The following is a 72089-nucleotide window of genomic DNA, read 5'->3' as shown; positions in this document are numbered from 1 at the left end:
CCTGCGTGCGGGCCTCAGCACCCACTCCCCCTGGACCCTTCTCTGCAGGCCGCACACCTCTGCCCCCGCGGCCGCCCTCCCTCGGGGCTCAGGCCGGGCAGGCCTGGCCGGGGCCGCCGACCGCCGGCTGCCTCACTCACCGCAGCGGCGCGCGCCCGCAGACAAAGGCCGGCGCCCTGCGCGGCAGCGGTGCGCGGAGCCCGAACTACTGCTCCCAGACTACGGCTCCCGGGGGACTCCGCGCGCGCCGGCCTCAGCGCGGCCGGCCGGACTACGGCTCCCGGGGGGCTCCGCGCGCGCCCGGGCCTCGGCAGCCGCAGCTCCCGGAGCGCTGTGGGAAACGTAGTTCGGCTGCGCGTCCGCCGCTCGGGCTCCGCGAGTCTCAGACCCGACCCGAAAGCGGAGGCGCCGACCTGCCTGCGGATGAAGAGCCGTACGGAGAGGGCCGCGCGCTGCCAATGAGCCGCAGGGCCGGAGGTGGGGGACGGGAGGAGGCCGAGTCTGGGGAGAGCGGCCTGGGGCGAGTGTCCCGCTGCAGAGCCCGCTGAGTGCTATGTATTTAGGGTTAGGAGGCTAGGAGCGAACCTTCCAAGAAGAGTTGTGGGAAAAGGGTTTTAACAGCACAGGAGGGCTTGGAGGGAGCCCGCACTCAGCAAAGGCCAGTCCTCGAACCCGACTGTGTGTCAGCTCCCTTCTGTTCCTAGAACGCGTTAGTAAGACTGTCACCGTCCCGGCACAGGGCCTGGAGCCATTTCCTATGCTCCAGAAGGCTGGATGTGTAGGCATATCAGATCCGTTGTGGTCGGGATCAGCTGTGGGCGTGAGGACAAGTTCCAAATCCCATTGTGAAGGCAGATGACCAAGCTTTGGTGGGAAGAGTTGGCTCTAAAGGGACTGTTGAAGGGAAATGAGGGGATTTTTGTTCGGCGAGAAGAACGTTAGAGGATTTTTTGTTGGGCTCTCACCTGAACTCTTAAGAGTCAGCAAAAGGCATAAAGGGAGTGTTTTGGCCGGCTGAGCCTCCCGGAGACCAGGGAGCCTCGTCTGGGGACAGTAGGAAGTTAAGGTTGCTGGGGAGACTACCAAAGATCACCTCTGGTTGTCTGGGCTGAGGCAGGCAGCTGTGAGAAAAAAACTGCTTTGCGGAGGAAGAGGTTTTGGCCCTAAGCTATGTTGCTCGGGAAGACTGCAGGCTAGGCCGGAGAGGTGGGCCCTCACTGGGAGATCAGAGTTAATTGGAAACTGCAGATCCCCATCAGAGAACAATCCCATCAGAGTACAAGTCTGTTTCCCTCTAAATGGAAAACAGCAAATAGAGCAGACGTGATACAAAAGGGGCAAAAGATCATTGGCAAGGAGGATTTGAAGAGGAGAGGGGAGAACAAAGGGAGGTTGCTCCTGGAGGGTGAAGAAGGCTTGGACTTAGGGAACCTCTGAACATCTGCCAGTCCTCTGGAGTAAGTTATTAAGATCTCGGAGAATCTGTAAATCGATATTGCCCTCAGCGGGCCAGTGTGACCCGTTACCAAGTTTGTATTGGGCCACACGAAAGTGGAGTAATGCCTCCTTTTAATCCTAATTGGGAAAGATTATGTAGGAGACCGCTGAGGGGGTGTCTCCTGATGTCTTTGAGGGAGAATTGCCCATTGTGGGAGGGTGAGAAAGGGTGGCCGGGGTTTGGGAAGCAGGCCGCTGGGACGTCTCCCTGTGATCGTTTTCCCAACTGGAGTCCGTAGGCTCCTGGGGCTGGACGAGATCTTCCTGCACACTGACAGGAAGCGTCCCCCAGTCAGAGTGCAGGAGGTCCTTTTCTGGTGTTCTCAACTGGAACAGAGAGGAAGGGAAAGGATGAAAGGAAAAAGGGGACCGGACCAACTTTCTCTTGTTGCTAAGAGAAAGCCAATGAGGCCAAAAACTTACCCTCCTGGGTAATAGCTGGTGGTGATGTGTAGATTGAGGTCTGGCAAGATGGTCCCTGGACTGGAGTTTACAAGGGGGTGCTGGGTGAGGGAGGGAAGGGAAACGGGGTGAGACACAGGAGGCTCTCAGGATCTAGGCGTTAGCCTGGGACGACCTGCTTCCTTGGCTGCAAAAGAGCCCCTGCTCTCGGCTCCCACTCCTGGGTTTCGGCACCATATGAAAGAAGAGAAGGGATGTGAATTCAACAGTCCAAGCAGGTTTATTGCTAAACGTGAGAGGGACCCCTCTGTCCTGGCCAGCAGAACAAAGGAAAAAGGGGTCTCTAACAGGCCAAGAGGCTTTTTATGGCCAGGGTTTTGGGAGGCTTTTTTGGGGGATGGGTCAGGGAATAGGGGGCTTGCGGCTTGCTGACATGTCCTCTGGAGAATGCTTGTAGCCTAGGTCAGATGACACCTAGGTCTTTCTGAGATGGTGGGTGGGCTTATTCAAAAAGGTGGTACTCCTGTCTGGATTCTATCAGCTATAGTCACCTTTCTCAATAAATCTGCATAAATTCTCTTAAGGAGTCTCAGAGAACCAGACACATTAAATGGAAAATGGGGGAGAAAGTGGTTAGGATTGGAGCTGAGGAGACCGGATACTCCCTAGGTAGACACTTAGCAGTCTTGACCCAGATCCTATAGGGGCTCAGACCACAGCCACCACCTGTTTCTTAAGACACACTCAACAGAAGGGAACACAGCCAGAGTGAAAATGTCAGCAGTGTGACCATCCAAAAGACAAAGAACAAAAAATGTTGGCGAGGTGGAGAAAGGGGAACCCTCCTACACTGCTGGTGGGAATGTAAATTAGTTCAACCATTGTGGAAAGCAATATGGAGGTTCCTCAAAAAGCTCAAAATAGAAATACCATTTGACCCAGGAATTCCACTTCTAGGAATTTACCCTAAGAATGCAGCACTCCAGTTTGAAAAAGACAGATGCACCCCTATGTTTATCACAGCACTGTTTACAATAGCCAGGAAATGGAAGCAACCTAAGTGTCCATCAGTAGATGAATGGATAAAGAAGACGTGGTACATATACACAATGGAATATTATTCAGCCATAAGAAGAAAACAAATCCTACCATTTGCAACAACATGGGTGGAGCTAGAGGGTATTATGCTCAGTGAAATAAGCCAGGCGGAGAAAGACAAGTACCAAATGATTTCACTCATATGTGGAGTATAAGAATAAAAAACTGAAGGAACAAAACAGCAGCAGACTCACAGAACCCGAGTGGACTAACAGTTACCAAAGGGAAAGGGACTGGGGGAGAAGGGTGGGAAGGGAGGGATAAGGGGGGGTGAAGGGGGCATTACTATTAGCATGTATAATGTCGGGGGGAGGCAGGGGAAGAACGTGCAACACAGAGAAGACAAGTAGTGATTCTACAGCATCTTACTATGCTTATGGACAGTGACTGTAATGGGGTTTGTGTGGGGGTCTTGGTGAAGTAAACATAATGTTCCTCATGTAATTGTAGATTAATGATATAAAAAAAATGTCAGCAGTGTGGATTCAAAAAATCACTAAGAACTATTCCTCTTAGCATGCATTTCAAGACATTAGGGAAGGACAGATAATTCAGTAAGCAGTGTTAAGACAAAAGGTGAACCATTTGAGAAAAAAAAAACTTAAATGTTTACCTTTGCTAAGACAGCCTCTAGGTGCATTAAATGCAAAATGTAAAACCCAGATCTGTAGGCCCAGTACATAAACCTTTGGTAACAACTGTGTAACCTTCTTTATTTGCCTTTGACATACTTTGTTGTCATTCTAGTTAATTAGATAAGTGTTGCTTCATAACAACCTATAGTCCTATTTAAGCAAGTGCCTTAAAACTTTTAACAACTTCCCAAAATCAAATTCAAAAAAGTGCTTTTGCCACTAGTTAACTCTGATATTTTCCAGAGAGCCCCTGGAACATGTCAGAAAACCTTTTTCTCATTAGGGAAAGTATTTGGCTAATTTAGCTTATTTATTTGATATATAAATACCTGCTTAATTGCCTGGAGGGCACTGTTAAAAGGAATGATGCTAAACTTTGTTACTGAATGTTTTGTGTTACATAAATATCCAAATTTCTTTATAACAACTGTCTTACAGTAAGCTCTCATTAGATCTTTAACCATTGTCATTTGTAAGTCTTCTGTCATCTATACTCACTGTTTTATTACTCCTAAACTAGTAAAAAACTAGATTTCAGCAGAACAGGTATTAGTAACCTAAGATTAAGTAAACTAAGGAAGATGATTTTGTGGCTTTTTGTTTCAAATATTGCTGATAAAGTGTTTTAAGCTTTTTCTCTTAAGCTGACAACAGTTTACTAATCTTTATAAGCAGGATTGAAACTTTATCTTTCTCTCTACCTGATCCCTCCAGAATTTAAAAACTCTCAGTGACTATTTTTATATTTCATGGCAGTATGTTTATTTGCACAAGTTCAATAAGAATCTGCTTTCCTTGTAAGAGGACCAATTAAAAACACTAGTTATATTACCAAAGCTTTGACTGGAATGCCATACCTTAGAGACGTGTGTGTAAGCTCAGATATAAACAGCTTTAAGGAACTAAGGTTGACTTTATAGAGCCAACAAAGCCCCTTGGAAGAACTAGCCTGGTACCTTGCTTACAGGGTTCCCAGCAGCCTTACCAAGTGAGTAAGGAAGGTCACTTTCTGGCAAGTGCAGGAACCTCACGATGTCTTAACCTCGAGAAGAGAGGAATTCACCCAAATCTACAAGTACCACAGGCAAAACCTGAGGGCAAGTCTTACTTGGCTTTCTGGCCTAGAGAGGCCTTTAAAAGTTCAATCTGAAATTCCTTACAAAAAGTTCCAGCAGAGCATATTTAAAAGAGCCTGTGTAATCGCTCTTTTTGCTGCACTTATGCAAATAATCAAGCCAACTGTTAATTATTTTCTTAATCTAGCTACTTCTAATAAAAATAAGGGTGATTTTAGAGAAAAGTATTGTTTCAGTAACGCAGTCTTAGATGACCCGAGTTGCCACCAACCAGATGTTACTTCACCGTTATGCACCTCTTCCCACTGAACCCCCTCCTTCGGCCTAATACCAGCCTCAAACCCCCACGACACCCCTTGTCAGCTGGAAGTAGCTAGATTGAGTCGTCGCCCATTATGACCAAAAGGCTGGAATGTTAGGATGGAGAAAGGATAAACAAGGACATGCAAACAGAACAGAGAGATGCCGTAAGGGGAGAACAGACCAGACCCCAAAATCCGTGCCATATATAGAAAGGGGACAGCTTTTCCTGAATTCCATCCTGATGTGCCAAATAAGACCCGGATGTCAGCCTCCTCCCTCTTGGAAGGAAAAAAAGTTTCTAGTTGTCTATTATGTCACCTTTAGCCTATCATACCTCTCCACGCCTCCTAGGATAGCTTTCCCACTCCTCCCCCTCCTAACCCCTTATAAGCCCCCCACCTCCCTAACCAGGTGTGACTTCTCTGGCCTGTGACAAGAAAGCCACAGAACCTCACCTGGGGGTATTTAAATAAATTACCTGGCCCTTTGTTGCCTCTCTTTGCCTGCTTATTTTGGCTAGAATATATCTTACAGTGATGATAAAATGCGAAATCAATATAAGGACATATACAAATGATCTGCCTCCCTCTCTACAGTTTTCATTCTTATTCATTTTCCTTTAAAAGCAAAACTTAAAAATTAGCTTTATTTTTATTTGTTGTAACTGAAGTAAAAAGTAATGATTCTAATTTTAAAATAGGTAAAAGATGCAGTTGATAGTTTTAAAGGCTTTAAAAGCTTCAACCCTGTTTCAGAATAGACAAACACATTTCCTGCAATATAAAATCAAATATGCAACTGTAACCATACAACTGGTTTTACTTTTTAAAAAATTCATTTTGTTATCATTAATCTACAATTACATGAAGAACATTATGTTTACTAGACTCCCCCCTTCACCAAGTTCCCCCCCAAACCCCATTACAGTCACTGTCCATCAGCGTAGTAAGATGCTGTAGAATCACTACTTGTCTTCTCTGTGTTGCACATCCCTCCCTCATTATACATGCTAATCGTAAGGCCCCCTTTCTTTTTCCCTGCCCTTATCCCTCCCTTCCCACCCATCCTCCCCAGTCCCTTTCCCTTTGGTAACTGTTATCCCATTCGTGGGTTCTGTGATTCTGCTGCTGTTTTGTACCTTCAGTTTTTCTTTGTTCTTATACTGCACATATGAGTGAAATCATTTGGTACTTGTCTTTCTCTGCCTGGCTTATTTCACTGAGCATAATACCCTCTAGCTCCATCCATGTTGTTGCAAATGGTAGGATCTGTTTTCTTCTATGGCTGTGTAATATTCCATTGTGTATATGTACCACATCTTCTTTATCCACCCATCTACTGTCCTTTGCTTTTCAGCTTGATGTAGTCCCACTTGTTCATTTTTGCTTTTGTTTCCCTTTCCTTGGGGAGATATGTTCATGAAGAAGTTGCTCATGTTTATGTCCAAGAGATTTTTGCCTATGTTTTTGTCTAAGAGTTTTATGGTTTCTTGACTTACATTCAGGTCTTTGATCCATTTCAAATTTACTTTTGTGTATGGGGTTAGACAGTGATCCAGTTTCATTCTCTTACATGTAGCTGTCCAGTTTTGCCAGCACCATCTGTTGAAGAGACTGTCATTTCCCCATTGTATGTCCATGGCTCCTTTGTCATATATTAATTGACATGTATGTTTGGGTTAATGTCTGGAGTCTCTAATCTGTTCCACTGGTCTGTGGCTCTGTTCTTGTGCCAGTACCAAACTGTCTTGATTACTGTGGCTTTGTAGTAGAGCTTGAAGTTGGGGGGGAAGATCCACTTCCCCCTTATTCTTGTTTCACAGGATTGCTTGGCTATTCGGGGTCTTTGGCATTTCCATATGAATTTTTGAACTATTTGTTCCAGTTCGTGAAATAATGCTGTTGGTAATTTGATAGGGATTGCATCAAATCTGTATATTGCTTTGGGCAGGATGGTCATTTTGATGATATTAATTCTTCCTAGCCAAGAGCATGGGATGAGTTTCCATTTGCTAGTATCCTCTTTAATTTCTCTTAAGAGTGTCTTATAGTTTTCAGGGTATAGGTCTTTTACTTCCTTGGTTAGGTTTATTCCTAGGTATTTTATTCTTTTTGATGCAACTGTGAATGGAATTGTTTTCCTAATTTCTCACTTGCTTCATTGTTAGTGTATAGGAAAGCCACAGATTTCTGTGTGTTAATTTTGTATCCTGCAACTTTGCTGTATTCCGATATGAGTTCTAGTAGTTTTGGAGTGGAGTCTTTAGGGTTTTTTATGTACAATATCATACGATCTGCAAATAGTGACAGTTTAACTTCTTCTTTATCAATTTGGATTCCTTGTATTTCTTTGTTTTGTCTAATTGCCATGGCTAGGACCTCCAGTACTATGTTGAATAACAGTGGGGAGAGTGGGCATCCCTGTCTAGTTCCCGATCTCAGAGGAAAAGCTTTCAGCTTCTTGCTGTTCAGTATGATTTTGGCTGTGGGTTTATCATATATGGCCTTTATTATGTTGAGGTACTTGCCCTCTATACCCATTTGTTTCTTTATCCATCCTTTATTAAATCTTTTTTTTAAATTTTGGTATCATAAATCTACAATTACAGAAAGAACATTATGTATACTAGGTTCCCCCCTTCACCAAGTCCCTCCCACATACCCCTTCACAGTCACTGTCCATCTGCATAGTAAGATGCTGTGAAATCACTACTTGTCTTCTCTGTGTTGCGCAGCCCTCCCCGTGCCCCCCATGCACTATACATACTAATCATAATGCTCTCTTTCTTTTTCCCTGCCCTTATCCCTCCCTTCCCACCCATCCTCCCCAGTCCCTTTCCCTTTGGTAACTATTAGTCCATTCTTGGGTTCTGTGATTCTGCTGCTGTTTTCTTCCTTCAGTTTTCCTTTGTTCTTATACTCCACATATGAGTGAAATCATTTGGTACTTGTCCTCTGCTTGGCTTATTTCACTGATCATAATACCCTCTAGCTCCATCCATGTTGTTGCAAATGGTAGGATCTGTTTTTTTCTTATGCCTGCGTAATATTCCATTGTGTATATGTACCACATCTTCTTTATGCATTCATCTGCTGATGGACATTTAGGTCGCTTCCATATCTTGGCTATTGTAAACAGTTTAGAGATAAACATAGGGGTGCATCTGTCTTTTTCAAACTGGAGTGCTGCAATTTAGTGTAAATTCCTAGAAGTGGAATTCCTGGGTCAAATGGTATTTCTATTTTGAGCATTCAGAGGAATCTCCATACTGCTTTCCACAATGGTTGAACTAGTTTACATTCTCACCAGCAGTGTAGAAGTGTTCCCCTTTCTCCACAACCTCGCCAACACTTGTTGTTGTTTGTCTTTTCAATGATGGCGATCCTTACTGGTGTGCGGTGATGTCTCATTGTGGTTTTAATTTGCATTTCTCTGATGATTAGCGATGTGGAGCATCTTTTCATGTGCCTGTTGGCCATCTGGATTTCTTCTTTAGAGAACTTTAGAGAACTGTCTATTCAGCTCCTCTGCCCATTTTTTAATTGGATTATTTGCTTTTCTTTTGTTGAGGCATGTGAGCTCTTTATATATTTTGGATGTCAATCCTTTATCGGATCTGTCATTTATGAATATGTTCTCCCATACTGTAGGATACCTTTTTGTTCTATTGATGGTGTCCTTTGCTGTACAGAAGCTTTTTAGCTTGATCTAGTCCTACTTGTTCATTTTTGCCTTTGTTTCCCTTGCCCGGGGAGATATGTTCATGAAGAAGTCACTCATGTTTATGTCCATGAGATTTTTGCCTATGTTTTTTTCTAAAAGTTTTATGGTTTCATGACTTACATTCAGGTATTTGATCCATTTGGAGTTTACTTTTGTGTATGGGGTTAGACAGTGATCCAGTTTCATTCTCTTACATGTATCTGTCCAGTTTTGCCAGCACCATCTGTTGAAGAGACTGTCATTTCCCCATTGTATGTCCATGGTTCCTTTATCAAATATTAATTGGCCATATATATTTGGGTTAATGTCTGGAGTCCTGTTCTGTTCCACTGGTCTGTGGGTCTGTTCTTGTGCCAGTACCAAATTGTCTTGATTTCTGTGGCTTTTTAGGAGAGCTTGAAGTTGGGGAGCGAGATCCCCCCCACTTTATTCTTCCTTCTCAGGATTGCATTGGCTATTCGAGGTCTTTGATGGTTCCATATGAATTTTTGAACTATTTGTTCCAGTTCATTGAAGAATGCTGTTGTTAATTTGATAGGGATTGTGTCGAATCTGTGTATTGCTTTGGGCAGGATGGCCATTTTGATGATATTAATTCTTCCTAGCCAGGAGCATGGGATGAGTTTCCATTTGTTAGTGACCTCTTTAATTTCTCTTAAGAGTGTCTTGTAGTTTTCAGGGTACAGGTCTTTCACTTCCTTGGTTAGGTTTATTCTAGGTATTTTGTCATTTTTGATGCTATTGTGAATGGAATTGTTTTCCTGATTTTTCTTTCTATTAGTTCATTGTTAGTGTATAGGAAAGCTACAGATTTCTGTGTGTTAATTTTGTATCCTGCAACTTTGCTGAATTCCGATATTAGTTCTAATAGTTTTGGAGTGGAGTCTTTAGGGTTTTTTATGTACAATATCATACGATCTGCAAATAGTGACAGTTTAACTTCTTCTTTACCAATTTGGATTCCTTGTATTTCTTTGTTTTTTTTTTTTTGTCTAATTGCCATGGCTAGGACCTCCAGTACTATGTTGAATAACAGTGGGGAGAGTGGGCATCCCTGTCTAGTTCCCGATCTCAGAGAAAAAGCTTTCAGCTTCTCGCTGTTCAGTATGATATTGGCTGTGGGTTTATCATATATGGCCTTTATTATGTTGAGGTACTTGCCCTCTATACCCATTTTGCTGAGAGTTTTTATCATTAATGGATGTTGAATTTTGTCGAATGCTTTTTTAACATCTATGGAGATGATCATGTGGTTTTTGTCCTTCTTTTTGTTTATGTGGTAGACGATGTTGATGGATTTTTGAATGTTGTACCATCCTTGCATCCCTGGGATGAATCCCGCTTGGTTATGGTGTATAATCCTTTTGATGCATTTTTGAATTCGGTTTGCTAATATTTTGTTGAGTATTTTTGCATCTATGTTCATCAGGGATATTGGTCTGTAATTTTCTTTTTTTGTGGGGTCTTTGCCTGGTTTTGGTATTAGGGTGATGTTGGCTTCATAGGATGAGTTTGGGAGTATTCCCTCCTCTTCTATTTTTTGGGAAACTTTAAGGAGAATGGGTGTTATTTCTGCCTTGTATATCTGATGAAATTCCAAGGTAAATCCATCTGGCCGAGGGGTTTTGTTCTTGGGTAGTTTTTTGATTACTGCTTCAATTTCTTTGCTGGTAATTGGTTTGTTTGGATTTTGTGTTTCTTCGTTGGTCAGTCTTGGAAGGTTGTATTTTTCTCGGAAGTTGTCCATTTCTTCTAGGTTTTCCTGCTTGTTAGCATATAGGTTTTCATAGTATTCTCTAATAATTCTTTGTATTTCTGTGGGGTTGTCGTGATGTTTCCTTTCTCATTTCTGGTTCTGTAGATGTGTGTTGATACTCTTTTTCTCTTAATAAGTCTGGCTAGAGGCTTATCTATTTTGTTCATTTTCTCGAGGAACCAGCTCTTGGTTTCATTGATTTTTGCTATTGTTTTATTCTTCTCAATTTTATTTATTTCTTCTCTGATCTTTATTATGTCCCTCCTTCTGCTGACTTTAGGCCTCATTTGTTCTTCTTTTTCCAATTTCGGTAATTTTGATGTTAGACTAGTCATTTGGGATTGTTCTTCCTTCTTTAAGTGTACCTGGATTGCTATATGCTTTCCTCTTAGGACTGCTTTTGCTGCATCCCACAGAAATTGCGGCTTTGTGTTGTCATTTCTTTTAATATATTTCTTGGTCTCTATTTTAATTTGGTCATTGATTCATTGATAATTTAGGAACATGTTGTTAGGCCTCCATGTGTTTGTGGCCCTTTTTGCTTTCTTTGTACAATTTATTTCTGGTTTTATACCTTTGTGGTCTGAAAAGTTGGTTGGTACAATTTCAATCTTTTTGTATTTACTGAGGCTCTTTTTGTGGCCTAGTATGTGGTCTATTCTGGAGAATGTTCCATGTGCACTTGAGAAGAATGTGTATCCTGTTGCTTTTGGATATAGAGTTCTATAGATGTCTATTAGGTCCATCTGTTCTAGTGTGTTGTTCAGTGCCTCTGTGTCCTTACTTATTTTCTGTCCGGTTGATCTATCCTTTTGGGTGAGTGGTGTGTTAAAGTCTCCTAAAATGAATGCATTGCATTCTATTTCCTCCTTTATTCCTGTTAGTATTTGTTTCACATATGCTGGTGCTCCTGTGTTGGTGCATATATATTTATAATGGTTATATCCTCTTGTTGTACTGCCCCCTTTATCATTATGTAATCTCCTTTTTTATCTGTTGTTACTTTCTTTGTTTTGAAGTCTATTTTATCTGATACTAGTACTGCAACACCTGCTTTTTTCTCCCTGTTGTTTGCATGAAATATCATTTTCCATCCCTTGAATTTTAGTCTGTGTATGTCTTTGGGTTTGAGGTGAGTCTCTTGTAAGCAGCATATAAATAGGTCTTCTTTTTTTATCCATTCACTGAGTCTATGTCTTTTGATTGGTACATTCAGTCCATTTATGTTTAGGATAATTATTGATAGGTATGTACTTATTGACATTGCAGGCTTTAGATTCATGGTTACCAAAGATTCAAGGTTAATTTCCTTACTATCTAAGAGTCTAACTTAACTGACTTAATATGCTGTTACAAACACTATCTAAAGGTTCTTTTCTGTTTCTCCTCCTTTTTCTTCCTCTTTCATTCTTTATATATTAGGCATCATATTCTGTACTTTTTGTCTATCCCTTTGTTGACTTTGGGGATAGTTAATTTAATTTTGCATTTGCTTAGTAATTATCTATTCTAGTTTCTTTGCTGTGGTTTTATTACCTTTGGTGACAGCTATTCAACCTTAGGAACACTTCCATCTATAGCAGTCCCTCCAAAATAGGCTGTAGAGATGGTTTGTGGGAGGTAAATTCTCTCAGCTTTTGCTTATCTGGAAATTGTTTAATCCCTCCTTCAAATTTAAATGATAATCTTGCCAGATAAAGTCATCTTGGTTCCAGGCCCTTCTGCTTCATGGCATTAAATACATCATGCCACTCCCTTCTGGCCTGTAAGGTTTCTGCTGAGAAGTCTGATTTTAGCCTGAAAAGCTTTCCATTGTATGTGATCTTATTTCTATCTTTGGCTGCTTTTAACAGCCTGTCCTTATCCTTGATCTTTTCCATTTTATTTACTATGTGTCTTGGTGTTGTCTTCCTTGGGTCCCTTGTGTTGGGAGATCTGTGGATCTCCATGGCCTGAGAGACTCTCTCCTTCCCCAGATTGGGGAAGTTTTCAGCAACTACCTCCTCAAAGACTCTTTCTATCCCTTTCTCTCTCTCTTCTTCTTCTGGTATCCCTATAATGTGGATATTGTTCCGTTTGGATTGGTCACACAGTTCTCTCAATATTCTTTCATTCTTAGAGATCCTTTTTTCTCTCTGTGCCTCAGCTTCTTTGTATTCCTCTTCTCTAGTTTCTATTTCATTTATTGTCTCCTCCACCATATCCAACCTGCTTTTAATACCCTCCATCGTGCTCTTCAATGATTGGATCTTTGACCTGAATTCATTCCTGAGTTCTTGGATGTCTTTCAATAACTCCATTAGCATGTTGATGATTTTTATTTTGAACTCCCTTTCAGGAAGTGTCACGAGTTCCATATCATTTAAATCTTTCTTGGGAGTTGTATTAATAATTTTACTCTGGACCAGGTTTCTTTGGCATTTCATATTTGTATATGGCCCCCTCTAGTGTCTAGAAGCTCTATTCTGGAGCTGCTCAGCTCCTGAAGCAATATCAAGGGTCGCAGGGGAGCGGTATTGGTGCCTGGGGAGAGGAAAGAGCTGTTCCCTGCTTCCTGCCTGCGTTCTTGTCTCCACTGCCTGAACTAGTGGGCCGAGCACACAGATATAAGCTTTTGTCCCAGAGCAGCCGGATATGGATCCCTGCTTTCCACAAGTGGCTGGAATCCCAGTATCCCCAGGAACTCTGCCTGTCCCAGCTTTCCAACCCCGTAATCAGAAGAGTATGATGAAAGCACCATGAAATGTAGGTTTGTGCTCCCAGCACTGATCTCCAGAGCTAGGTATTCAGCAGTCCCAAGCCTTCTACTCCCTCCCTGCTCCGTTTCTCTTCCTCCTGCCAGTGAGCTGGGGTTGGGGTAGGGCTTGGGTCCCACGGAGCCACAGCTTTGGTATGTTACCCCGTTCGGTGAGGTCTGCTCTTTTCTCCAGGTGTGTGCAATCTGGCACCGTCCTCTTTCCTGTTGCTCTCTCTGGATTAGTTGCGCCAACTATATTTTCTAATTGTATCTGGTTTTAGGAGGAGCCTCTCTCCTCTCATGCTGCCATCTTTAATCCTATGATTTTACTTTGTAGTAAAGAATTTAACCTTGCCCAAAAGAGGTATGACCTTTGTTCTTGGCCTGTGGGAGGTTATCTCCAAGCCCTGGGAATGTCATTCTTGATAGATAGTTGTATCTTCATCTACCTGGGGCCTTGGAGTACACTGGATAGTGTAAACATGTGTTTTAAGGTGCAGTCTGCCACACTAGATAGTCTTAGGGTAGGACCTGGACACTCCAGGTAGAAACAGTGTGATGTAGGGTGCAGGCTTTGGGTCATATGGAGACTGAGATCATCCATATGGACAATTAATATTGTCTTTGTGATGGAGCCCAAATAAATACTGGACACCAAGGCTCAAGTGGGCTTCCCTGGTTGGCAACACTCCAATGATGTGTATTGTCACATTAATTCTGGGAAAGCAATGCTGTCCTTGAGTGAACGGGGAGAGGACAACTTGAAGCTCCATGTTTGGTACTTTTCCTGAACTCTGCCCTTAGCTGACTTTAATCTTTATTATTTCCTTATAATAAACCATGAGTTTATCATGAGTACAACTGCTTTCAGTGAGTTACACATCTTTCTAGCAAAGGAACACTACCCCCACTTGAAATTGATGTCAAAAGTGAGGGTGGTGGTCTTGTGGACTGCTCCTCCCACTTTGCAATTGGCCTAAACTTTTTAAATGACTTTAAAAATTGAATCTGAAACCCACAAATCTTTGCACTTGAAGATGAAAACATTATTTTTCCAAGAAAAATGAGAAATTGTTACCTGTAAAGTGTCATTTTATATTTATCAGATCCATTTCAACTAAACTTTCCTTCCTTATATTTCACCAGTTTCATTTATAAGAATACAATAGAAAAGAACTGGTCAGTTTCAGACCTGATATGACACACTTCTTCTAAATGTACAACAGACACTAGAGTTCTTCTAAATATGGTAGAAATTAGACCCAACATAGAACTGTCTTGAAAGACCTTGGTTATGATCTCTGGCAGCCTTTATTGGCAGGTCACACACATATCTGTCTAGACTCCAGAGCTTTGAAGAATGTCTTGACTGTTTTGCCAAGATCTAAGTTCTTCAGGACTGAAGAGCAGCTTTACAGACTTGTTTTCTTTCAGAAACTTCCATCTTAGTGCTGATACATTTCTATGGTTCCAGTGGAGGGGAGGTGGTGCAGTTTGGCAACAAGACGATCTTCCCAAATGTTCAAATTTGATAGGATTGTTGAGTTGAGTGTGTGTTTTCATTATGGCAACCAGGCACATCCACGTACATCCAGAGTATTTTTCAGGCTCTAAAGTGTACCTTTGTGGCTATTACAGTGCTGAAAATAGAAGTCTCAGTGTTGACTTAAAGAGAGAAGAGATAAATTATAGGGTCAGTGCAAAATCGATGTGTCACATTATCAAAGACTGCTGTTTTCAGAGCACTATGAAAATGGATTTAATTGAGAAAATGGTTTATGTGATGGCATTTTGGAACACATTTTTTATTTTAAAAGTGTAAATATATGGTAAATATATCAGTGGGCACATATGTGAACACATCACCTTTTTTGCTTTTGTCTTTTTTATTCCTGATACCCAATTATTTAAAAATTCCAACTATTAAAAAATATTGTAGTCCCTTAGGATTTTAGATGCTGGTAAACTTTTATTCATGACTTTTCCAGTGTTTGATTCTGAACTTGCTGGCTTATCAACTAGAACTTTTAAAATCAAATGTATTGAGGAGGAGCAAGATGGTGGCATGAGTAGGGCAGCAGAAATCTCCTCCCAAAACCATACATATTTTTGAAAATACAACAAATACAACTATTCCTAAAAGAGAAACCAGAAGATACAGTACAACAGCCAGGCTACATCTATACCTGCGAAAACCCAGCGCCTCACGAAGGGGGTAAGATACAAGCCACAGCCCAGCAGGACCTGAGCGTGCCCCCCACCCCAGCTCCCCGGTGGGAGGAGAGGAGTCGGGGTGGGGAGGGAGTGGGGCCCAGGACTGCAAAATACCCAGCCCTAGTAATCTGCACTGGGAGCGCAGACACACAGTGCATGGTGTGCTGGATACTAGGGAAATGAAACAGTAAAATCTGAGAGCGGGTTCCCACAGTCGGTGCCCCTGGGACAAAAGAAAAGCGAGTGCTTTTTGAAAGTCTTAAAGGGACAGGAGCCTCACTGCTTGATGGAAGCATCCCGGCACACTCAGCCCAGCAGCTGGGAATCCCGGGGAACTCCAGGTGCCCTAACCCCCTGGGTGGCAGCACAGCTCTGGGGCTCCTTGTGGCAATAAACAGCCTTCCGCCTGTTCCCCCTCTGGTGCAGCATCACCATAGCGGAGCAGCAGCCCGATACCAGCCATGCCCAAAGCAGCTGTGCAGAGCCTCCCCCACAGCCACCTGGGCCAGAATCAGAGACCCCGTTGGTGCACAGCTGCCCAGCACAAGCCTCTAGGGGTTGCCTTTCTCACAGGAGAGGAAGGCAGTGAGCAAGCTGGAAGGGACTTTGTTCTCCCAGCTAACTGCCAACTGCCCACGACTACCTCTATCACCATGAAAAGCAGAAGAATTTGATCCAGACCAGAATCACACAGACATCCCCTGAGAGGGAATCTGGGGTATAGATTTAACCAATCTTCCTGAAAAAGAATTCAAAATAAAGGTCATAACCATGCTGATGGAGCTGCAGAGAAAAATGCAAGAGCTAATGGATAGAGTTGGGAGGGAGAATACAGAAATAAAACAGTTTCTGGAAGGACTTAAAAGCAGAATGGATTAGATGCAAGAAGCTGTCAATGGAATAGAAATCGGTGAACAGGAACACAGAGATGCTGACACGGAGAGAGATAAAAGGATCTCCAGGAATGAATCAATATTAAGAGAACTGTGTGAGCAATCCAAACGGAACAATATCTGCATTATAGGGGTACCAGAAGAAGAAGAGAGATAAAAAGGGATAGAAAGTGTATTTGAAGAAATAATTGCTGAAAAGTTCCCCAAACTAGTGGAGGAAATAGTTGCTCAGACCACGGAAACACAGAACTCTCAACAGAACTCTCAGCAGAAGGGACCCAAGGAGGACAACACCAAGACACATAATAATTAAAATGGCAAATATCAAGGACAAGGACAGAGTTTTCAAGGCAGCCAGAAAAAAAAAAAAGGTCACCTACAAAGGAAAACCCATCAGGCTATCATCAGACTTCTCAACAGAAACCTTACATGCCAGAAGAGAATGGCATGACATATTTAATGCAATGAAATGAAGGGCTTTGAACCAAGAATGCTGTATCCAGCACGATTATCATTTAAATATGAAGGAGGGATTAAACAATTCCCAGACAAGCAAAAGTTGAGGGAATTTGCCTCCCACAAACCACCTCTAAAGGGTATTTTAGAGGGACTTCTCTAGATGGAAGCACTCCTAAGGCTTAATACATGTTACCGGAGAAAATAAAATCACAGCAAAGAAAGCAGACCAACCAAATACTAACTAAAGGCAAAAAATAAAATCAACTACCCACAAAAGCAGTCAAAGGAAACACAAAAGAGCACAAAATAAAACACCAAACATGTAAAGAATGGAGGAGGAGGAATAAGAAGGGAGAGAAATAAAGAATCATCAGACTGTGTTTATAATAGCTCAATAAGCGAGCTAAGTTAGATGGTAAGATACTAAAGAAGCTAACCTTGAACCTTTGGTAACCACGAAACTAAAGCCTGCAATGGCAATAAGTACATACCTATCAATAATCACCCTAAATGTAAATGGACTGAATGCACCAATCAAAAGACACAGAGTAATAGAATGGATAAAAAAGCAAGATCCATTTATATGCTGCTTACAAGAGACTCACCTCAAACCCAAAGACATGCACAGACTAAAAGTCAAGGGATGGAAAAAGATATTTTATGCAAACAACAAGGAGAAAAAAGCAGGTGTTGCAGTACTAGTATCAGAAAAAATAGAGTTCAAAACAAAGAAAGTAACAAGAGATAAAGAAGGACATTATATAATGATAAAGGGCTCAGTCCAACAAGAGGATATAAGCATTATAAATGCATATGCACCCAATACAGGAGCATCAACATACGTGAAACAAAAACGAACAGAATTAAAGGAGGAAATAGAATGCAATGCATTCATTTTAGGAGACTGCAAAACACCACTCACTCCAAAGGATAGATCCAAAAGACAGAAAATAAGTAAGGACACAGAGGCACTGAACAATACACTAGAACAGATGGGCCTAATAGACATCTATAGAACCTTACATCCAAAAGCAACAGGATACACATTCTTCTCAAGTGCACATGGAACATTCTCCAGAATAGAGCACATACTAGTCCACAAAAAGAGCCTCAGTAAATTCAAAAAGATTGAAATTGTACCAACCAACTTTTCAGACCACAAAGGTATAAAACTACAAATAAATTGTACAAGGAAAGCAAAAAGGCTCACAAATACATGGAAGCTTAACAACATGCTCCTAAATAATCAATGGATCAACACCCAAATTAAAATAGAGATAAAGCAATATATGGAAACAAATGACAACAACAGCACAATGACCCAACTTCTGCAAGATGCAGCGAAAGAAGTCTTTAGAGGAAAGTATATAGCAATCCAGGCATATTTAAAGAAGGAAGAACAATACCAAATGAATAGTCTAAAGACACAACTATCAAAATTGGAAAAAGACGAACAAATGAGGCCAAAGTCAGCAGAAGGATGGACATAATAAGATCAAAGAAGAAATAAATAAAATGGAGAAAAATAAAACAATAGAAAAACTCAATGAAACCAAGAGTTGGTTGTTTGAGAAAATAAACAAAATAGATAAGCCTCTAGCCAGACTTATTAAGAGAAAAAGAGAATCAACACACATCAACAGAATCAGAAATGAGAAAGGAAAAATCATGACAGAACCCACAGAAATACAAAAAATTATTAGAGAATACTATGAAAACCTATATGCTAACAAGCTGGAAAACCTAGAAGAAATGTACGAGTTCCTAGAAAAATAGCAACCTTCTAAGACTGACCAATGAAGAAACAGAAAATCTAAACAGACCAATTACCAGCAACAAAATTGAATCAGAAATCAAAAAACTACCCAAGAGCAAAACCCCTGGGCCAGATGGATTTACTGTGAAGTTTTATCAGACATACAGAAAATATATAATACCCATTCTCCTTAAAGTTTTCCAAAAAACAGAAGAGTAGGGAATACTCCCAAACTAATTCTATGAAGCTAGCATCACCCTAATACCAAAACCAGGCAAAGACCCCACCAAAAAAGAAAATTACAGACCAATATCCCTCATGAACATAGATGCAAAAATACTCAACAAAATATTAGCAAACCAAATTCAAAAATGTATCAAGAGGATCATATACCATGACCAAGTGGGATTCATCTCAGGGATGCAAGGATGGTACAACATTCAAAAATCCATCAACATCATCCACCACATAAACAAAAAGAAGGTCAAAAACCACATGATCATCTCCACAGATGCTGAGAAAGCATTCGACAAAATTCAACATCCATTCATGATAAAAACTCTCCACATAATGGGTATAGAGGGCAAGTACCTCAACATAATAAAGGCCATATATGATAAACCTACAGCCAACATCATACTTAACAGTGAGAAGCTGAAAGCTTTTCCTCTAAGATTGGAAACAAGACAGGGATGCCCACTCTCCCCACTGGTATTCAACATAGTACTGGAGGTCCTAGCCATGGCAATTAGACAAAACAAAGAAATACAAGGAATCCGGATTGGTAAAGAAATCAAACTGTCACTATTTGCAGATCATATGATATTGTACATAAAAAACCCTAAAGACTCCACTCCAAAACTACTAGAACTAATATCGGAATTCAGCAAAGTTGCAGGATACAAAATTAACACACAGAAATCTGTAGCTTTCCTATACACTAACAATGAACTAATAGAAAGAAAAATCAGGAAAACAATTCCATTCACAATAGCATCAAAAATAATAAAATACCCAGAATAAACCTAACCAAGGAAGTGAAAGACCTGTACCCTGAAAACTACAAGACACTCTTAAGAGAAATTAAAGAGGTCACTAACAGATGGAAACTCATCCCATGCTCCTGGCTAGGAAGAATTAATATAATCAAAACGGCCATCCTGCCCAAAGCAATACACAGATTCGACACAATCCCTATCAAATTAACAACAGCATTCTTCAATGAACTGGAACAAATAGTTCAAAAATTCATATGGAACCATCAAAGACCTCGAATAGCCAATGCAATCCTGAGAAGGAAGAATAAAGTGGGGGATGATCTCACTCCCCAACTTCAAGCTGTACTACAAAGCCACAGTAATCAAGACAATTTGGTGCTGGCACAAGAACAGAGCCACAGATCAGTGGAACAGAATAGAAACTCCAGGCATTAACCCAAACCTATATGGTCAATTAATATTTGATTAAGGAGCCATGGACATACAATGGGGAAATGACAGCCTCTTCAACAGTTGGTGTTGGCAAAACTCTACAGCTACATGTAAGAGAATGAAACTGGATCATTGTCTAACCCCATACACAAAAGTAAATTCAAAATGAATCAAAGATCTGAATGTAAGTCATGAAGCCATAAAACTTTTAGAAAAAAACATAGGCAAAAATCTCTTGGACATAAACATGAGTGGCTTCTTCATGAACATATCTCCCTATGCAAGGGACACAAAAGCGAAAATGAACAAATGGGACTATATCAAGCCGAAAAGCTTCTGTACAACAAAGGACACCATCAATATAACAAAAAGGCATCCTACAGTATGGGAGAATATGTTCATAAATGACATATCCGATAAGGAGTTGACACCCAAAATATATAAAGAGCTCATGCACCTCAACAAACAAAAAGCAAATAATCCAATTAAAAAGTGGGCAGAGGAGCTGAACAGACAGTTCTCCAAAGAAGAAATTCAGATGGCCAACAGGCACATGAAAAGATGCTCCACATTGCTAGTCATCAGAGAAATGCAAATTAAAACCACAGTGAGATCACCTCACACTGGTAAGGATTGCCACCATCCAAAAGGCAAACAACAACAAAACAACAACAAATGTTGTCGAGGTTGTGGAGAAATGGGATCTCTCCTACACTGCTGGTAGGAATGTAAATTAGTTCAGCCATTGTGGAAAGTAGTATGGAGGTTCCTCAAAAACTAAAAATAGAAATACCATTTGACCCAGGAATTCCACTTCTAGGAATTTACCCTAAGAATGCAGCAGCCCGGTTTGAAAAAGACAGATGCACCCCTATGTTTATTGCAGCACTATTTACAATAGCCAAGAAATGGAAGCAATCTAAGTGTCCATCAGTAGATGAATGGATAAAGAAGAGGTGGTACATATACACAATGGAATATTATTCAGCCATCAGAAGAAAACAAATTCTACCATTTGCAACAACATGGATGGAGCTAGAGGGTATTATGCTCAGTGCAATAAGGCAGGTGGAGAAAGACAAGTACCAAATGATTTCACTCATATGTGGAATAGAAGAATAAAGAAAAAACTGAAGGAACAAAACAGCAGCAGAATCACAGAACCCAAGAATGGACTAAGAGTTACTAAAGGGAAAGGGACTGGGGTGGATTGGTCTGAAGGGAGGGATAAGGGGGTGGGGGAAAGAAAGGGGCCTTTAAGATTAGCAGGTATAATGTTTGGGGAGGCACGGAGAGGGCTGGGCAACAGAGAGAAGACAAGTAGAGATTCTACAGCATCTCACTACGTTGATGGACAGTGACTGTAGTGGGGTTTGTGGGGGGACTTTGTGAAGGGGGAGTCTAGTAAACATAATGTTCCTCATGTAATTGTAGATTAATGATAACAAAAAATGAAAAAAGAAAAAAGAAAAGGAAAGGATGGGAACGTGAACTGAGAGAAGTAAAAAATCACGGAAGTCCTACATTTCAAATACAGTTTTCTGTGTTTATTGTTATTTGAAGATATATTTTAAATGAGGCTGATACTGTTTCAGGATAACAACTGTAGAATCAAAACTCGGCTGTTTTTCTGCTTAACCTTATAAAAAGAGTAGAAGTGAATGGGAATACATTCACTCATCTAAAGATGAGAAATAGACAGGGAAGTATAAAAAGTTGGGTGTGGTTTGGGAATAGTCCACAGTGCAAGTCCCTGGTGGCACAGAAGCCCCTTCCCCCTCCCATGGTCCATCAGACACTGCGTCCTCCCAGTTTTACTCCTACCTATTGGATTGATCTGCTGCCTCTTCTCTTTCCTCTCTGCTACTCCACAACATGTGGACTTTTTTTTCTGGATTTCCAGCATAGGTTCTTCAATGTTGATTTGTCTACAAATTATAATTCAGTATGCATATTAGGTACCCCATAAATCATAATCCTTAGTGATTAGACAAAAACTCCCAAGAAGGGACTTGGGAGCAGTCCCAAGTCTGATGCTTCTAGAAACAGGTGTGTCTATGTACACATTTATGCATGTTACATATAATGTAATCCTCACAATAACCCTGTGTTGCAGGCATTGGCTTTCCCTCCACCCAAGGGACCCATTTTGTGCTCAAGGTCTCCCAAAGTGGTCAGTCGGTGATTCTGCCCAGGTCTGACTCCAAGGGCCTCACTCCTTCCAACTCACTTGAGTTGTCTTGATGGGGTGTGCACTGGACTGCACCAGGGTCACTTGAAACAAAATAACCCAGAAAGGCTTTATCAAGTATAAACAAAACACTGACATTAATGTTAACATTGAAAAAGCATTGTTTAGTCAACAGAAGTTGGATTTTATATATATAGGCAGCACTTAACAAAAATTATGGTCACTACTAAAGACCCTGTTTTTAAACTATGAATTTTGTTACTTTTTGACAAAGATTTTGACATAAACATTAGGAATTAAGGAATATTTGGCAAAATATGCTATTTAGTAACTTTAATGTTATCAGTTTTATTAAGTTAAGCTGGCAAGAGTAGGTATAGATTACAAAACAATAAAACAGAATCAATTGACAGTATTTGAGCTTTAGAGACCTCCCACTGTCTGAAATCTTTACAAATTATGATGTATAAAGAACAAATACATTACAAAAGTAAAAAATTTTACAGGCTATAAACTGTTTCCACAATATAGCAAAACTGGTAACAATATATATTTCAGTGGAATTACAAAACTATGCATTAAAATTGCCCATTTCTCTTTCAAGTAATAATTGGCTAGAGTGGGAAATTAGAGACTACAGCAACATAATATTTCTTGAATGACAATACTGTATATGAAAATCTGTAGTATTTATCAAAGTAATACTAAGAGAAAATTCACATTAAGTGTTTTTTTAATCACCAATAAATAAAAAAACAAAAGAAGAAAACATTCAATATTCATTTCTTGGAAAGGGGGATTCCAAGAAATATCAGACAAAAATAACATTAATGAAAGGAAAAATAAGTTACAAAACAGAAACTAAAAATTATAAACCTCAGAAAAGACAACTTACTAAAAAACTGATCAAGAAAAACAGATAAATATGTACAAACAATACTATAATTAAAGAGTCTGGCAATGGTACAATTTATTTTATAAAATTATAAGCAAATACTGCTTGTAACTCAAGTACTTTTGGGAAATTTAATAGGTATTTTGGTGTGTTTGGTCTCACTCATGACCACCAGAGGGCATAGCACTTTTAAGTTTCTTTTGCCCTCTTTCCTGCAAAGTCCTGGATGAGTTCTAGGCAGTTTACTTCATCGACAGAGTGGGAGCAGCAAGGCTGCTCGAGGCTTAAAAGCTCATGTTCCGAAGGGATCAAGGAGATTCTGGGTTGCTCACCCTCCACTGGAGGGAACATCAGAATGACAGTCCTAGGGACCTGGTGGGAAAAGAAAAAGACATGCAATTTATAGCATGATTGGTAAATTGGTATAGTTTCTATGAAAAGAGTAGGGGATTTGAACAGCAAAAAGATGCTAGCTCAGGCTTTTAAAGTCCAGTTGAGGAGCACTGGGCAGGGAGGGACTGTGCTTCTCCTCTCTGTGTTGAAGGGGCTTCAGAAACCCAGAGGGGAGGAATGTTGTCCGTGCCCCAAGAGGGCAAACAATCTCTCCAGAAAAACAGTGCCAACTTAGGAAAGAGGTTCATCAGAGTTCCTTTCCAGCCTAAGGATTTTATCCTTAAATAACTTCCAGGACCATCTTTGGCCCCATGGTGGTAAGTGTACAAATGCAGGAATCACATACCTGGCAGAGATCCACCTTTCTGTGACTCTGGGAGACCACTGCGGGTGCTGTGTGTGTCATGGAGCTGTGAGGGTTAGATCTGGTAGTAATGTTTCACTCTGTGAACAACATGAAGTTGCCTGTGTACATAATGGTGTCACGTTACCCAGTGGTCCTAGAACTGCCCTCACTCCCTCAGACATCCCACAGCACTTTGTCAGTGTGTTTTACAAACCTTGCTCTTTTCTATGCAGCATTAGCAATAGTTACATATGTCTCTCCTTGACTAGGAGAGCAAGAGCTTGATGAAGTGCATCTGTGAACCCCCTTCATTACTGTCAGCAGCATACATGTAGCAAGTAGTCAAAGACTATTTAGGAAATGAATAAATGAACATTTGTTCAATAATCCCCAAATGCTTCCGATCTTTATTTCTAACCTCCAGAGTAGACAAAGCATGCAGATTGGAAAAGAAGTAGTGAAACTGTCATTAGTTTCACTTTGTGCTGTATGTAGAAAATCCCATGGAATATGGGAATAAGACCACTAGACTAATAGGATTCGGTTAAGGTCACAGGACACAGTCAATAAACAATTAATTGTATTCATACATGATGACAATTAGAAAATGAAATAAAAGCACTTTTTTATAAGAACATCAAAACCACCAAATATCTAGGAAGAAATCTAACAAAATACCTACAGGATCTCTATACAAATACTTTATGACTACACTAGCATCAAGGACCTGGAATCAAATTCACTGAGACGGAAAGTAGAACAGTGGTTGCAAGCAGCTGCGGGGAAGGTAGGATGGGGAGTTAGTGTTTAGTGGGCACAGAGTGTCAGTTTGGGAAGATGAAATAGCTCTGGGGATGGGCTGTAGTGGTTGCACACACAGCAGTGTGAATGTACTTAATGCCACTGAGTTGCATACCTATAAATGGTATGTTCTATGTTATGTATATTTTACCACAATAAAAAAGAGTAAAAAAATTTTTCATTGACACTATGTACAGATTGTCATCACAAAAGTTGTGATGATCCGTAACTTCTGTGATGCAGCAGGGAAGGACAGAGCAGAGCTCATGCGTCTCTCTAATGGTAGTCTCCCAGATTGTCCCAAAGTCCCACGGGTACCATGGGCATTGCCACTTGCTCTGTGCAGACCCTCTCCCAAGTGCTCTTGGAAGGTTGATTTGTGTGCCCTCCCTACAGCTCTGGGTGGCGGTGGGGTGTGTGTTGGGGGCACTGTCACTCTCCTGGGAGAGGCCTTGTTGGGGAGGCTGTGTTAAAGAGCTTGCCCCTGACCCTGAAGCCAGGAAGTCAGCCCCAGGTTTGCACCTCTGACCACTGGACCCCCTGCCCCCACATGTCCCTTTCTCAGTTTCCTCTGCCATGCCACCCTTCATGCTCCACTTTCACCACGGGAGCTCTTCCCTCAGCAGGCAGCATCTGGTCCTGTTTGGGAGGGAGACCCTCTGGGCCTGGCCCAGCTCCTCCAAATGCAGCCGCCAGAGCAGGCGTCCTGGGGCCACCCGCTGCCTCTGTCGGAAGCACATGGTGTTTTCTTTTTGCCCAAGGTCAAGCACTCCAACTGCTTATCTTCTTGGGGAATGTGCTCTTTCAAATAATCCTCAGTTGCTTCCAAATGTCCTTTCTTTTTTAAAGCAAAGATAGTTTTAGGATTTTAAGAACAGTACAATTTGTAAGAATACAGAAAAATGCAAGGAGAAAAAATTTGTTACTATCAGAGAAAATCACCATGAACATTTTCGTTTCTTGGATGCATTTTAAAGATGCAATGTGGTCATATTAGTGAATAGAAATGGACTCCTCAGTTAAACAGTTATTATTAATTACAACCATGCTCACGTTGTTGGACACTTAGGAGGTTTCAAATATGCGCTTTAATGCTGGGTACCTTTTAAAGATTTGTAGGGCTATTTTACATTGTTGCGGCCCCTCCTTTGGGAGGTCCTCAGAGCCTCTCCTGCCCACCGAGATTAGCGCACAATCTCCCTCCACTTCCTGGTGCTCAGAGGCCACCTCACATAGGATCCCCTCTCCTGCCATTGGAGGTTCTTCCAATGTGCCGGTGGATGGCAGAGGGGACAGCGACGGGGGACCCCAATGGCGGCAACCCGCAGTCCTCACAGACCTGGCGGCCAGCCCAGCACGCTCTGTGTCCGCAGGCTTGGATCGGGCCCCGCACAGCCTGCCGGCCCGTCAGTGTCGGGTGGTGTCTCCTGGAGGGCCGGCCACGCAGCACATTCCAGGAGTGGGGACGGTGCCCCCCGAAGGCCAGCGGCTCTGAGGGGCACGCACGACGGTCCAGCAGGGGCGGTGGAGCAGGGGGCGCGGCGGTGCGTGGTCTCCTTGGGGCGGAATCCTCGGAAAGCTTGGAAGGCTAGATCTTTGTTTATGGTCTGAAGTTCATCGACTTTCCCTGCAAATGGGCCATTCCTACCGGAAGGCAGCAGCACTGATTATAATCAGTGGATCCAAGGGAACTTGCTACCCCCCTTTGCAATTTCGTGTGACGTTGGCCACAAGGATGGCCTGCGGGAGGGGCAGGGAGTTGGCGTCCGCAGGTGCAGCCGTGGCGCGCACGGTCCTGAGGGTTAGAGCCGCAGGCTGCAGGAAGGGCCTTTGTGGCTGGCCAGAGCTTGCCCGTAGGCTTGGGTATAAGAGAAGTGCAGCTCCCACGATCTTCCCAAGTCCAGTCTGGCTTCTTTGTCTTCTATGATTTATAGAGATAAAGTAACCACTTCCTGGTTAACTCTGCCGAGTTAGTGATTGCTCAACCATTTTAGGTTTAAAACTGTCCGAATCCTCCTCCCCTCGTTCTTGGGTTGATTCTAACCAGGGAGCACAGGGCTTGACACCACTGCCCATCTGGCGCTGGGGCCAGAGTGAGCCCTTCTGAGTGGAGGGAGCAGGGCTGCGTCCTTGTATCTCACTCCTCCTCTGTGCCCCCGGGGGTGGTCAGGTGGAGGCCCCAGGCCCAGCCGCAGCCAGGTGGGGACTTTCTCATGACCCTTCATTGTCAGTTCCCAATCCTTTACTGAGAAGAGGAGGATCGGGGCAGGACTCAGGAAGTGTTGGGGTCTCTGAGCAGATGCAGTAAATGCATCCCCATATGTCCAAGTTCTGAACAAATAGAGGAATATCCCACGAGAGTGGTAGATGGAGGCCAAAGCATGTCTCTAGCGAGGTAGTCAGGGCCAGATGCCAGGCTCCTTTCTCAGGTCTGTTATTCTTCCCTTGGCTTATTCCAGGGTCTTCAGATTCCCAATAAAATGTATAATTTGGGCTCAGATTGTGGGGATGGGGTGGGGGCAGGAGGACTTTGTGCCGGTGGCTTGGCAGGCAGCGCAGGACACAGTGCCCACTCCCCGAGGACAGGGTCCCACTTGCGGAGCCACGGGCAGCTGTATTGGCGGACCTGACTCGTGGGGGCTGCTGGTGGCTGGGTGGTGGGAGACGGGGCAGCGGGAAAGGAAGGGAGGAGGAGAGCTTGAGCGTTTGTCTCTCGGGTTTCCTGAGATAACTGCTGGTGAGCTCCTGGGGTCCCACCTTCCTAACTCCAGTCAGAGCTGAATCAAACCTCGGCCTGCGTTTTGCGTGCCGTGGGCGTCTTGCTGAGTCCCCCTGGGCTTGAAGAAGGTAGTCTGCACAACATGCCAGGCCCAGAGAGGTCCCACGTTCTTACAGGAGTCGTTGTACGCAGATGAGGAGATGGAAGCTGGTTAGTGCTGATCGAGGGACTTGTCAGTTCATGGCGGAAAGGGGGTTGGCTGAGCCATAATACTCAGCCTTTCCCTTGCAGCACCCCTTTCCCAGGGTCCTAGAGAGCTCTGAAGGGCCTCTGGCCCGTTGTACTGCCCCCTCCCCCCGACCGTGTACCCACAAAGACCCATTGTCCCCACACTCAGAGCCAGGCTGCTCCTGTGCAGCTGTCATAACACGGATCCACTGGTCCTTCCTCAGACAGTTTTGTTACCAGATCTGGGTCTCACATTTGCACTTTATCTTGCCCCCACTCCAGGCCCTACACGGAGCTCTAGGCATCCCAGGTCCCCTGCGTCCCAGCTGACAGGCACCTTGGGCTTCTGGAGCCTTCTCTGTGCCCACACCTGTTTTGCTGTGGGAACTTGACCTGGCTTTTCTCCTTGCCTGAGAGTGCTGGAAATGTCAGACTTGGGGGCAGGGGACACAGATCACTGCTGTTCCTTTCCTCCGCATTTCCCTAGTGAATACAAAGGTTTTGGTTTAAATTAGAGATGGTGGACCTTATAGCTTTGTAAATACCCCTTGGTCTCCGTCTCTGACCCTTTTCCTTCTTCCTCTTGACACCTGGGCACTCATCGCTGGGTCCTGAAGCCTAGAGCCATGTTACCGACTCTCTCCCCGTGCTTCCTGGTGTTAGTAGAAGCAGACACTTTCCTCCAGTGCCCTGTTCTCACTCCAGCCTTTCCATCCCAGGATTACACATGCTAATTATGTGCAAAGGGTGTTCATTTCCTTGTCACATAACTTCTGTGAGGTCACAACCTCCGGTAGTGAAACTGAGGCAGGAGGAGGCCAGGCGCTGACGCGGGATCATGGAGTCACTGGAAGAGCTTGGCCTCCCTCGGGTTCTCCTGGGCCCCAGCTCAGAGTCCTTTCAGAATTGGAGCTGCTGTGCTCTGCCATGAGGCCGACTGCCCCGCAGAAGGGCTGCCATGCAGAGTGCTTGAACCAGCAGGTGCCAATGACCTCTTTTCTGTCACTCCAGAGTTGGGTAGAAACAAGATGGTGGGACTCAGTTACCTGAGAAAGGCTTTCTGTTTGCAGAACACCTTCAGCGTCTGGCAGAGCACCAGTCCAGCCTGCAGGGACTGGTGAGAACAGCACAGCGCCGCCTCCTTCCTCTGCCCTTCTCCCTCCCATCACCCAGTTCCAAAAGTTGTGGAAGAGAGATCTTTTTGTCATTTATATGACATCTTCTGGGACTCCTGTGAGTTAGTTGCTCGCTAACTTAAACTGAACAAATGATAATTGCAAAACCGGAGAAAAATCGGCACTCAAATTCCTACTTGGTATAGAACTGTTTATTATAACAGTTTCCAGTAGGTGGCAGGAAGGTGTCATGAAGGGCAGGTGCGGTGATCCGATTTGTGCAGTGTCTGTTAGCTGGCAGCGGGCCCACCCTTGGCACCTCTGTTAAAGCTGTCTCCACTGGGCTGGAGCTGCAGCTGGGGGAAGACCACGCTGGGCATGACCTTGAGGCTCCTGCTGCCTGGTGCCCTGGAGGGAGCGGGTGCAGGGTCCTGCCTTCCACCAGAGCCAGCAGGTGCCCTGGAACGCAGGCCTGGCCGTCGGGACTGCCCTGGTGGCTCCCAAGGCACACGGTTTAGTCCAGGGTCCTTGAACTGTGGCACGTGGGCCGAATCCAGCCACTGCCTGGTTTTGTTTGGCTGGCAAGGTAAGAATGGTCTTTACATTTTTAAATGGTTGGGGGAAAAAAATAAAAAGAAAATAATTTTGTGATATGTGAAAATTACACAAAATTTCTATTTCAGTTTCATGAATGAAGCTTTATGGGAACACAGCCATGCTTTTTCGTTTACCCGTGGCACTACAGCTGTCACACCAACAGCAGAGCTGAGAAGTCTGTTGGCCACAAAGCCTAATATGGCCCTTTACCCAGAACTGCTGCCGTCCCCTGGGTTGGTCTTTTGGGACTTCCACTGGCTCCCAACTGTCCTGGTGTTTTTGGGTCTGCAGACATAAGGGGCACGTGAGCTTAGGCTGAGATGGAGTGGGAAACAGTGGGGAATCTCTGGGACCCCTGGTAGAGGTGGCTGTGGGCTCTCTGTTCCTGGCCGTATGTGGGGCCCAGTGCCTTGGGGGAAGGATCTTCCCTCCCCTGGGGGAGCTGGCCCCAGGACTGGCTCTAAAACTCTGGTGTGTGTCTTTGCTCTAGCATCCGCCTGACTGTCCCTGCATCCATGGTGACCCCTGGGCCTCGGCCTCACAGAATGCTTCCGGCTTTTCAAACTCCTTTGCTGAGTTTCTAAGAACATGTAAGGGAATTTTCAGGACCCTCTGGACAATAGGGTGATGTTCTTGGACAAGAGGCTGCCATACTCTGAAAACCTTGGCCTGCAGCTCCTGGTCCAGCAGTGGTCCAGGGTTCTCCGTGGAAACATCTCCAGCAGACCAGTTCGGTAGAAGTGGTGTCCACAGCCCAGTGGTGACTTCCTGGGCCACATTCTGTCCAAATGATACGCTTCTGATGTCTGACCAATATCCACCATCTGTCAGGAGGTCTGTCTCTACTTTCAAAAATGTCCAAGTTTCAGTTTTACAAGAGGAAAAGAGTTACAGGGGATGGCTGCCCAACACAGTGTGAATGTGTTTAATACCACTGAACTGTACACTTAAAAATGGCTAAGATGGTACATTTTATGTTCTGTGTATTTTACCACAGTAAAAATGAAAAAGGAAAAAAATGCAAAAAAAACAAATCTGGTGTCCAAAATCCAATCACTTATGTCTCCTCTGCTGTCACTTGGTCCAAGCACTGCCATGTTGTTCCTAAGGATTATTGTGAGAACTTACCCATCTCCCTGCTTCACCCTTCCTTGGCTGTGGTCTGCTGTCACCAGAGCAATTTCAAGTATCAGAGAGCTCACGACCCTCTTCTGTTTAAATTGTTGCCACACCTCTGAGCTCACTGAGAGCAGGAGCTCAGTCCTTTAATTGTGCACAAGTCCTTCTACAATCTGGACCCGAATCTCTGACCCATCAGTTTGCCCCTCCCTCATTCCGGTCTGTCTCCTGTGGCCTCCTTGTTGTTCCTCTGTGGCAGCAGGCATGCACCCATTGAGAACATTAGCACTGCCAGCTGCCTCTGTCTGGAATATTCCTCCCCCTGGTATTCTTCTAGTAAAATGTCATTTTCTCCATGAGGCTGAGCTCAACTCTCCTTAATGTTGCACTTGCCTTCCCACTGTCTTTGTGCTGCCCTGTTTCTTACACTATTATACTTATCCTCTCTGATGTACTGTATGATTTGCTTGTTTATTGTCTGCCACTTATTTTTACTAGGGATGCAAACTCCATGGGGTCAGGCATGTTTTGTTCATTGATGTACCCCAGGTGTTTAGAATAATATCTAGCACATAGCAGGTGCTCAACACATATTTTTTGAATGAATAAACAAACAAATCCTTGAGAGGCCAGCCTTCCCCAGGACTGAAGACTGTGTTGGAACTATAGGTGCCTCCCCTGCTAATAAACTGTCTCGAAACGGATAGAGGTTGTTGTAACTGGGTTCCTGGCTAGCATCCATGAGGCAGCTTCTTTAAGTGAGGCAGATATTCTTACTATTCTTGTTAAACAGAGGAAGACACCAAGGAAGCCCACGGACTTGAACCCAAGGCTGCTGGCTCTGGAGTCCACGCTGTTAATGCTATGTCATGCCCCCTTACCTGCAGTGTGTCACAACCCAAACTCGTCTTCTCTCCAGACAAGGTCATTTCCTGCCTATGCCCGATTGGCTTTTTCCTTAGTTGCCCTGCCCCTTTAACCCCACTTTTCTGGGAGGGAGTACAGATACTTTTCCCTTTCCAAGTGGGGAACTGAAGCCTAGCTATTTTCAGTAACTTGACCCCAATCACAGCATTAGTAGGCAGTAGAGCTGGCCTGGGACCTGGGCCTTCCCAACATCACAGCTGAGTCCTTGTCAATAAATAGGGTGAAGATACCGAGTAGATGCCAGTTAGGTCAACAATAGTAGAAATTGGGGCACTGGGGGAAGGTGGATGGGGAAAGGTCATTGGAAGGTGACTGGGATAGAGAAAGGATTCCGAATCTTGGGGAACAGTGGAAGGAATAGAACATTTTTAGCCTTCAGAGAATTCACAGTGAGATAGGGGTACATGAACACTCTCTTCTGATATTTGGATGTCTATGTGGAAGTGCTAAAAGGTGGCATGGGGTCCTGGGGAGAGCATGGGACCTAGAGAGATGCCATACTATTGTGGGGACAAAGGTCTCTGAACTTGAGTTTTCTTATCAGTACAATGAGTGCTCACTAGGACCCACTTCATGTTGGAAAGTCACATATGAGGGGCACCCAGCAAAGGTCCTCATGCCCCAAGAATACCATCCACCATGAATGTGGTTATGAGTAAATCATGATAAGGATGATGATGATCTACAAGACATGAAGACCAGTCTAGCAACTTCAAGGGCTAGGTTAGAGGACATGTGTCACCATTCCACTCTTAGCTCTCTTATTTCATTAAAACCACATTAGCATGACAACCAGGACAACTGTAATATAATATTTTGGACAATTTCATTTCATTTGGCCCATAGAATGGAAGTCATATTATTTTCTGTATGACAGAGATTGTAGCTAGGATGGTTGGAACTTAAATATTTACTGTGAGTTTGGATGGTTATTTTTATTACGGTATATTCACATTGCATGCACATCCTATGGCTTACATGTGATCAGTAAACATTCTGTCACTTATTCTTCAGAAACATGTAGGAAGAGGAAAAAAAAACAAGACCCAACTGCATTGCAGCATGACAGGGTCAAAGAATTTCAGAAATGGAAAGGACATTAGAGGTGGGTTTATAGTGAAGTTTAACATCTAGAGGAAGAATTTAGAAGTCTCACCGGGGCCCTTGCTGGCAGTCTGCAGTAGTCTCCCATCTTGCCAAGTGTCACATTTGGCATGCGCTCCTGGAAAATGAGGAAACCTTTCAGTCGTTTTCAATTAAATTCCACGATGCTGTCCCTCTTGCCAACCTGGTGTTAACTTGCCTCGCAATGCTGCACCTTCAGTGGGTTCCCGTTTCCTTTAGGACAGACTCCAGAGAAATTCACAATCTGGCACCAATATACCTGAGACTGTTACTTCCCTCCCGTGTCCTCCGCTCCAGGCTTCGCCTCAGCGTGGGCTTGGATTTCTGAGATGGGGCATCCGTGCTCTGGAGCTTTCGAGCCACGGGCAGGGTATATCAGTGGGGGCACTGCCTTCCCTTCCGTGCCCTGGGGTTCTTCTTTTACCTCTTCTCATACTGCAGTGCAGTGGAGGCTGTGACGAGCAGGGAGGGAAACTCACTCTTTCTAAACGACTGTGGGCCTCTTTGAACTCAGCCAAGATTGCAGAGACTTACACTAGCAGGCATTCAGCAACAGCAAGTTCCACGACTGGATAATTCCTGCAGTGTGGAGGCACCTCATTGTCTGGTCTATTTGATCTTCACACGGGAACCCCCCTGCAGGTAAGACCCAGCTCACAACTCCTCCCACGTCACCTGCCTGCCAGTCTAAGCATGCCTACCTCCGCTGTCCCTCCTATGACAGCACCCTTCCCCTTCCTTGAGGTTCAGGCTGGCACAGTGTGTTCCTCCTGTAATTATATTTGCCAGCTCCCCTAGTCTTACTATTTTTGTCATAAGGAGGCTATAGACTAAAATCAGAGAAGAAATGCAGAACAATTCATTTCAGAATCAAATGGGACTAGACCAGCACTGTCCAGTAGAAATTTAATGTGAGCTAGATTTATACTTGAAAAATTTCCAATAGCAGGTGAGTTTAATTTGAAAAATATATTTTATTTAACTTGATAGGTGCAAAATATTATTTCAACACATATTAATATTAAAATGATCAGAAATATTTTGTTTTCTGATTTGCTGTTCCAGGTCTTAGAAAACTGGTGTGTCTTTTATCCTCGGGGCACATTTCAGTTCAGCCTCACTCTATCCCAAGTGCTCAGCAGCAGCCTCTTGTAGCAGGCGGGCACTGTGCTGACATGGCAGGTCTGCGGAGGCTGCAGGCTAAAGGGTGCTAGCTCTAGAGTCACATGGAGCCGAGCTGGAATCCTGGATCTGCCACTGCTAGGCTGTCTAGATTAAGACAATGTCTTCACTTAAAAAAAAATTTTATTTTGGTATCATTAATGTACAATTACATGAGCAACATTATGGTTACTAGACTCCCCCCATTATCAAGTCCCGACCACATACTCCATTACAGTCACTGTCCATCAGCGTAGTAAGATGCTATAGAATCACTACCTGTCTTCTCTGTGCTATCCTGCCTCCCCTATGTTATGTGTACCAATTGTAATGCCCCTTATTCCCCTTCTCCCTCCCTTCCCCCCCCCGCCAGTCCCTTTCCCTTTGGTAACTGTTAGTCTAATTCTTGGGTTCTGTGAGTCTGCTGCTGTTTTGTTCCTTCAGCTTTTTCTCTGTTCTTACATTCCACAGATGAGTGAAATCATTTGATAATTGTCTTTCTCTGCCTGGAAAATGCCTTCATTTTTATAAGCTTCAGAGTTATCTATAAAAAAGGTGATATTTAGTTATTACCTCATTGGGCTGTTGTGAAGATAAAATGAGATCATGCATGTTCTGGTACAGAGAAAACATTTAATAAGTGTTAATTGATATTATTATTTTAGCTAGATTTTAAATTTGAGCATTTATGTGTAAGACTAGTGATGGTATATTTTCTTGCATCAACTTCATTCCATCAGTGTCCATGGGAGATAAGTTAAGTTGCTTTGAGGACTTCAGTTGGTGGGCAGTCTTAAAGTACACATCCATGAAGCTGGTTTAAAAAATTTGTGTCTTTTTAATATTTTATTATGAAAATATTCAAACAGAAAAGTTGAAGGCATTACACAGTGAACACCTGTATACATATCATTCAGAATCCAAAATGAACATTTTACTCTATTTGCTTTTTTAAATACCTATCTTTCTAGTGTTTTATCCATCCATAAACCCTCTTACTTGATTTTTTGAATTTTTACAACTATTGAGGCCAATGTTCATATTGCAAAAGTTAAAAAACCCATTAGGATTCATTAATTGTGTGTTTTTGCACATCTTTCAGAGAATTGCCAAAATACTGACAACAAATATGTAAGAATTTAGATGATTTTTGTAATACAATTAATATAATTGATGTACTGCAATATTTAATAAATAAGATACATACTCTTTTCTAACACCCAGGGAAATTTTATGACTACTATTACAATATGAAAACATGCATACTATTCTTTCTGAAGGCAGTAACTACAAAAAAGAGAGCCTCTCCAAACTGATCTACTTTGAAAATAAAAACAAAACCAAAGAAACTAAATCACTGTTCTAAACAATGCTTGATTATAGAGAATATCAATTAGGAAGTGCAGACTATTTAGAAATGAATACCACCTACGACATGACATATTATATCTACATGTAACTCAGAAGAGTGTTCCTGCTTTTAAATGTATTTTAAAAATTATTGTTTAAAGTCATTACACAATAAAGATCAAATTAATGAAGACTGACAAGGGAAAAAAATATGACTCTTTGAAACTATTAAAATAGATCAACTTCTTGACAGTAATCAAGAGAAGAAGAGAAGAAAATATTAGGACTGAAGAATGAGAAACTGGTTCATGAAAGCTAAGGTATTTTAAAAAGAAGAAATTCTTTACAAATATTTTAAAATAATATAAATGGAAAGAACAAATTCTGGGAAACTATAGATTTCTAAACTTGATTCAAGAAGGGTTCAAAAAATTCCCATAAATATGGAAGAAATTGAAAAGGTGTTCCAAAATACTATGAAAACAGTCACTATCTTTCAAGGAACTGATACTTTCTATTATTTAAACTGTTCCAGAATGCAGCAAAAATGAAACAGTTCTCATTTCTTTGTAAACTGTGAACATAACCCTGGTCCCACATTGGAATAAAAAAGAGCATGAAAAGGAAAATGTATAGGGTAGCCTCATTCATAAACAAAGGTGCAAAATCTTAGTTGAAGTGTTAACAAATCAGTGTTCATAAAGAGTAGTAGGTACTGACCAAGAATGGTTTGTCCCAGCCATGCAAGGATAGTTCAACAAAAGGAAATCTGTTAACATTATTTGCAATGTTACTAAGGTAGAAACAAACAAACTAACCCCCTGATCTCCTGAATAGATGCCAGAAAATACATTTGAGGAGTTGTAAAACTCTTCCCTGAGGATGTCCACTGAGTACAGTACTTGAAAGGGTAAACAGATGCCACTAAACAGTTGTGACAATGGCCCTTCATTGTCCCCAAGTGGGTAAATGCCTATAGGGTTAAATTAATGTTTTTTCTAAGTCCTGATTCTGCCTAAGTCAGTTAAGAAACATCTCCCTATCTTCAGCTCTGTTTATTTACATCTTTGGAAATATTTATGTTGTTTTTGTGAATTTTAACCCAAAAAGTGCAGGGCCCACAGCTATTTTATCTCTCCAGGATAGAAGTGGAGTTACAGGCTCTGAGACTGCAGGTGGTACATGCTTCTGTGCTAATGGCACAGAGTCTTCAGGCAAAGTTAGGAGAGTGCTCATTCCAAATGGGAGACTGTGAGCAGGGTCCCAAACTGTGCAACACACCTGGTCACTCTTTGACCTTTCTCATGACATGGAGTAACTGGAGGATTTACACAAATCGTGTTTTAATTGTAGCATAAGTTATTAATTTAAACCAGACAAATGCCCTTGGGGCTTCTTTATTCTGTGGAGGGGTTTTTACAAACTTCCATGATTTTTCACCAAATTCTCCCATGTTGACTTTTGTTGAGACATGTAATATTTTATAGTTTAGACTTTTTTACCTTTGGAAATAAACCAGACTTGGAAAAAAAATATTTTGTTAGAATTTTGGATGAATTTAGAAAGCTGTGTAATTTATGAAATCAGGAATGCTAATTTAAGGAAGTGCAATAGACAGAGTGCAGTCTGGGTCTGGGTCAGCACTGTGCCTCCTGACCTGGGCTGGGGCTCAGGTGCCTTGAGGCCGTGGTCTTCTGGGCCACTTGTCCATGATGAGCCCAATGGGATGAACAATTGACCTCACTTTTCATGGTACCCAGCACAGAAACACTTGACAGAAAGGGACCCCATGAGAATCCAGTTAATCTCTCTGGATTTTTAATTAGATTGGTAAATCATTTCTGACAGAACAGCTCACCAACTGACTTCAGGCAGAACTGGCCCACTTGCACGTGGCAAATTTATCTCAAAGGATCAAAGAATGTGTGTAGTGGACACAGCTAATCAACTATTTGGTGTTTGCGTCCTGAAAAACTCCCTCAGGGGCACAGCACGCACAGTGGTTAACTATGCGGCCTCTACTGTTGCCCACATTATCTCTTGAACTTCTCCCTTTTTCTGTTTCCTACCCCCTGGGATGAAGCTGAGCACCCACCCCAGTTCTTGCTGTGGATGGGATACAGAAATCTTTGTTGGAATAGCGGGGTCTCCTCTGGGCAAGAATGAAGGTGCATGTCATCTGGGACAAAGACAGAAGCTCAGAGCTTCATGACATTGCAGAGTCCCTGTGCCAACCAGTTCTGGAGCTGTCTTAACTCTTGGACCTCCACTTACATGTTTTAATTGTTTTGAGCTGAGCTGAGTTGGGCTTTCTCTTATGTGCACTATTAAAGCTCCTAAGTAAGAAACAGTGAGAATTATTCTCTGTAGTTTTCTGAATGTATGACTCTTACTTTCCTTTCTATGGACTCTTTCCTCACTTACAGCCTTAAAGTTAAAAATCTCCCAAGCTAGCCATTTCTTCCTTTGAATTGTTTCTTTTTAATGGTGTTTTTAAGCCCTGGATCATGGAGTAATATAATAATAGCCAATATTTACTGTGCATTTGCTACTTGTTGGGCACTTTCAGAAGCATTTTATGTGTTGTAGCATTTCATACCATAAAACAGAATGCATTTAGAAGAAGTAAGTTTGCCTTTTCCCCAAGAGAACAAATATTTCAATTATTTCTAGTGTGGATGGGTTTAAACTCTATGTATGTATTTATTAACTAGCACCTACTCTAACCTTCTATTCAATTGGTTCCATAGTGCTCTGAGGCCAAGGCTGTTTGTCAGTCCCCAATTTTAAAGAAGACTGAGGTAGAGACAGGTGCCTGAGGCCACACATTGGTGACAGGGCTGGACCCAAGTGCAGTCCCTGGGACTATGCACTTTACCTCCTCCATGCGGGTTTGACAGGACACGATTGGGCTATTGCTGCATCTTTCTCCAGATATCATGGGCAGGCTAAGCAGAGAGGTGAGTTTTATGATAAATATTTGAACTAACATTATCTTTCGTAATTGAAAACATGATTAATTGTTATAAGTGCCCCTAAAGCACTATTCAGCAATCGAGAGCAAAAGTAATATGAATGCTTCTGAACCAAAGACTGATTTCATAGTATTTAGATTCTTTATATCTTCACTTTTATGTACTTGACCTGTATAAAATGTGTATTAAATGTATAATAAAATGTATATTAAAATAGATATGTTGAAAACCTCTCAGGACACTGGTTTATTCTACTCTGCCCTTATAATTCCTGTAGGAATAATTTTAAGTGTTGGCTTAGAATGTTATTTGGGCCTGGAACCATAGTAAGGGTTAAATGTTTTTTTTAAAAAATTGTCAAGATTTTTCTTATTAGAAATATTTTGAATTATAGTTGACATAGTGATTTAATATTTGTGTACATTACAAAATGCTCACCACTGTAGGTATAGTTACCATCTGTCACCATCTGAAGTTATTACAACACTATTGACTCCATCCCTGTGCTTTCATCCCCAAGACTTATTTTATAACTGGAAATTTGTACCTCTTTATCCCTACTTCACCTGTCCTCTTAACTTATGGCAACCACCAGTTTGTTCTCTGTATTTGTGAGTTGATTTCTGTTTGTTCATTTCATTTTTTTTGGATTTCACATATACGTGAAATCATATGATATTGTCTTTCTTTCGCTTATTTCACTTAGCATAATATCCTCTAGGTCCATCCGTGTTTTTGTGAATGGCAAGATTTCGTTCCATTTTGTGGTTGGGTAATGTTCCATTGTGTATTGCGCATCTTTATTCATTCATCTAACGATGGACACATCACAAATATGACCATCTTTGTGCCTTTGTATGTCTTTCCTGCCCCTAGAATTCTACCGTGTGTTTGTTGGGTAAACATTAAAAAAATTATTGAAGATTTATAATTACACCTTTAGTAACAGACCAAGAACAAAAGGCATGACTTGGATTCTTTAAAAGATTGTTTCTTCCTTGTTTATTCTTTATTTGCCCCAACAAACAAGCAAGCAAGCAAATAAACATGGAGAACAGAGGAGGGCCAAGGAAGGGCAGTTACTATCTGTCAACATAGGAAGATGTTACAGAATCACTGGCTATATTCTCCATGCTTTAATGCCATCCCCATAACCAACTTATGTTATGACTGAAAATTTTTGTGCCCCTTTATCCCCTTTACCCTCTCCATCCACCCACCTCAACCCCTCTCCCATGGTAACCACCAATCACTTCTCAGTGTCTCTGAGTCTATTGCTATTCTGTTCATTTGTTTTGTTCTGTTTTTATGGTCCACAAATAAGTAAAATCATATGGTATTTTTCTTTCTCTGCCTGGCTTATTTCACTTAGCATAATACCCTCTGGGTCCATCCATGTCGTTGCAAATGGTAGATTTATTTCCTTTTTATGGCTGAATAATATTCCATTGTGTATAGGTACCACACCTTCTTTATCCATTCATCTGTTGATGGACATTTTGGTTGCTTCCATACCTTGGCTATTGTAAATAATATGGCAATAAACATAGGGTATATATATATCTTTTTGAATCAGGGACTTTGTTTTCTTTGGGTAAATTCCCAGAAATGGAATTACTGGATCATTTGGTATTTCCATTTTTATTTTTCTTGAGGAATTTCCATACTGTTTTCCACAGTGGCTGTACCAATTAACATTCCCACCATCAGTGTAGGAAGGTTCACAATCCGTTCTTGACATTTAACAAATACTCTTTCACATAAATGAGCTTATCTTACTTAAAACATATATCTTATATTTTGACTGGGGAAAGAGTTACCTACTTTACAATTTGGATTTACCATAAGCTATATTTCAGACTATTCTTGACCCAAAGGGACAATCTAAGCAAAGTATAGTGAATAGACATGAAGGTAAAATGAGTTATATTTCCCCAAAACCACTGTCTTCCACAGTTTTATATTAATATCGTGGCCTCTGCTTTCTTTTGGTTGGTTTGCACTGGCCCCTTCTTTGACTTATAGGTTTTCTGAGACTTCACTTTAGGGATCTCTTTTACAGTTGGACTTAACTTTTTTGGGTCAAAGTATTCTTGACTGTGGTTCAAAACGATTTTTCCTGGTACATCAAAATATGATCTTTTTAGTTGCTGTTTTTGTTTAAAGCCATGGTAACATAGTTGAATTACTGTTGGGAGTAGCCATTTCACATAACATTAAAAAATATTGGCCAAATCTGTTTGGCATAGCACTTTACAACAGAAGGATTATATTCTCTTTGACAAATGTTTTAATTGCTGAGAAATGAAAGGAACCTGGGAGGGGGTCTGGAGGAGTCTCGGCTGGTGTCCCTGTGCCTGTTACCAGGTGCTCTCAGGGCTGTGAGGAGCTCTGGGGGGCAGGAAGACACCAGGAACCAGTCCTGCCAATTCAGCATGTGGCTTCTGCAGGTTCCTGACTGTCCACCTCTCCCCTCATGCCTGTTGGACATTGCGGGACTCACTGTGCCTCTATCCCCAGAGTCCAGTTGGAATGAATTGCATGGGCCCTTGGTGAGGGAGCGAAGAGCCTGGGACGGGACTTCTGCTCCTTTCCCAGGACGTGTCTGCCTACACAACTGGTCGGTCCCCCATGCAGAATTGCTTCAGTGCTCATGTATGCAGTCCAGAATAAGTTGTCACTTGATTCAAAGTTGTTATGCTTTATTTTGAAAATTAACATGCGACAAGTGTGACTTCTCTGGGGGTGTGTGCAGTTCTATGAGACTGAACACATGTACACACTCTCCACGATCAGGACCCAGCATCATCCCTCACTCCAGAAACTCCCTGGGCTGTTCTGCCCCTTAGCCTCAGCCCCTGGCACCTACTGAACTGCTTGCTCTCTGTCACTGTAACCGGGTCATTTTGAGAATGTCGTGTAAACGGAATCAGGGTACATAACCTTTGGGACTGGCTTCTTTCCGTCAGCATAATGTCTTTCAGATTCATCCAAGCTATTGTGTGTATGATAATGTGTGTCTTTTTGCTGAGTGGTATTCCATGCATGGTATGGGGACACCACAGTATGCTTATCCATTCAACCACTGAAGGAAACTTGGCTTATTTTCAGCTGTTGGTGGCTATGAATAGAGCTGCTATGACCATACGTATAGGTCAAGTTATTTTTAAAAAGCTCCTTTTTATATTTCTTTTAAAGAGGTTTCTTTTTGAGTATCATTGCTTCCTGTGGAGATTTAAAAATGTTCCTGTAAATTCTTTGACATTCTTCCCATTAAAGGTAGTATCTATGCCTCTTTCCCCCAAATCTGTGTGGGCTGCCATCAACAGTAGTACATCGCAGAGGTGGTGCTACGTAACTTTGGGACTAGGTCGGAAGAGACACGCGGTTTCTGCCATGTTCACCAGAACACCTGCCCTTGGAAGCCTGACACCATCTGAGAAGTCGGCTCCTCTGAGTCACCGTGCTGGAGAGGGTAGGGCTGGGCTTGCTGGCAGCCGCAGCTGAGCCGACCTCCAACCTCCTCTACGTTGCTGGACATGAGTGAAACCAGCTTGGTCCCTCTAGAAGAGTCACCTGCCAGCTGAGTACCGCCAAGTGACCTCTGGAATGCCATGAGGAGCAGGAACCCCCCCAGCAAACTGCCGCATTTCCTGAGCCAAGAAACTGGGAGATATAATGCCAGGGCTGTTGTTTTACCCAGGAAGTTTGGGTTTGTGGGGTGAGCAGCTGTGGATAACTGGAACGCTCCCCAGTGTGTTAGCTTCACAGGAACAGGGACTGTGTTTGCTGACAGACCTAAACCTTTTGCTGCAGTGGTGATCAATAAGCATCACTTTTAGTTTTTAAGACTGATTTCCATGTTGTGCTTGGCAAGGCACCTTAATAATGCTGTGTGATGGTGATGATAAGGATGTGGAATTACTCTAACAGTTACCTGGGTGATAAGAAAATTATCCAATAGCTATCAAATGCCCTTTTTTTACTCATGGATTCGCCACCTGCTGAAGCTGGAAAGGGAGTTAAAAGGTCATGTTTTGCATCCCTGCATCAATCAGGCAGGCTGTGAGGTCTGAATGCAGGAGACTCCAGCAAGGAGTGAGGATTTGGAACCCAGTGTCTGATTTCCAGCTCCAAGGGGATCAATCCAGGCCTCTGTTCACAAGTGTGGATGGGCCGCAAAGCACCACTGGGTGGCTCTGTGAGCCAACTGTGCATAAGCAGGGGTCTAGCCAGGCAAACAAAGGACCTGACTCAAATAGCTGACACAGAAAACAAGTGTCTTTACACAGTTCTGCTCTGTGATCTCAGAAGACATTCAGGCCTAGTGCTTTGGTTAAACCCAAGTGTAAGGCCATTATGAAAAAGGAGCAATAGGAGAACAAGAGTGTGTTTCTGGAAAAAAGAGTCCACAAGGCCCAAATTAAAACAAAACTCCCTAGAGTGACAAATGACCCTAAACTGAGGTGGAGAAGGAGTGGAACTTGAAGAATCCTCACAGATCAGAGCAAAAGTAAAAGTGCTGGAGATTATGGGAAAGAAGATATAAAGGAGAAAGATGGAGGGCTATGAGGGGTTTCTTTGTGTTTTCCATTTCTTCTTATTTTAGTTGTGGTAAAATAGACATAACATAAAATGTACCATCCTGACCATTTGTAAGTGTGCAGTTCCGTGGCATTAAGTACATTCACACTGATGTGCAGCCAGCACCACCATCCACCCTTAGAGCTCTTTGCATCTTCCCAAACTGAAGTTCTGGGCCCCTTAAACATCAACTCCTCTCCGCCATCTCTGGCACCCACCATATTGCTCTCTCTGCTTCTGTGCAGTGGCTGCTTGAGGTAAGACCCCCACTCTCAGTTCTGTTGGGTATATGCCCAGAAGTGGAATTGCTGGATTATAAGACAGTTCTGTTTTTGGAGCAACCACGATCCCATTTTCCACAACAGCTGCACCACTTTTGTTCCTACCAACAGTGCATAAGGGTTCCAAATTGTCCACGCCCTTGTCAACACTTGTTATTTCTTGTTTCTGTTGTTTGTTTTTTTGTTTGGTAGTAGCCATCCTAGTGAGCGTGAGGTGTGGTAGAGGCTTCTTTTCAAGTTACATAAATGTTACTGTATTTGATTTTACTGTAATGATCTGACCGAGGGGGAATTGGAGGAGGCAGAGAGGAGCTGCTGGGTGATTGAATAGACAGGAGTGTGGGAGTCTAATCCTGGGTGGAGAGCGTCCTGGCTAAGAACTCAGAGGCAGGAGGAGAGGCAGAGCAGATGGGCACATACGCAGGTGGGGGGATTGCTCTTCCGAATACTAGGTCTTCTCAGGGAAATAAAGGCCACTGTCCTAGAGGGAGCATTTGGGGAAGGTGCTGGAAAGTTAATGAGAGAGCAGAGGGTATCAATAGTTGCCAAGGCGAGTGGAAGTGTGAGGTCTGGGGCTGCAGGGGTATTTTCTTTCAGGCAGCCCTGGGAAGCCCCCTGAAGATGCTTGTGGTCACTAATTTGAGATGCCACCTGTCCCTCCCAGGCACATGCAGCTGCTCGGATGCAGGCAGCAAGGAGCAAAGAGTAGGATTAACTACGTGAATGTACAGAACTGAGAGAGGGACAAGGTCCTTGAGGGCATATTTAAGGCAGGGCTTCAGTTACAGGTCATGGAATTCAGGCTGGGGACCAGGACAAGCGGGCGACAGTGGTAAGGTGCATGACTGAAGCACCCAGTGAGGGCAGGACTGTCAGAGTCAGGGCAGAGAGGACACCATGGGGGTCAGGAGGGGAATGGAAGTGGTTGGTGAGCATGGCCTGGCTGACCCGAGCTCCTAGGGTGACTCCTGTGATCATGATGAAGTCCACGAGTCAGCCCCCGGCCCCAGCCTAACCCTGGCCCCAGGAGTGAGTGTGTGTGCAGGGATGGCAGGTCTGGAGCCCACCTGCCCCTGGTTGACATTGGTGTGTGGGCTGTCTGGGGTGCTCCACCTCCCCTTAAATCTCTGCAGAGAGCCTGCCTAGTAGGCACGACTGCTACTGGCTGTCATTATTGACTCCTTTGCACAAAGGCTTGTAGGGGGAGGGGAACAAGAACTGGAAGCGAGGCCTTTGCACCTGGTGCAGCTCCTCACCTCCTCACATGCTGGCCTCTAGTGCAGAATGCCCGCTCCCACCTCCACCCGCCTGCTGAACTCTTGCATTTTCCCCTGACTCAGTACAGGATACAGGGTTCACCTCATGGATGCACAGGGACACTGGAAACGCCAGGCCCAGGTGCCCAACATGCTCTGGCCTTCAGAATGAAACAGAATCTCTCTGCAACAAGTCCAGAGCCTCTGGAGAGCTGGGGTTGTGTTTACTAATGACCATCACAGTGGGGAGCACTCTTTGTGCCCAGGTGGCCCTCATTCACTTTGGCCCAAGTGGTCTTTGTCCCCTACCACCTGGTGGCCCTTGTCCACTACCATGTCCACCTGCCTCCTCTGGCAATGGGCCACGTGCTCACTCTTGCTGGAGCCAGCCATGGATATCGGGAATGTGTTTCTTCAATGGAGACTGAGAAGCTGACCACGCCTCTCAGCAAGAGAGCTTCTCTGGGTAATAAACCCTGGTGGGGAAACTGGCTGCTGGGGGACGGCTTGCTCTGGCAGGCGGTGGCTTCCAGATGCTGGTAAGGTGGTCCAGGAAGAGTGGAGGGTGGAGGTTCCCTCTCCAGGTCCTTGCTGCTGCCTTAGCGGAGGGGGACCTCTGACTGCTTGGATCTGTCCCCAGGTCCCAGAGGGGTTGCTGTGGGATAACATCTCCTTTTGACACCATGTGCTCTCTGCTAGACCCTACTCCTTGGACAGAAGCCTGGCTGGTGGTCTTGGAGTAGTGAAAGGAGAAGGAAGCATTTGCATGATTAAAAAAGAAACACATTTTTTTATTGTGGTAAAATACACACAACATGAAATGTACCATTTTAACAATTTTTATTATACAGTTCAGTGGAATTAAGTGCATTCATATTACTGCAATCATCACACCCTCTCTCTCCACAATTCTGTTTACCTTGCAAAATTGAAACTGTACCCATTAAATAATAACATTCTATTCTTCCCTCCCCCTAGCCCCTGGAAACCACCATTGTACTTTCTTTGTCTATGGATTTGATCAAACTGGTATGTTGAAACCTAATCCCCAACATGATGGTATTTGGAATTGGAGCCTTTGGGGGGTGATCAGGCCATAAGGGTGGAGCCCTAATGAATGGGATTCATGTCTTTATGAAAGAAACCCCAGAGAGCCCCCTGGTCCCTTCTGCCATGTGAGGACACAATGCACCAGGAAGTGGGCTCTCACCAGACACCGAAACTGTGCCATCTTCATGTTGGGCTTACCAGCCTCCAGAACTCTGAGAAATAAATTTCTGTTGTTTATAAACTGCCCAGTCTGTGCTATTTTTGTTATGGCAGCCTATGGGAATGAAGACCTGTAGGCACCTTGTTTCAGTGAAGTCATACCATACTTGTCCCTTTGTGACTGGCTTACTTCTCTTAGCATAAGTCTTTAAGGTTCATCCCTATTGTGGCATGTAAGAATTCCCTCCCTTTGTAAGGCTGAATGATATTCCATTGTATGGATATACCACATATTGTTTATCCCTTCATCCACCAATGGACATTTGGGTTGTTTCTACCTTTTGGCTGTTGTGAATACTGCTGCTGTGAACATGGGAGGGCCCATATCTGTTTGAATCCCTGCTTTCAATTCTTAGGGGTGTGTATACACAGAAGTAGAATTGCTGGATCCTATGGTAATTCTGTGTTTAATATTTTGAGGAACCACCATTCAGTTTTGCATAGAAGTTGCACGATGTTTTGGAAGTGGCATATATTCAGCACCCTTTTTAAGGTAATATTTTTGATGAAATGGTTGTCCCAACCATGGTGAAAAGCTGCCAGACCCTGGGAAGGCGGCAGGACAGTGGCATTCTTTTTCTTCCTTGCTTCATGTCCCTGCCAGGCCTGTGCCTTTGATGTCAGCTTGGCTTCCACAAGGAACTGAGGAGAGGCCCCGGTGTGGCACTCTGGGGCCTGGAGTACCCTTTCCTTAGTGTCCACTCAGTCTTTATTCCTAAAAGAAACATAATTTTTATGTGGGTCTCCCTCCCTCTCTATATAGCTGTCACAGTAAGTTGAATGTTTCTTGTTTTGCTTTGGGGGAAAGCAGCGGGATCTCAGGAGGATGCAGAAGAAATGGCTGTAGACCAGCTGCTCAGCAAGAAGAAAGGGTCATGAACTGCTAGGATTTTGGAGGTGTTGAGCCTCTCAGGGTCCTGGGCCCTATTTTACAGATAAAGGAGCAAATACTGCTGCAAGGAGGAGAACATGGAAGAAGACAGTTCCAAGGGAACAACATGCGAAGACGTACTTACCAGTCCCAGAGGAGGACAGCATCAGTAGTCCTGGGTTCCTGGCCTGGGGCTACTCGTGGCGTTGTGTGGGCACTGCATGAGCACTGTGCATGTGGACAGTTCACATTTTCCTCCATGCATCTTGGATGACCCTATAGATTTGTTTGCCTATGTCTACTGAGGCAAACCGTGAAGTTTGTCTGTTTAGCATTTATCTGCTGTGTGTTGAAAGAGAGGTGGCGGTACAAGATTAGGAAACCTTTAAGCAAGGCTTTAAGGGACCTAGCTTGACATTCAAAATCGAACACTTAGATGCCTGGTAATATGAAAGTCTTGCCAATTCTCATTACAACACACATTGCAACACGCCTCTCTTCTCGTAAATGTCTTTTCAAGGTCACTTCAGCCTGGTCTGATGCCTCTGTCCCTTGACCTTCTGCCAATGCCCAGCTGTGAATCAGTGGTGCCAGTTGCCCATTGTCTCTTGCTCACCTGCAGGTAAGGGCTGGTCCAGGAGCCAGGGGAGGTACAGGATCGGTTCAAGGACCAGTGTGTGGTCTTTACACTCCACTGCGCACGGGCCTGTGCCTGGAAGCCTCTGCTTTCTCACAGAAGCCCATGCCACCCATCCGCACTCTCCTCCAGCCTGTCCCTGCCTCATCCTCCATCCCAGCGCCTCTGTGCACCTCCTACCTTGTGTAGAAGAGGGTTCCTGCAGTCTCCTCCCAGACCCATAGGTGCCCTCGCCTGCTGCTCCTTCTGTTCTCAGGTCTCTGAAGCAAAGGTGCCGCCCTCTCACCCAGGGATGATCCCTTCATCCTGGATCTTGATGCCTCATCTCCTTTCTCTTAGATACTTTGTTTCTTTCTTGTATTGAATCCCTGGCTTTCCTGAGCCCTCAAGTTTCCTTCTTTGACCCCTTCCCATGGACTGTGAGCATGTACAAGTTCAAAACACCAGCAGAAGCAAAATGGGGGAAGAGAGCAAAAATGCTCTTGCTCTGCAGCCTGGCTGAGAGCAGTCTCATCTTCGCAGGCAAGCTTCTGGCAAGAGAACCTGGCATATGCTGCTCCTCTTCCATCTCCCCTTTCGTCACTTGATGCAGTGCTTACCCCCCAAACTCCACGGGAACCGGGCGGCATCCAAGCCCCAATTACCAAGATGCCTGGGAGATTTAAATGGTCTCCTCACTCGCTCTCCTTCCAGCATATGAAGGCGTGGCCTTACCCTTCTTCCCCAACAATCCTTTGGCTCCCAGGATGGTGGAGAGAACATGAGCTTTGCAGTAAATCGGAATCTTAGCTCTGCCACATATTGGCTCTGTGGTTTTGTCACTGAACGGCTCTGAGAGTCACGTTTCTCATCTTTGAAATGGTGAGAGTAGCAACAATGGACAGGCTTTGGGATGACTGATAAGGCACAGAGAGAAAGCACTTGGCACACAGAAAGGTGTGTACCTCACGCATATCTTCATTCTATAAACTCTGTAGGAACTAGGCGCCCCATGGGGCTCTGCTCCCTGTTAATTTACCAGATGCTCTTTCTGAGTACCTCACACCCCTTGGTGTTCTCCTACAACGTACCTGTTTCCTGACCCCAGGGGGCCAACCTGGCTGCCTACTGGATCTCAGCCCTGGATGGTCCTGTACCCACGGTCAGGACTGAACTCCTTTCCTCCCTGACATCTCCTCTTCCCCGTTCCCAGTCTCAGTCAGAAACACCACCTTTGGCTCCGGCTCCTCACCCTTCACACTGGGGTCCCTTCGCCCCCATTAAGGTACATCTTTGGAACTCACTCTCCTTTAATAGGCTTGGGATTACTCTCCTTTCCTTATTTATATTGTTACTTCCTTAGTTTAATTCTTCAAGAACTTGGCATTTGCATGAGGTATTTCCTCTCTCTGAACTGCCTTTCTCTTTTCCTCTACCTGTCAGATTCCCACGTGCCCCCTGCTCAGTGTCACTTCCTGGACTCGCTGGTCACCCCCTGTGCTGGGTGCCCCCCTTGTCTCCCCGTCACAGGCCAGCTGTGACAGTCTGTCCTCCGGCAGCTGGACCCAAGCTGCTCAGGCCGCCACCACCTCTGCTCCCCGTGCATGTGGAGCATCCCCAAAGGCGCAAGGAGTGAGTTGAATGTTCAGAAAAATACACCTGTGAGTAGCACGTTTATCTCAAACAATATTCATATGATAAAAATTAAATTCAGGAAGATAAAGGCAGCCTCTGTGGACCCTGGCCTGTGACGTTAACAGGCATGCCGACATGATGTCAAGCTGAGCTGGAGGCTCTGCTGATGAGTTTCTGGGGCCTCCAGTGATGCACTTGTGTGAACAGGCGTAGTGAATGACACTCACGTACTGAAGCCTGATTCTTCCTGCCAGGGGAGAGTCCTGTGCAGCCAGAGGCCCTGCAGGCGGGGGTGTGCAGTGAATGGTGAAGCTCCCTGACATGGCAGAGAAGCAGGTCCCTGGCCCCTGAGAGCCCATGAAAGGAACTCCAGGGCCCCTTGTCAAGGCTTGTCAAGGCTGTTTCTGTCTTGGGTCTCCTTCTGCTGTGTGTACCTCCCCAGGCCAAGCTCCCCACACCACCTGATTCTCTTCCAACCCCTGGCTGCTCTGGCCTCCATGCTCCTGAGACCTCTTTTCTCCAGCATGCTTTCAACCTGTGGGATTCTTTCTGCCAGCTGAATGGCTGATGCAGATGTTGGTTTTGAAACAGTCAGCACTCTGACTGCAAAGCTCTGACACACAGAGGGGCTGGGGGGATGCAGCACACATAGCTGGTCCTGACCTGGGATCAACACTCCTGGGCCCCTTGGACTTGCCCTTTGCCCCCTCCTCTCACAGCTCCCCTTAGTCATTCAGCCACACTCTGGATTGTAGCCTTGGGGCCCCTGGCTCCTCTGTAGTGATTTCAATGGTCAAAAAGCACTGGCAGGAGGATTGTTATAAATAAATGGTGCATTAAATACCCTGTGGATGGTGCCATCAAATGACCTCATTCCTCAAAGGAAATAATGTGACCACAGTATGAGGTTGTGGTTACCACTAAATGATAGTGGAGTCCCAGGGACACCAGCATGGCAGCAAGTGTTTGTGAAGAACTCCCAGGGATTAAAATCCAAGCAGGAAGCACAGAGAAGGAAGCAAGGAGAAAGTTAGCCTTTGCTATAGGTAAAGGCATGGTCCTGCCACAGCAGAATCACCCAGTCTGCTCTTTGGACAGGGGTAAAACCAGACTGGGCTTTGGCTCTAAAGCCCACAGGCTTAGAGTAGGTAGCTTTCTGTGCAGCCAGGGCACCAACAGCATCCTGTCTTCCTTGCCTTGGGTTTAGCAGCTTTTCTTTCTTCTGGGTTTACAGGTTCTTTAGCTGAGAATATAATGCAATAAAGGAGAACTGCAGATTACAGTCCCCATTTTCTTCCTGCCACTGGGACTTCCCAGCAGGGTAAGAAGACTGTTCCCTTTCTCTCTTGAGCAATTTCTTGGGGACACCTAGGCTCCTTCTGTTATGTTACTGGCACTGCCTTGGCAGAGACTTTGGCTCTTTGAACACTATATGCTGGCCTAAGAGAAACCCCGATGCTGCCCATTAGCCTTACCTTTGCAGTTTAATGCCTTCAGCCACACCCTCGATATCCCCAGTCTCACTCAATTTGATCCACTTTCCATGTCACCACTGGTATGTCCTCAATGGGACACATACATGAGGGTGTCATTCTTTGGCTCTTGTCCTTTGCTGGCTCTTTGCCTATGAAATGGCCTTCAGATTTCTGAGTGTGCAGCTCAGGGACCCCCACCTCCTTACACACCACCTACACTTCAGCCTCTGTGACTGAGAATGTCCTTACTTTCTGCCCCACCACATCCTCTGTAAAATGCTCTGGCCTCTCAGACTGCCCTGTCGCAGAATTATTTATGGGTGTGCCTTAGCTCTTCCAGCAGTGAGTGGTCTCAGTAGCAGGTAATGCTGCATTTCATTAATTTTTAATTTCCCCATGGGAGCTAGCATGGGGCTGTGTGTGTGTGTGAGTGTGTATGTGTGTGAGTGTGTGAATGTCAATGTATATGAGTGTGTGAATGTGAGAGTGTGAGTGTGTGTGTATAGCTGTTATTGATTTTCTAGGCTCAGTCTTTAAAGTTTTGAAGAAAATTAATTTGGTTTCATCAGGTTATTCCCGGTAAATAGAAAGGATCTCAGCATGCTTTGCTACAATCCAGCAAACATTTCCAAAAGAGAAATAGTGTCATTCATACTCGCTCTTGCCATTTATGATGGAGGCAAGGTCTCCTTTGAAGCTTAATGATAATTGATTTGAGGAAAGGAATCTATTACAGTGATAAAATTACATTAAGCTGAGAACACTTAGTATGGATTTATTTTGAATTAGACATCTAGAAATACAGATGTACAAAAAATTCATGCTCATTCTGCATTGTGCAGGGGGGATGTCGTCCATTATGTCACTGACCTATTATCATTTAGTTAAAAATATGTCTGGTAGGAAGCCTTTTGTTCTGAAATAGAAAGTGAGAAATGCTCCCACAGAAGCAAATTCCTGTAGGCCGAGTGGGTGGCAGGGCTTGCCTGCCGTGTGGGTGCCCACGTCTGCCAGGCGGGCCCCCCATGCGTGAGGCAGGCCCCGAGGATGCAGTGGGACCCAGCTGCCCCCCCGAAGGGGCTGGCTGTCAATGGGCAGGAGAAGCAGTCCTTGCCTACATCAGGGCCCCTGGGGGCTGGCCTTCTCTGAGCATCTGCCCTTTTGCCTTCTCGGCATTGGCTTCTCCTGTCAAGGAATTTCCCCAGTGCCTGCAACCCCTGTTTCTGCACAGTGTGCACAGCTGCTGCTGAGAGGTTACGCTGTCCACGGGAAATGTGATAATGAGATTTGAGTTTAATCGAGCTGGTCTTATGGACGTGATTTGTCTGTGTTGATCTGCACTCAACTCAAGCTGGTTGCCCCAGGACTCCAGCGAAGCCCCCCACGTCCACGTCTGCACTCCATGCTATGTTTTCCCTGACTGACCCCCTCCCTGGAGTGGGAGGGGGAGACTGCCAGCAGACGACGGGGCTTGTGTCCTCCGCACCAGGGAGTCCAGGGGGAGGAGAGCATCACCCTCCAGTCCCAACACAAAGCCTCAGAGAGGGACTCTGGTGGGCCAGCTGGGCCCGCTCCGCCGTCCCTGGTCCCAGGGCTGGCGAGGGGGTCCAGTCATGGCCATGTGCCCACGTGGCCCTTCCTCAAGGCATGCAGGTGTTCTTACCAACCAGGAAGAGAGTAGGTCCTTGGGGCAGAGAAAGACAGCACACGTACAGCACACCAGCTACATCCTACAAAATGTGTTCATGTCTCAGAATCATGATATCAAGACTTTAAATGAACACTTTGTAAAATTACTGTTAAGTGAGGGGCACTGGAGGTCACCAAGCAGCGTATTGTCTCTCCACCTGGACAGGCTGGGCCACCACATGTCCCTCTGCATGTGTTAATGGTGGCTGCTTTTCAGAAAAGGGTCAGGCTGGGCCCCTCCGTGGGGAGCCCAAGACAGTGTTCTGTCCTGTTGAAATGCCAGAGCAGGCTGAGGAAGGAGAGGAGGGACTGCACGGCCTTATTTTCTCTGGTGTTCCACAACCTCTGCAGGCTCCATTACATCACCATTTCATGCCAGAGGATTACGTGTGTCTGCTCTGCCCAGAGGCATCTTTGTGGGGTCTGCTGGGACTCTGACTGCCCCCTGCCACTCCCCCCACCTGACTCACAGGCCAGCCAGGCCTCGTACGTGAGATGGCACTGAAGTCAATGGACAAGCCCTGGCTTATTTACTTCTGAGGGTGTGTGTGGGTGTGCTGGTTTTGTGGTGTGTCTAGGTGAGCAAAGATGTGTGTTCTGTCTGTCTCAGTGCCAGGCCCTTCTCTGCGCGTGTTTTTGTGCGTCTGCATTTGTGTCTCTTGTGCTCATGTGCACAGGTAAGAGGGCGCGTGAGCTGGATGGGTGTCTGTGTTTAGGCTGATAGTGGGTATATCCGAGTGGCCAGGGCAACAACGTTCCTTTCCTTACATTTGGTGGTTTTGTCCTTGAGGTGCTCACTTTATGAAGCTGCCAGCTGCCCCCTCTCCCCCAGCCAAGCAGAAGGCAATCTGGCCCAGCTGTCTTGCTGGAATGCTCCAGCTTTTCCCAAGCAAGCTTTATTCTGATTATTTTTAAAGCTTTTGGAAGGCCTTGTGAGAGAGGTGCTGGGAGTTCATTGCAGATTATGCTTAATGGCAGAATTCCAGAGAACGTGGAGATCTGGGTTTCATTGGCAAACTCTTTTCTCTTCTCCATCTTTTAAGTAAACAAGGCTCCATTTTCTACATTAATGTGTCCTGTGTCCCCCCCCTTTTAAATAATCCTCCAAATGTACCCACGGGCTCCCAGCCAATGTGCATGGAGCCCTGTCTGGGGACACATGTGCCCCTGGCCCCCTGTGGGAGAGGGGCTCAGCAGAGCCTTGAGGACCCGGCTCTGTGCAATTCCGTGGGTCCCCACAGAGCCCCCAGCCTCACCCCACAATGGTCAGAATGTGGGGTGGAGGGCAGCCCATCAGCTGGAGAAGCTTCTGCTATGCTTGTTGGCAGCTTCTTCCTCCAAATTGCCACTTGTCATTTCAACACAACCCAGTTTGGTCTAAATATGCATGGCACCCCTTGCTTAATTCCAGGTGTGTGTGTGTGTGTGTGTGTGTGTGTGTGTGTGTGTGTGTGTGTGAATGAAGGCCGAGACCCCTGCCTCTCCTTGAGAATGTTGATGTGTTGATATCACTGGCTCAAACCTCAGCTCTTCAGGCTGAGATATGGGCTCCCTGCATCTGTGGGTCCTGCTGCACCCTTGAGCTGCCCTGCATGGTGGCAGCTTTCCTGCTCTCCTTCGGTCATGGGCAAGGAAGCCTGCCCTGGCTTCAGCAGGTCTGTGTGTAGCCAGCCCCTGGTGATTCCTGAGCTGTCAGGGCATGGAGCTGCCTGCAGTGCCTGCTCCCTGCTTCAGTGCAGCCAGCCTCCCGTGTGGCCTCAGGCCCCCAGCACGCCCTGCTGACTGTTGCGGGCTTGGTACGTTTCTCTGAGTGAACAGAAAGAATTTTGAGTTGTGCACTGTTGTGCCTAACAATGTATATGGAACACACAGCCAGGGAGGTGCTTGTTTCCCACCACTTTTATAGGATGCACTACGTGGAGGAGAAATTGCTTATGGTCAACAATTTCAGGAAAATGGTTCCCTCACTATTTCCAGGATTCCAGGAACCAGTGAGGGCTTCAATATATCTGTTTCTCCAAAGCCTATCTTCCAGCCTTCCCCTTCTTCATCTTTCTCCCTCTCTCCTCCTCTTTTTCTCTCCCATATCATAAAATGTGAAAGCTGCTCCCTGTGCCAAGTTCACGAGGCCAGCTCACAGTTAGCTGGAAGGCTCACAAATCTCTCCGGCATCAGGCCCGCACAGCTGTAAGAGCCCAGGTGTCAGGAGCAGAGCCAGGTCTGGGGACTGTCACAGCCCTCCAGGGGCTGGTGCTCTCCAAGGGGCAGAGGATGTGTGCACAAATGGCATAAGGAGAGCATGGTGAGTGCTGGGAATCTGGAGTCTGGGGGGATTCCTCCTGGCTGAGGCTCAGGCACAGCTCTGCAGAAGACAGAATGCAGCCTGCCCTTAGGATGCGTGAGATCCAGACAACCTGGGGAAGAGGAAGACAGCCAGGGTTGGTGCACCGCATGGCATGAGCACAGGGCTGAGCAGCTCCAATGTGTGACCTGCTCCATGTCCCCAGCACTGAAGGGGCCAGCAGGAGCTAGATGGGAAAAACGGGCTGAGCCACATCTAGGAGGAAATGAAGACAAGAAGCAGGGGTTTGGATGTTGTTATTGAAATATCTTGAATAAGGAGGGATGTAGGCTGCACTTCATGCAATGGGAAAAATAATACACTTCACACAGTAACCAGAGGTTGGCAAGGAGAGGGTCATGAGCACGCCACTGGAACGCTGCCGCATGCTTGCCAAGCCTCAGGTTAAGCCCAGGTGTATTCTCGGTTGGTTGACTTATTTAATATTAGAGTGACTATTTTTAGTAACACCAATAACAGGGACATTATTTAATCTTCCTTGTCTCTACGAACAATTTTTTTTAATGCTATATTTATACTTCTTTCCTCCCGTTTATCCCCGTAACAAAAGTACTTCTGATAGGTAGGACAATTCCATGGTTTTAAAAAACTAAGAGGAGAGATTTTTTTCCCTTTCTTTTATTACAGGTTTGAAGTTCTGTCTTGGAGCTCCCACAGCCTCTGATACTGTAGGAGGTTTGGATGTTTATGTGACGTAGGTGTGTGCCTGCTCTGGGCTGGGCAGCTTGGGGGAGTGGAATGTGAAGCACAGAAGGTACGTGTTTGCAGGTGAGTCCACCCCACCTCCCCACCTGTCCACATCTTCACTGTTCATGTGCTTTTTGAGCTGGGGTTGTCAGAGCCCCCAAAAGTCTCTTCTGCTGCTTCAGGCATGATAGTTAACCTCTGCCTTCATGTGTATATGGAATGTGCTGTAGAATAGCTAGTTGCTGTTTGAAATGGCCCAGGAAAGAATTATTCTTTCCTGAAAGCACATGCAGAATTCCTCTGTTCTGACTCTTGCAGGCGGTGGGGTGCAGGCAGGTTGGGGAACCCTCTGAGCTCTGATACACTGTCACAGGTGGCCAGGGCTTGGAGAGCTGGCTGCTTGCTGGTGGAATGTTTTCTCAGATTTGCATCTTTCTGGGAATAGGACAGCAGGTGGGGGCAGTGTTCCCGCCAGGGACTCATTCTCCAGGGCAGAGGAGGGAGGGTGGGAGGGGCGGCTGCTGCTGGAGTGGTGGGCGCCCAGGCGCCTAGCTGGCATCCTTGTTTTTCTGCCCTTTCTCAGCGATCCTTGCTTGTTTCCACTAATGGCCCAGGTAAGGGAAAAGGACAGACCTGTTCAAGCTTTCTCTGGACTGTTGCCCTCAGCCCTACCAAGCAGAGGTATGTAGGCATCTTCAGCAATCCTGCCTCTGTCCTGGCCACAGCTTTCCCCGGATGCTGCCCTGGGCTGTCACCGGCTTGCTCTTGCTCAGTAAGTGTGTCTGGGGGCAGGCTGACCTGGGTTGTGGGCCTCCAGAAGCCACGCCATGTGAAGGCCAGGGGCCCCGAGAGGAGTCTGGGAGTTCCCACGGCCCCAGTCTGAAGTCTCAAGGGGGAAGGAAGAAGAGGCCTGCAGGGAGTGGGGACCGCGTCTGCGACAGGCCTCAGGGCAGCCAGGCATGCGTTCTGACTGAGGATGGGAGCCAGGTCTGTGTGCTGCAGAGCTGCCCCTGGAACAGAGCCCCACACGTGACTGTGGAGCATATCAGAGGCACTCCCAGCACAGCCCTCACCTCGGTTCTCCTGGAGGAAGATGCAAACCTCAGGATTCCCAGCAGCCAGCAGGAGCTCTGTGGAGCCCCGGCCCCTGAGTCCAGAGCAACGTCACACACTGACTCCCCGTCTGGGTGGTGCTGGTGCTTTCTGATGACCTTTGCCCCTGCTGTCCTGTGACCTGTTATATCCCAGCCCCTTGACCTACATCCCAGCCTGGTCCCAGATGAGCTTCTGCTTCCCAGCACCTCAGCCAACTCACCTCGTTTGTGCTCTCCTTACCGAGAACCTACTGTGCGTCAGCTGCTGGGCTCCGAGCCTAGCTGCGACCCAAGGCAATTTTAGGCCCGACTAATCTCTCTTCCAACTTGTCCTTAAAATACACATGAAAGCACAGAAAATGACCAAAACCACACAAACAGTCCACAGGAACACTGTCAACAATTGTTAGCCTTGGTCCATTATCACCAGCAACAATGAGACAGATTCAGGAGCACAATTGATGACATTTTCATTGTTAGTGGCTCAGTTGGCCAGAGGTAGGTGAGAAGAGGCCCTCTACTCCCCAAGGTCAAAAGAAATTCTCAGATGAGCAGAGTATTGAATGGGACCCTCCCCCTCTCCCCCCAACCCTTTACAATCTGGGGTCTTGTGGGCCAGGCACAACGAATCCTGACAGGTGTGCCCCAAAGGCACAGCGCTGCTGTTGGGGCTGAGGGAGGAAGAGCACTGCTTTGCCTTCTGTGTGTTGTATCTGACAGAGGAACATTAAGCTCCCTGCCCCACATATTTATTAGAACAGAAAGTGTCCCTAGGTGTGCCAGCCGAGTGAGTACCTGACACCAAGCACGGACACTGGGGTGGGTGCAAACTGACTTTTCTTTCTGGCTTTGGCTCCACAGGGAGCCTTCCCCAGGGGACCAGGGGCCAGGGGGTGGGCACAGGGGGTGAAATTGGGCTGCAAGTCTCCAGCGACAAGATGTTTACGGAGGATGAATATGCAGAAGACTGGACCATGGCAGAACCCATGAAAAAGTTCCAACCACATTTGAAAACACAAGGTCTGCGAAAATTACTTTTAGGAGGAAATAAAAAATAGTTTAAAGAATACTAGTTTATGTTCCTAGTGAGCTTTAAGAACATGTGAGATCATTAGAAGAGATCAGGATGATGAAAAAGCAGTAGTTTGTGAGAATGGCTTCGAGGGAAAGGACGACATTGAACTTCGGAACAGACTTCAAAGAAATTTACTAGTGACACAGAGCTAACATTTATTGGTGGCAGTAAAGGAAAGGAACTGGCTGAAAAATGCTATAATGTTGAGGGGAACCTTGAATTGCTCTCCTAGAATTCATTGAAGACAAAGGGATGACAAAAGTAAGAAGAAATATACAGGCACACCTCAGAGATACTGCAGGTTTGGCTCCAGACCATTGCAATGAAGTGAGACAAATGAATTTTTTGGTTTTCTAGTATGCATAAAAGTTATGTTGTCTGTTAAGTGTGCAATAACAATATGTCTACTAAAACAAGGTACATACCTCAGTTAAAAAAATACTTTATTGCTAAAAATTGCTAACCATCACATGAGATTTCAGCAAGCGGTAATCACTGATCACAGATCATGACACCAAATATGATAATAATGAAAAAGTGTGAAATATTGTAAGATTTACCAAAATGTGACACAGAGACACGAAGTGAGCAAATGCTATTAGAAAAATGGTGCCTAGAGACTTGGCTCAATGCAGGATTGCCACAGGGCTTCAATTTGTGAAAAACACAGTATCTGTAAAGCACAGTAAAATTGGCTATGCTTATAATAGTTACAGAGTCTAATAAAAGGATAATTAATCTTTGAACAATACAGCTATCATGAGGGAGAAATAAAAGCAAATGTAAAGAAGCAATAACCAAAGCATGTTTGAAAACTTCTCTTAGCTGGGAAACATGTATTTGGTTTGTATACTACTTAAATACTGATATTATGGCAAATTTGTCAAAAAACCCCCCAATCAGACATTTATATTCTAGTAATTTAATCAGTGATTTAAAAATGGGTATAAAAGCATTCAATCTGAGAGTAAATGTTACTCTGAAAGGAACAAAATGCCAATCACAGTAATGTTAGACCATCCATAGCAGTACATTTTGGAAGACAATGAAGCAACTCCTAAGTTTTCACAGAAACAATGTTCATTACCCCCAATTTGACTTTTGTAATTTAAAACGATGAAAGCACTTTTCACATGGAAGGGGTCTGAAAATACATGCTAAGCCTATATTATTATAACTGGGGTGGAGAGATCAATTGATAAGTGTCTGCATGATGCTAACTTGCATGAAAAGCCAGAGATCTGAATAAAGGCTAAAAACACATAGTAAAGAGGTACAAACTTCCAATTATAAAACAAATAAGTCACGGGGATGAAAGTACAGCATAGGGAATACAGTCAATAATGTTGTATTGACTTTTTGTGACACATGGTAAGTACACTTACTGTGGTGAGCATTTTGTAATGAATACAATTGTTGAATTGCTATGTTGTATACCTATACCAATATAGCATTGTATATCAACTATTCTGCAATCAAAAAATACATAATAAAGAAAAACTGTCACTTGGTAACAATGGCACAACTCTTGGATTCCTGATGGAAACGTGCAGCCTGGAAAGGGTCTTTGAGCCAGCATGGTTTAGATGCCAGGGAAGAAGACAAGAAGAATTCCTGCTTTTATGAGGTGCATATTTTAAATAATGCATTAGAAAACAAAGACATGACTGATAAGACGATTTTCAGATAGTAATGCTGCCAAAAAGAAAACAGTACAAGGTCAGTTGATGGGAGGAAACTGATGAGGGGCGAGAAATGGAGCAAGTGGAAGGCTACTTGGAATTGGGGGTCAGGACTCCTCAAGGATTTGCACTGTAGTGTGAAAGTCAAAGGTGCCATGATCCCAGGAAGGGACATTCAGATGCTGGGTCAGTGCGTGCAGAATGAGGCTGGCATGGCTGAGAAGAACAGAGATGCTAGCGTGGCTGGAAGGCAGTGGTTGTGGGCAGAATTGGGAGGGAGGCCAGATCCTAGAGCCCTGGGTGCCAGGCTCAGGCACGTGCCTCTTATTCTTCGGGCTGCAGGATGCTGTCAAAGAGCCTGACCAGAAGAGTAGCCCTCTGACACCACATGCAGGGCAGGCTGCAGGGCCCACACTGATGTGGGGAGCCCAGGGCAGGGGATTAGTTCCACAGTGGGGGATGGGGAGATGTGGGCTGACGTGACAGACTTGCTAGAGGGATAGAAAGGAATCGAGCAGCAGTGGAGCCATGTTCTGCAGTGGGGGAGTGGGGCCAGAGACGGGTTTGTAAGGGGTGGGGAATGTTCAGGTCTCTTTGGGACATGCTGATCTGGGGATGCCACATGGGCAGTGGGATACGAGGCTGGAGTGTAGGGGCGAAGTCTGAGCTACTAATATCACTTTGTACTTCATTAGTTTGTGGATGATAATTTAAGTGTGGGATCTGCGGAGATCTGGGCCTGAGCCCTACGTCAATCCAGCATTTAGAGATGGGAGCGGGTAAGGCCTGGCAAAGGAGGCTGAGAAGGTGCAGGCAGTTTCAGAGGAGCAAAATCCAGATGGCAATGCCACAGGATTTTTTCAGTTAGAATGTACTTGTCTTCTAGTAGTAGAGACCAAACATCATAATGTCTAGGATCAGAAAGAAGGGTATTTCCTCTCTGCTATGTTAAGAGCAAGATGTGCATCCAGGGACAGCATGGTGGCTCCAGAGATTAGAGACAGAGACATCTTCTAAGTTTTGCTACCCTTAGCCTGCAGCTTCATCCTCAAGGTCAACTCAGAGTCGGTGATGGCTGCTAGAACTCCAGCCATCACATTTCGAAAGAGGAAGGACAAGAAAGCTGGAAAGGCTCATGCTACCTGTCAGTCTCCCTCTTAACTTGCTTTCCTGGGAAGTTCCACTCACAACTTCCACTTACATCTCTTTGGCCCCCTCTGTCTCAAGGGAGGCTGTATTGCAGTTTTTCTGACTCTTAATATCCTCAGCTACAAAAATATTCTCAGCTTCACCCCTCCGTGGTCTCTTATTCACGCATGCGCCCATGGTACCGGGGCTGAAGGTGCTGCTGAATGTGTCGGGCCTGGTGATAGGAGCGTGCACACGACAGGCTGGGTGTAAAGTGCTCTGTGGCTAGCCCTTCACCTAATGCTCCCCACAGCACTGGGCTGCTTTGGGTCCATTTGCTGCACAAAGACAGTGGGCCAGCAGGGTGGGCCTGGAGGTGGGCCCACCCAGTGCCATCAACATGGTGAGCCCCACGCAGGGAGGCCCTGTAGACTTGCTGACGACCGGACAGCTCTGCACAGGGTGCAGGAAGCGTCTGAACAATGACTCTCTGCAGCCCCGAGGTCTGGACACACCCACGGAGGTTTCCCCTGCATTCTGGAATGTTTAGTATGGTTGACCTTGCCAGTGATTTATGAAATACCTTAAAAATAGTTTTTACCTAGAGATAAAATATGGCCTGATTCATGCACGTACAATGACCATTGTACTTGTTGATGACTTCAGCTATAGTTGTTTGAAATCAGTATTATATTCACTCAGAATACTTAATAGTTTCCCCAGCGAGCACCCTGCTTCAGAGAATTTCCTCTGGTGGTACAAGGAAGCCACTCATGTCTTACCCTTAAGAGGTGATGGGTAAAGTTATCCTGATTATGAAGAAATTATTTGCTCAGTAAATAAAGTCTGCTGACTCCATTGTGTAGATACCCACATTTTTCGGAGTCTGACCTCACTTGGCTCTGGCCCAGATCACTGCCCCCTTGCTCTGGAACACCCCCTGATGTGGCCAATGGGAGGATCCCTCCCCACCTGCCCAGCCGGTTCTGGTCTGGACATCCACCTCCCTAACTCTACTAGACACAGAGAAGGCACCTGATTCACGGTGTTTCAGTTTGCTTCTCATTAATTGGCATTTCTGTTTAAGCATACCAAATGTCCTCAGTTTTTATGCTAAATTCATAACATAATTTATAGATGCACATCTTCCTCTTTACATTTCTTTCCAGATCAGACAGGTGGCAGCAGCCTCTCCTGCCAGCTCTGTCCTGCGTGTGGGGCTGGCTGAGTCCCTTGCCTGTCTGATGGGCAGTGTGTGGGCACCAGGCCAAGATGCCCTTGCCCTTGGCTCAGAATGAACCTAGAGAGTGGGTACAAGGAAGGGCTGGTGAGGCAGGAGGCCACAAAGTGCCAGCCCTCAAAGGAAGGCTAAGTCAGGGTCACCTGGCTGTCATGGGCTTGTTAGAAATTGTGGGTGGCAGAAGGTTCTTAAGATCATTTTCAAAGCTAGAAATCCACACGTTCAAGTTGCCATGGAAGCTTGAGAATGCCAGCTTTACACAGAAGGCCTGACTGGTCCATGTGGGGAATGGTGGTTATCAGATAGGTCAAGCTGGACAGAGTTGTATCTTGAACAGGGCTTAGCAATTGAGACATATGACATATGATGACAGGCTGGTGGGCAGAGGGAAAGGGGTGGGACACGTGAGAGGAACTGGGATGCAGACTGTCAGTTGCTTTCCAGCAAGCATGAGTGGACTGGGGGCAGGGTGATGCAGAGGCCAGAGAGCCACACAGCCTCCTTCTAAAGTATGTTGGCAAGGGGCCCTATTAAGCAACCCAAGAACAAGCAAACAGACAGAAACAGCATCACAAAAGGCCACACAACAGGGCCTGAGCTGCCGCCAAACGTGCTCAGCTAACTGAACACGTGGAGGGAAACGTGCAGGTCTTGTCTCCAACCCACCAAGGACCTTCAGCACAATCAGATCCAAAGTCAGTAAACTGATGCCCTCATGGTGGGAGCAGGAGGGGGAGTGAGCTGGAAGCATGATGTGGTAATTCTGGAAAGAACAAGGCTGATCATGGCAGAAGTTTCAGTGGGCGCTGAAAAGAAAACAAAAATCAGAGAAGGATGCTGGGGGTGGGGTGTGGAAATGAGGAAAGAAATGAAAGGGGAAGTGTGGCTTCATGAGCTCTGGGAAGAGCACACATAACTGAACTGAGGGGCTGATGGGATGGGTTTGGAAAGAAAGAAGAATCTTAAGTTGAGAATGTCTGAAGTGGTTCCTGAATCATCACTTTTGAATTAAAATTTTATATGTAAGATTAAGTTGTGTTTAGCTATTGCTGACAGGATATGTCACATCTCTGTTCATCTTGTTTGCTGCTCCAGGGGGTTGTAAGGATAACAGAATTCAAAGTAAGTTGCCATTTCCCCCCAGGAGGGAAGCCTGGAACTAATTAGGAAGGATTTTTCTCTGGTTGCTCCAAGTTGTAGTTAAGAGAGAGGAAATGAGCTAAGAAAATAGGTGTGTGCTTGCTATGGGCTGGAATCTCAGTGGCTTAACTGGGTCTTTAGAGGCAAAGCTCCATGGGCAGGAGGTAGAGGGGACAGCAGAGTGGACAGCAGACCAAGGAGGACAAAAAAGTGGCAGAGAGGGTCTGAGGCCTCAGCCATGGGGTTGAAAGGTGATGCGATGACTTACCTAAGGTAGATGGGAAGTTACCAGCCCCCAGATACCAATGCGAGGCCCACTTGTACAGGGATGTGAATGTCAGACAGGCTTTTGATTACTACCCAAAGTATAAGAGGTGGGAAACATTAGAGGCACTGTAACCAAGAGAAGTCTTGATGAAAGTTGCTTTAAGAAAGATCACTCTATGACTGTATGATCAGGTTCTTCAGAGAAACAGAACCAATAGGATCACAGGAGACTCATTATAGGAATTGGCTCATGTGGGTATGGAGGCCAAGAAGTCTACAACCTGTCTGCTGTCTGCAAGCTAGAGACCCAGGAGAGCCAGCATGAATCACCCAGAGGCCAAAGCCAGAGAACTGGCGGTGGGGCTGATGATGTAAGTCCCTATCTGAGCTTGAGAAGAGGGGCACCGGCATCCCAGGGCAGGGACGTCCCAGCTCAAGCACAGTGAATGTTCCCTCCCTCCACCTTTCTGCTCTGGACTGGACAGTGCCCACCCACAAGGGGGAGGGCCATCTGCTTTACTCAGTTCACCAGTTCAAGTGCTAGTCTCCATGGAAACACCCTCCCAAACACTCCCAGAAATCATATTTTACCAGCTACCTGGGCATCCCTCAGCCCAGGCAAGATGGCACCATCACAATCGACTATCAGCTCCTCTCTCCTATACTTTTTAAAATTTATGTGGAGCTCCTCAATGTCCCAGAGCTTAGGCCACAAGATAAGATCCCTCTGTGCCCATGCAGAGGGGCAGGGGTGTCTGTGCAGTGCAAGAGCTGAGTCTTCACTGAAGTGGGGGGCAGAGGAGCGGAGAAACCCAAAGGGGCACCAGGAGACCTGAAGCCACACCGAGATTTACCCGTGACCAAGGGCATCCGGAGGCATTCAGCACCCTGCACGAGGGCAGTGTAGGTCACCACTTATTCGGTCTGCTGACTGAGTTCCCTGAGGCCAGCCTGGAGTGAGGATTTAAAAATTTATCCAGAAATAATTTTAGAGCAGCAGAAAGATTGCAAACATAGTACAGAGAGTTCCTGTACCTCCAGCTTTCACCAATACTGACATCTTACAGAACTGTAGCCTGATTATCAAAACCGAAAGATTAACGAGGTGCAATGTTAGTAGGTGAACGACAGACAATATGTTTATTTTATTTTATTTTGGTATCGTTAATGTACAATTACGTAAGCAACATTATGGTTACTAGACTTCCCCCATCATCAAGTCCCCCCCACATACCCCATTGCAGTCACTGTCCATCAGCGTAGTAAGATGCTATTGAATCACTACTTGTCTTCTCTGTGTTATACTGCATTCCCAGTGCTGCCCCCCTAAGTTATGTGTCCTAATCATAATGCCCCCTTTCCCCCCTTCTCCCTCCCTTCCCACCCATCCTCCCAAGCCTCTTCCCTTTGGTAACTGTTAGTCCATTCTTGGGTTCTGTGAGTCTGCTGCTGTTTTGTTCCTTCAATTTTTTCTTTGTTCTTATGTTCCACAGATGAGTGAAATAATTTGATACTTGTCTTTCTCCCCCTGGCTTATTTCACTGAGCATAATACCCTCTAGCTCTATCCATGTTGTTGCAAATGGTAGGATTTGTTTTCTTCTTATGGCTGAATAATATTCCATTGTGTATATGTACCACTTCTTCTCTATCCATTCATCTACTGATGGACACTTAGGTTGCTTCCATTTCTTGGTATTGTAAATAGTGCTGCGATTAACATATGTCTTTTTCAAACTGGGCTGCTGCATTCTTAGGGTAAATTCCTAGGAGTGGAATTCCTGGGTCAAATGGTATTTCTATTTTGAGGAACCTCCATACTGCTTTCCACAATGGTGGAACTAATTTACATTCCCACCAGCAGTGTAGGAGGGTTCTCTTTTCTCCACATACTCACCAGTATTTGTTATTGTCTGTCTTTTGGATGGTGGTCATCCTAACTGGTGTGAGGTGATATCTCATTGGGGTTTTAATTTGCATTTCTCTGATGATTAGCGATGTGGAGCATCTTTTCATGTGCCTGTTTGCCATCTGAATTTTTTCTTTGAAGAAGTGTGTCTGTTCAGCATCTCTGCCCATTTTTTAATTGGCTTATTTGCTTTTTGTTTGTTGAGGTGCATGAGCTCTTTATATAATTTGGATGTCAACCTCTTATCGGATATGTCATTTATGAATATATTCTCCCATATTGTAGGATGTCTTTTTGTTCTACTGATGGTGTCCTTTGCTGTACAGAAGCTTTTTAGTTTGATATAGTCCCACTTGTTCATTTTTGCTTTTGTTCCCCTTGCCCAGAGAGATATGTTCATGAAGAAGTCACTCATGTTTATGTCCAAGAGATTTTGGCCTATGTTTTTTTCTAAGAGTTTTATGGTTTCATTCAGGTCTTTGATCCATTTCAAGTTTATTTTTGTGTATGGGGTCAGACAATGATCCAGTTTCATTCTCTTACATGTAGCTGTCCAGTTTTGCCAACACCAGCTGCTGAAGAGGCTGTCATTTCCCCATTGTATATCCATTGTATATCCATGGCTCCTTTATCATATATTAATTGACCATATATGTTTGGGTTAATATCTGGACTCTCTATTCTGTTCCACTGCTCTGTGGATCTGTTCTTGTGCCAGTACCAAATTGTCTTGATTTCTGTGGCTTTTTAGGAGAGCTTGAAGTTGGGGAGCGAGATCCCAATAGCTTTATTCTTCCTTCTCAGGATTGCTTTGGCTATTTAGGGTCTTTTGTGGTTCCATATGAATTTTAGAACTATTTGCTCTAGTTCATTGAAGAATGCTGTTGGTAATTTGATAGGGATTGTGTTGGGTCTGTAGATTGCTTTAGGTTTCTTCACCATTTTCCCACTGATGTTGTCTTTCCTTTCTTTTTCATGACCTTGGCACTTTTGAAGGGCATGGGCCAGTTATTTGGTAGAAGGTCTCTCACTTCGGTTTGTCTTAAGTTTTCTCACGATGAGGGGAGGTCATGCCTTCTGGCACTTGCACCACTGAGACAAGGTACCTTTTTCAGAGCCTCAGAGCTGTGGGTATGACATCAGGATAGTGTTGTGCCCTCTTTCTGCATAGCAACCATTTCAGTAACCGACACAGGCTTGTTTGTAAATGTGGGAAGCTGAGCAAGGAGAAGACATTTTTTTTTACTCTTCTTAGACTGACTGAAGATATGTGAGTCCCTTAGAGGCACATCAGATCCTGAGACTTACAGTGTCATCCACTAAACCTCAGGGCACAAGGACTCTGAGATTTGACCTAACAAGCCTGCCTGTGGACCTGGAGTTAACTCCACAGCTTCCTCATTGATGACAGTTACCCAGTGTTTTCTGGTAATGGAGCGACAACCGCTGTGGGCAGTCCCACTGCGCAGCCTTGTGTGTATGTCACATGTGTGCTGGGCACACAGTCATACTCAATATATATTTGTTGAGTGGGTGAATGTGAGAACATTCTTTTTTTCTTTGAGCTGATCTCAGACTCTCTAAATTCCACCCTCTGGGTTGATTTTGGTCCTCTGAATCTTTCGGTGCCTCTGGTCCTCAGGCAAGTATACACTTTGCTCAATTGTAACTTTGGGTAAGTTTTTTTCGTTTGTTTGACTTCATTTTCTTTGTTATTAAATGAAGTTAAACTGTGTTTCCCTCAATTCAGTAATCCTTTGTTTTGTGTGTTTCAATCAAGTGAGGCCAGGGAGTGAGACTGGCTCGCTGGCTGAGGTTTCCAGAGCATGTAAGTGCTCTACCCACAGGAGCTGACCTGTACAATTCAAGGGGGGCTCTGGGATCATCAGCTTTCATGAGGCTCTGCCTGCCTGATGCCCATGTTCTGTTCTGGAGCTCCCAGGACTCGACACACATAGAGTTGGCACAAATCTAGTCCCGGAGGCCGGGGGTGCCTCATCCATCCCCGCTCTGGTAGTATGGCACTCCCTCAGACCCTTTAGGCAGGCGGATCCAGTTGCAAGAGCCCTCAGAGTACTCTTGTGTCTTCTGTGGCTCAGGATCCTCCTGAGGGTGACCTACTTGTGTCACTGACACTTCTATTTGCTGGAGACTTTATCTTCATCTGCACACATCCTGGACCCTTGCAGACAAAGCTCTCAGGCCTCCAGAGATGACAGAGGGAGTACCAGCTGGGGGCTGGGGAGGAGGAGCCTGAGTTAATGGTGATGCAGGAGGAATTCTATGGAGACAGGATGGGTCTCCCATTTTGGTTGTAAATTTGCTTATCAATAGTATCCTATTGTCATCCTAAAAGTAGATTTTCAAGATTTCTTTTCCAGCTTTCTTGAGACTTACTGACAAATAACATTGCATACATATAAGGTGTACAACGTAAGTTGATGCATGTATATACTGTAAAATGATTGCCACAATAAGGTTAGTTAAAGCATCTATTATCTCACATAATTACCATTAAAACAGTGATATTTTGGAACAGAGAGCCCAGATATTAACCCAAGCATATATGGTCAATTAATATATGATAAAGAGGCCATAGATATATAATGGGGAAATGACAGCCTCTTCAACAGCTGGTGTTGGCAAAACTGGACAGCTACAATGTAAGAGAATGAAACTGGATCATTGTCTAACCCCATACACAAAAGTAAACTTGAAATGGATCAAAGATCTGAATGTAAGTCATGAAACCATAAAACTTTTAGAAAAAAACAAAGGCAAAAATCTCTTGGACATAAACATGAGCAACCTCTTCATGAACATATTTCCCCAGGCAAGGGAAACAAAAGCAAAAATGAACAAGTGGGAATATATCAAGCTGAAAAGCTTCTGTACAGCAAAGGACACCACCAATAGAACAAAAAGGCATCCTACAATATGGGAGAATATATTCATAAATGACAGATCTGATAAAGGGTTGACATCCAAAATATATAAAGAGCTCACGCACCTCAACAATCAAAAACAAATAATCCAATAAAAAAATGTTTAGAGCAGCTAAACAGACAGTTATCCAAAGAAGAAATTCAGATGGCCAACAGACACATGAGAAGATGCTCCACATTGCTAGTCATCAGAGAAATGCAAATTAAAACCCCAATGAGATATCACCTCACACCAGTAAGGATCGCCACCATCCAAAAGACAAACAATAACAAATGTTGGCGAGGTTGTGGAGAAAGGGGAACCCTCCTACACTGCTGGTGGGAATGTAAAATAGTTCAACCATTGTGGAAAACAGTATGGAGGTTTCTCAAAAAACTAAAAATAGAAATATCATTTGATCTGGGAATTCTACTCCTAGGAATTTACCCTAAGAATGCAGCAGCCCAGTTTGAAAAAGACATATGTTAATCGCAGCACTATTTACAATAGCCAAGAAATGGAAACAACCTAAGTGTCCATTAGTCGATGAATGGATAAAGAAGAGGTGGTACATATACACAATGGAATATTATTCAGCCATAAGAAGAAAACAAGTCCTACCATTTGCAACAACATGGATGGAGCTAGAGGGTATTATACTCAGTGAAATAAGCCAGGCGGAGAAAGACAAGTATCAGATGATTTCACTCATCTGTGGAGCATAAGAACAAAGAAAAAACTGAAGAAACAAAACAGCAGCAGACTCACAGAACCCAAGAATGGACTAACAGTTACCAAAGGCAAAGGGACTTGGGGTGTGGGTGGGAAGGGAGGGATAAGGGGAATAAGGGGCATTATGATTAACACACCTAATGGAGGCTGGGGCATGAGGAAGGCAGTATAGCAGAGAGAAGACAAGTAGTGACTCTATAGCATCTTCCTACGTTGATGGACAGTGACTGTAATGGGGTATGTGGCAGGGACTTGATAACGGGGGGAATTTAGTAACCACAATGTTGCCCATGTGATTTTATATTAATGATACCAAAAATATAGTGATATTTTAAGATATCTGTGATGCAGTGATATGACACAGTTAGTACACACCACAGAGAAACTCTACATTAGGGTCTCACTTTCCTGCAGGAGCCAGCACGCACTTGGTGAGGCAGGCTGGGTGGGGCCTGGTTCAAAGCACTATGACAACACCATGCTTGCTGAGTTGCTGCACAGGAGCCCTGGTCCAGGGTTGTTCCTTTAAAGTGTTGAAAAACATGTTGGATTTCAAACTAAACACATCTCAAGCCAGATATGCCCATGGGCTGTGGCCTGCTCCCTCTGTTTTGCGAGGTCCAAATGGAGAAGTCTTCACTAAGAAAAAAAGAAAAGCCCATGGCAATACTCTCCAGTAGGTCCGTCTCAGCAACTTGATATAAAAGTTGACTTAACCCAGCAACAAGCTGCAGCTGGGATGACACCCGCCAGGGATTTTGAAGAAGGACCGCATGGCCAGCTTTCGGTGTGAAGCCCCTCTGGCAGCAAGGTCAAGTCTGCCCAACCAAGGAGAGATGTCTCCCTGGAGGTTCAGGCTTGAGTACAGGTGAAAGGTGACAGGACTGTGATCCCAGTAGGCAGCCAGGGTGACAGACAGCAGACCTGAGGCATCCCCCAAAACTGTGGCTTTCAAGTTGTTTTTTTTTTTCTTTCATTTTTTTGTATATCCACCAGGAATTTTGAAAATGGTGTACACTTTAAAGATGACACTTGAATTATTTTATCTTATATCTTTATAATTGCAAGGATGAAATGGGCATATTATAAATATTGGCAACTTGAAACAAACTGCAACACTTAAAACTACTTAAAACACTCTTTCTAAAATGTTTCTAATGGAATTTAAATACCTTGCAATTGGACACTACCATCTATTTAAGAATATATTTGAGCCTGTCTCTTTAACAGCTGGCAATTCTTTTTTCTCCTTGAATTGTATTTCCATTTCTCATTTCCAGCAGTGAATTTTATTCTAATATATTTTTTTGGCTGCAAGCCTATTGTTGATTACTTTAGCTCATTTCCCTGCAGAAAAAAAAATGTGTATATAAAAATGAAATAGAGATTTTAGAAAACATTTCCTGGGATTACAAGGTTCTAATAGGTGTTAGGAATATTTGTTTTCAGTTGAATTATAATCACTATTGGTATGCAACTGATGAGAATAATATATGTATATTATAAAATTGGATAATCAAAGCACATGAAAAGTAACATTTTTGTGGTATATTTAATATACCACAATATGAGATGGGTGGGATATTTGTACAAATTGGTTCTTGAATACAAAGATGAACATTACTGATTTTTCAGTTTTTATAAACATGAGAAACCTTGTTCCCTTAACATTACTGATTTTTCAGGTTTTATAAACATGAGAAACCTTGTTCCCTTACACAAATAGAGAACAGAGTTTTCATATAGAGATGTCCCTCAGTTTTTAAAATTCCTTCTTATTCATTTGCCAAAAATCAAAGAGTGAGCTATCATCAATCATTTTCAGTGAACTCTCAGCTGGCAGACTGATTAGCTTTTGTCCAATTACATTGGAAGCAAAGAATTAGAAACCATGTGGCAAAGAAAAGTGTGTATAACCTACTCATTTGAACCATTGTCTTTCTCAGTGTTCAGTTAATTAACTGGAATATTTGATGTATTTACACACTGGGCAGTGCATCAAAGAAAAATTTTCAGGGAAAGAGAGTTGCACTTTTCTCTGGAAAACTGCACCTGAGAAACTCATCTTCCTAAAGGCAAAGACACATACATCATATGCATCTCATATTTTTTGTTTTTTTGTATCCCAAGCACGTGGCTGTCAGTGAGCAGATTTTTGGACCGTCAAGTCCAATGGAAGTCATTTCATCCACTCGTTTTTGCTGTGTACCTGCTATGTTAGACAATGTGCTGGGCAGTTTGAAGCACAAAAAAATTAATCAGCCTTGAGGAGCTATAAAGAGTTGGTGTTATAGGTCATAAACCCAGGAAACCAAAAAACTTTACCATGAGAAAGAGGCAATTCATAAAGACCAAAGTTAGAATTAATGACAACATGGCAGAAATGATAAATAAAACCAATGATAACTTCTATAAAAGACAAATCAAATATGCAGAAGTTGGTTCTTTTAAAAGAGTAATTAAGTATATGAATGCCTAATCAACATTAAGGAAAAGGAGGGAAAGCAAAATGAATCACAGATATAAAAAAGACATTAAAATGGTAAATGATACCATGTGTCACTCAATGACGTTATATATGAGAGATATAAGAAATAAATGATTGTCTAGCAAAAATTTAAACCACCAAAATTAGCCCAAGAAGAAGCAGAAAACTAAATTGATCATTAACCACAGAAGAGATGGAAAAGTACTTAGATATTTTCCATTAAAAAAAAAAAACCAAATGGATTTTGAGAGGTGATTTCTATTTATGCTTTTAAGATCATAGTACTATTTCTGTTTCAAACTGTTCCAGACCATAGAAAAATTTGGAAAGCTCCACAATTTGTTTTGTAAGCCTCCAAAACCATAATTCCAAAATCTGCAAAAAAAGAGACTATTTTCACTTCTGATTATAGATAAAATTCTAAAATTCTAAATAAGTTATTAATTACACTTATCTGGCTGTATATTTAGAGTGATGCAACACATTCCAATAGAGTTTTGAAGAGAAGAAAGAAGACAGCGTTGGAAAAGTTGTCAAACAATGGCTGAAAACTTCAAAAATTTGGCAAAAAACACAAATCTACAGATTCAAGTGGTTGAGTAAACCCCAAACACCAACTGTAAGTAAATAAATCCAAATAATCTATATTTACAAGACATACTACAGTCAGACTTCTGAAAACTAAAGACAAAGGAAAAAAGCTTGAAAGCAGAGAAAAATTCCTCCTTAGCTATTGGAGATAGTAATTCAAATGACAGTGGATTTATCAAAAATCAAAATCCTGGAGATCAGAAAATGTAGCACACCATTTTTTAAGTGCTAGAAAAAGAGACTACCAATGCAGAATCATTTTTTTCTTTTTATTAAGGTATTATTGATATACATTCTTATGAAGGTTTCACATGGAAAACAATGTGGTTACTACATTCACCCATAGTATCAAGCCTCCCCCACATACCCAATTGCCGTCACTGTCCATCAGTGCAGTAAGATACCACAGAGTCACTATTTGCCTTCTCTGTGCTACACTGTCTTCCCCATGATCCCCCCACACCATGTGTGCTAACCATAATACCCCTGAATCCCCTTCTCCCTCCTTCCCCACCCACCCTCCCCCACTACTCCCCTTTGGTAACTGCTAGTCCCTTCATGGAGTCTGTGAGTCTGCTGCTGTTTTGTTCCTTCAGTTTTGCTTTGTTGTTATACTCCACAAATGAGGGAAATTATTTGGTACTTGTCTTTCTCTGCCTGGCTTATTTCACTGAGCATAATATCCTCCAGCTCCATCCAAGTTGTTGCGAATGGTAGGATTTGTTTTTTTCTGATGGCTGAATAATATTCCATTGTGTGTGTGTGTGTGTGTGTGTGTGTATATATATATATATATATATATATATATATATATATATATACATATATATATATATATATATATATACTACATCACCACATCTTCTTTCCCATTCTTCTACTGATGGACACTTAGGACTTAGGTTGCTTCCATATCTTGGTGATTGCAAATAGTGCTGTAATAAACATAGGGGGGGATATGTCTTTTTGAATCTGAGAACTTGTATTCTTTGGGTAAATTCCTAGGGTTGGAATTCCCAGGTCAAATGATATTTCTATTTTGAGTTTTTTGAGGAACCCCCATATTGCTTTCCACAATGGTTGAAAAAGCTACATTCCCACCTGCAGTGTAGGAGGGTTCCCCTTTCTCCACATCCTTGCCAGCATTTGTTATTCTTAGTCTTTTTGATGCTG

The 72089-nt window shown here is 44.1% G+C and overlaps 1 protein-coding gene and 1 long non-coding RNA gene across 3 annotated transcripts in view; one reads left to right on the top strand and one right to left on the bottom strand.

The window, feature by feature from the left end:
• ZNF32 (zinc finger protein 32) overlaps window positions 1-251 on the bottom strand; it is a 4558-nt gene extending 4307 nt beyond the window's left edge. The window contains exon 1 of one of the 2 annotated variants that reach the window (XM_036926577.2): window positions 141-251. The gene's annotated coding sequence lies outside the window, so the exon portion shown is untranslated. Of the gene's footprint in view, window positions 1-57 lie in introns of both variants that reach the window. The other variant, XM_036926579.2, reaches the window with a different exon arrangement.
• Window positions 252-27691: 27440 nt separating this feature from the next.
• On the top strand, window positions 27692-49754 carry LOC118932810 (uncharacterized). Its single transcript, XR_005032908.2, has 4 exons — window positions 27692-29253; window positions 46703-46804; window positions 48242-48459; window positions 49668-49754. It is a non-coding gene; the product is annotated as an uncharacterized LOC118932810 (long non-coding RNA).
• The last annotated feature ends 22335 nt before the right edge of the window (window positions 49755-72089 follow it).

The sequence above is a fragment of the Manis pentadactyla genome, chromosome 8 (genome assembly GCF_030020395.1).
Source record: "Manis pentadactyla isolate mManPen7 chromosome 8, mManPen7.hap1, whole genome shotgun sequence".
NCBI lineage: Eukaryota > Metazoa > Chordata > Mammalia > Pholidota > Manidae > Manis > Manis pentadactyla.
The sequence above is the reverse complement of the archived record's forward strand: the minus strand, read 5'-3'. Positions and strand labels throughout refer to the sequence as shown.